General features: G+C 37.8%; 1 protein-coding gene, 1 long non-coding RNA gene, 1 other non-coding gene and 1 pseudogene across 12 annotated transcripts; 3 read left to right on the top strand and 1 right to left on the bottom strand.

The window, feature by feature from the left end:
* Nucleotides 1–2,353: 2,353 nt before the first annotated feature.
* On the bottom strand, nucleotides 2,354–25,886 carry LOC110509560 (alpha-2,8-sialyltransferase 8E). 9 transcript variants are annotated; one of them, XM_036967548.2, is made up of 10 exons: nucleotides 25,035–25,776; nucleotides 19,547–19,657; nucleotides 18,490–18,597; nucleotides 18,050–18,145; nucleotides 7,838–7,930; nucleotides 6,489–6,575; nucleotides 6,040–6,184; nucleotides 5,753–5,865; nucleotides 5,484–5,576; nucleotides 2,358–5,000 (listed from the first exon to the last, which is right to left on the bottom strand). In XM_036967548.2, exons 1-10 carry the CDS (start codon nucleotides 25,178–25,180, stop codon nucleotides 4,538–4,540), a joined length of 1,455 nt encoding a protein of 484 aa, XP_036823443.2. In that variant the 5' UTR covers nucleotides 25,181–25,776; the 3' UTR covers nucleotides 2,358–4,537. The 9 variants fall into 9 exon arrangements, 8 of the variants coding, with proteins under 8 accessions (XP_021446179.2, XP_036823447.2, XP_021446180.2 ...); XR_016493454.1 differs by lacking the exon at nucleotides 18,050–18,145 and having other exon boundaries at nucleotides 2,354–5,000; nucleotides 5,484–5,628; XM_021590504.3 differs by lacking the exon at nucleotides 18,050–18,145 and having other exon boundaries at nucleotides 2,354–5,000; nucleotides 25,035–25,805.
* On the top strand, nucleotides 18,087–19,303 carry LOC118945279 (uncharacterized). The gene is made up of 2 exons (XR_005040394.2): nucleotides 18,087–18,163; nucleotides 18,452–19,303. It is a non-coding gene; the product is annotated as an uncharacterized LOC118945279 (long non-coding RNA).
* Nucleotides 25,887–30,367: 4,481 nt separating the features above from the next.
* Nucleotides 30,368–43,670, top strand: LOC110509559 (large ribosomal subunit protein eL37-like; annotated as a pseudogene). Its single transcript, XR_016493455.1, has 4 exons — nucleotides 30,368–30,455; nucleotides 31,144–31,283; nucleotides 39,011–39,095; nucleotides 43,559–43,670. The product of XR_016493455.1 is annotated as a large ribosomal subunit protein eL37-like (transcript).
* On the top strand, nucleotides 30,992–31,070 carry LOC118945709 (small nucleolar RNA SNORD72). The gene has a single exon (XR_005040824.1). It is a non-coding gene; the product is annotated as a small nucleolar RNA SNORD72 (small nucleolar RNA).
* Nucleotides 43,671–72,089: the final 28,419 nt, after the last annotated feature.

The raw sequence follows: 72,089 nt of genomic DNA on the forward strand, positions 1-72,089 counted from the left end.
CCTATATCTCTAACCGATGTCTTCATTTTTTCTGTTCTTTCTCTTGATAACCATGCTGACTTCTCAGAATATTCATGAGGTCAATCACCAATACACTGCTCTCTTTATAGACCAAGTCACCTCATTAAATAAGCATGAGAACATCATTCAGCGGAAATTGAATTTGGACTTAATTAGAACAAGTGAAAACAGAGAAAGCTTTGTGATAAAACGGTACTGCAAGGGGAGAGATACAGTGATTTAAGTTTACTTGGTTAAGATTCAGACATGTTGATTGTGTTGAATCAATTCTGAGGGAACACTGCTGTGACTCCTGCTGCCTGCACTTTTGTGTGTTTTGGGCAGAGATTTACCGTTGAAGACTATACAGAGCTTTATACATTGTGTAGCCTATATCGGACATGTGTGGAAAAACTCAAATACACACATTCAAATATGCTTTCTTGCTGCACAATAAGTGTTTTTGACACATGTTTTAGGCCTACCAGGTACATTTGAACATCCATTAGTGGTTCTGACGGTTCAGCGGTTTCAGCATGGTTAAAAGTTTCTGACTAACGCCCAGATGCTAGGCCTGTGAAATGCATTAGGCCTATACAGTGCCTTCAGAAAGTATTCAAACCCCTTGACTTTTGTCACAAAGTGGTATTAAAAATGGATTTAATTTGTTTGTCTACACAAAATACTTTGTAATGTGAAAGAAACATTTCTACATTTGTAAACATTTTAAAATAAAAAAATACACTAATATATCTTTCACAGCCCTTAGTCAATATATTTTATAATCCCCTGGCAGTGATTACAGCTTGAGTCTTTCTGGATACTTTATGGGTAATTCTCTAAGAGCTTTCCATAGCTGGATTGTGCAACATTTGCCAATTGTTCTTTTTCAAAATTCTTCAAGCTCCGTCAAATTGGTTGTTGATCATTGCTGGACAACCCTTTTCAGGTCTTCCCATTAGATTTTCAAGCAGATTTAGTCAAAACTGTATCTCAGTTTTGGAGGCCACTCACTGTCTTATTGGTAAACAAGTCCAGTGTAGATTTGACTTTGTGTTTAAGGTTATTGTCCTGTTGAAAGGGGAATTCATCTCCCAGTGTCTGGTGTAAATCCGACTGAACCAGGTTTTCCTCTAGGATTTTGCCTGTGCTTAGCTCCATTCTGTTTATTTTTTATCCTGAAAAACTCCCCAGTCCTTAACGATTACAACCATACCCATGACATGATGCAGCCACCACTACCCTTGAAAAATCACATTTAAAAACTATTTTTATGCAACTTGTTTTATATGACTTAAGATTTTTTTTACTCCTCAACTTATTTAGGCTTACCATAACAAAAGGGTTGAAAACTTACTGACTCAAGACATTTCAGCTTTCATTTTTTTATTAATTTGTAAACATTTTGAAAAACATTCCACTTTGAAAATATGGGATATTGTGTGTAGGCCAGTGAAAAAGTTAAGGAGTATGAATACCTTCTGAAGGCACATGGTGGTGCGCTCTGAGTTAAACGCCATAGTCTGCCTTGATACCTCATTCATGGTGTGTAGGTACAGGGTCTATCACATCACCTATGTGTTTAATTGATTTATCTGTGTTATGTATCCAAAATTACTTTATATATTGGCATGGTCTTTCTCAGATTTCACTGCCATGACAGGTGAATATGGGTGCACTACTATTTCACCTATACAAGCTATGGTATCTGGTGACTCAGTGGGATTTGACCATGGTGTAAAGGGGCTCCAGAGCAGCAGTAGCAGCCTTGCTTAAGTGATTCAGTGAGCGGATAGGACACTGATACTGCCGTCTGTTTAATTATTGAGGCGCTGACAGTAGCTTTGCTTAAGGAGCTAATTGGAGCAGACAAACCAGAGGCCAGCTGACCTGAAACGAGACAGTAAATTTGTCAAGTGGTTGTGGTCTATCCATCAGGAGCACATATAGGGTTGTGGTCGTTAGTCACCAAACGGAAGAAGACTGACTGTCATTTTCCGTTTCTGTTGCAAAACATTTTGAAATGCTTTCTGTTGCGTCCCCTAATGAACATGGCCCGATTTACTCATTAACTGCAGACAAAATACTTGACTTCAGATGACAAGATTGAATTCGCTGTCATTCATTGGGAAATATTGCATTTTCCTGTCATGTTCAATTCCACTCACTTGAAAAAGTATCCAAATACTGTAATGTATTCAATTCCATGCAGTGCTATTCTGAGTTTCTCACTTGCAGTGATTGGTGGGTATAGTTTGGACTAAAATGATTGGTTGTTGTATGCCTGACCCAGATCCACATTTCTTCGTAGATCAGACATCTGTATATAGAAAGTAAATGATCAGGACAAGCAGAAAATCCAAACATGTTTATTTACAAACACAATATAAAGAATGACCCAGAATGTAGGGTTCATATCACTGTTCAAACTGTAATAATTCCATCCAAGCTCTAATAATTCCATCCTTTCATTTTCGGACTGATTATTCTACCTAGTTATTTTTTACTCTATAAAATTATGATATTTTGTGATTCTGAGACTCAAACTTGAAATTATTTAATGTGCTCATACGGATAACTTATTTTGTGCATTGTGTATTTTACACACGATCTCTGTGACTTTGAATTACAAGTCAAACAAACAATCTTCCAAAGACTTTAGGAGTGATCATGGAAGATCATGGGAATTTGGGGCGTTACAAAAATCAAAAGGCATTGCACAGCATGTACAGAAGAATGACCCTATGTTTCCAGTTCAGTAATGTTCCTCCACTCTGTCACCGTTAAACACAACAAATACTAATAGAAACAAACATACAGCATTACAAGGCTGAGATCCATGATGCTTTCAAGGTTACAACTTTGTCACATTGCAAAAAGGGAAATGACACGATCCAGTGATAATAATGATAACAAAAATCATATAATTTCAAAAGGGAGCGATATTAGTCATTCCTTTCCATCATCTGTAAAAAAGTGCCTCTGTCGGTCAGTTCTCTTTTAAAATGCATTCAAGGTTGATATAAGGTTTCAGGTAGCCTAGCGGTAAGAGAATTGGGCCAGTAACCGAAAGGTTGTTCTGCCCTTGAGCAAGGCAGTTAACCCCCCACAACAACAGCTCCCTGGGTGCCCAATGTGGCCGCCCCCTGCACCTCTCCGATTCAGAAGGGTTGGGTTAAAAGCGAAAGTCAAGTTTCGATTGGGCCTTGTGTGCAATTGATGAGAAATGTAATATCATTTGAATTAAACTAATCTCTCCCAATGATCTGTGAGCTTTAGCAGAAGCTGATCGTTGTAAACGTGTTGGTTGCAGGCACACACAAAACAGAGAATATAGTAGAATCATGCACAGCATCACATGAGTATGGAAATAGCATTATATCTTACAGGAATTATATTATATTTAGTCATTAAACAGCAGAAGTGAACCTCATCTTGTTATGGTTATTATGGTGAGTCAGCAAACATTAAGAACAAGAGTTTGTTTGATGCGAACGTCCATTAGATAAGCAATTCAGGGGTGAATTGCATATCTGAGAGAGGATTTGTACATTTATATTGTAAGGCAGCATGGTTTTAAGACATGGATGACAGAGAGAAATCAGATTGGTCAACAGTGCCCAGGAACTTGGGCCAGGGTGTTTTTCTGACTATGTGGCCTACTATGATGGTGGTGATTATAAAATATTAATCATCTCACCTTTGTTCAAAAACAGCAAGCAAATAAAACACAACCATTTCACATCAGAAATATCCAAGGATATCTTCCAGTGTTTGGCTAGTTAGTTGTACGGAAGAAAGGGGACCTATAAAAAAGGTCCTCTCAGGTCAGGAGTGTTAACAGTGTTTTATAATAAATATTTACCATATAAAACAGTTGAATGAAGCTGGACAACTGAAGGTTAAACAGTTGGACCTTTGAACATTTATTTTGGATTCCCTCAACGTCAATAGTGTTCAGGGTTTTTACACAGACATAAATAAAAGCTGCCACACCTACAGACTGTCTGAGAAAGAGAGCATGGGGGGGGGGGGGGGGGGGGTCATAACACAGGAAGCGGCAAAGAGAAAGTACAGGAGGAGGTGAGGGACACACAGAGTGGCCTTATTTCAGTGTAAATAGTTGTGCATAACGTTAGGTTCAAACCTCTGTACAGCAGTACCACCGAGCCACTAAGATTGCACAGAAACGACATCACTAGGAAAGATCACTTCACAATAGAACAAGCAACCTACAGAATCTGAGATACCAGTGGCCATTGAAGTTGCTTATTCAGCAAGAGAGTAAGAAACACATCAAGAGAAATTATAGTGTTGGCATAAAAGCAAGAAACCTTCAACACATGGAGCTAGTGTAAAAAGCACAAATATATACGGTGTGAGCTCAAAAGGCCATCTCTCGTCAACTGTAAGAAAACACCATTGTATCTAAATTAATATATGCAAATTGATGATAAATTAAGAACCGAGACAAAAACAGGAGTAAATGGTCACTTCCCATGATGCATTACAGTGTGGGCGTGGCTCCGGTGCACGATCATGTGCAAGGTCCTGAGTGTACATTGAGGATACCTCGCGTGTGCATGTGCATGAAGTTAAAGATCTCATGGGGCATGGCGTGGAACCCGGGGCGGGGCTTGACGTTGTCATAGTAATGGTGCGTGATGAAAATGCCCGAGGGGTTCATGGGAAACGCCCAGAAGCCATAGAGGTGGACCTCCTCGCACAGTTCCATGGCGGCAGTGACTAGCATCAGGCCGCTGCTGAGGCGTTTGGCACGGACACCCTGGACAGTCCAGAAGCGCTGGACATTGAGCAGGTACTGGGGGTGGAAGAAGAACACACCCCTCTGGGAGTCAAAGTCGTCCAACATGTACTTGACCCGGAAGGAGACATCAGTGTTACGCGTGTTGTAGAAGGCGGGTAGGACCACTGACGAGTTCTCGTAGTTCTGAAGAACCTCGTAAAATGGTCGCCGCCACTTCTCTAGCTTCTGGAATCTGGTGTTGGAGGAGAGGAGAGGAGAGGAGAGGAGAGGAGAGGAGAGGAGAGGAGAGGAGAGGAGAGGAGAGGAGAGGAGAGGAGAGGAGAGGGATTAGAGTGTGTATAAAGAGGGAGGAGGTGTATGTGTGTTTTGTGTGTGCGTTGGTGTCTGCATGTGTGTGCTTGTGTGTGTGTGTGTGTGTGTGTGTGTGTATGTGTGTGTGTGTGTGTGTGTGTTTGCAAGGAGCAGACGTGCTGCAGCTCTGTGCCAGAACATTACATTTCACTAAGTGCAATGCACACCCATTGTAACTGCTGCCGTTAATGGATTTCAGGTCTAGATTGTGTGTGTGTGTGCGTGCCTGGGCCCAGATGTCAATTCAATGTCTATTCCACATTGGTTCAACGTAATTTCATTGAAATGATGTGGAAACAAAGTTGATTCAACCAGTGTGTGCCCAATGGGAATACACTTTTTTGTTGACATAGCCTTACAGTACCTCTCCGTTATAATACTTGGATTAATCGTCACCAGATCCGTTTTGGCGCCTACATCAGCTGAGTACTTCTCGTTGATGGGTGGTATGTTGCATCTTTGAAGGAAGGATAATTATTTACATTATCCAATGCAGATTCTGAGAAGGTCTGAGCAGAGTGAAAGTAATTAAATGGTGTATCTTACCATTTGATATCTGCAGTCAAAAATAAATCAGCCCAAGCGTGATGCTTGGGAATATTTGTAGCACTACAGAATAAAGATGATGTTTACCTAAACACGAAATCTGCGGAGTCAATATTCTTCCCACATTTGCTGTTCTTGATGATTCCTCCGTTTCCAACAACTGCACATTTCTTAAACTGAGACTTGGAGTATGGCATGTCCTTTCAATGAAACAGAACCAGTGTCAAACAGAAATATGGGGTACAGTTTATAACCAGAGAAAGTGGAGTTCCATCACCTTAGGGTACGAGGTAGGGTACATAGCATAGGACACATGGATGACAGGTAGTCAAACAGGATGATATACTGTATATTGTTATAATTGGAACACTCACGTCAGGAAACATCTTGAAGACCTCAGTACTGATGGGCAGGATGCCACTGGTGTCCACCTCATACCTCAGCTTGGTGCCTGCTGGAGTGTTCCTCTTGGTTGTGAACAGGAAGGAGGGTGCATTACAACACCGCGACAGAGACATCCTATTGGAGAGAACAATAGAAGGGAAGAGTTACTATCAGACCCAAAAAAACTGTAGTAGAACAAGGGTGTCGCTCCTCTGAACAGGCTCATGCTAATAGACTGGTGGCATTCCAAGTCTTCTGTTTTGCGTTCACGCTCTGCAGATGATCAGATATCACAATGCCTAAAGAAGTGTTTAAGGTCTTGTGAACCACAATAATATGATATAGCAATCTTTTGAGATGTACAGCGTGACTGCAAGAAAGGTGACCTGAAACACCATCTCTGTGATGTGTTAAAGTTAAAGGTCAATTAGAAGCTCACTTGAAGTTGTTGGTCTCCACCATGTTTTGCTGCCACTTGCACACCTGCAGGTTCCTCCATCTCTCAAACAGCTCCGACGTCTTCACCCTGGCAAATGGGCAGGGAAACCCCACATAAAACCGAGACAAACAATTTGAGTCAAGTGATCCATGTATGTTTAAGAATAAGCCCTATACCCTATGTTCCTATACTACATATACTGCAGATCAGAGGGATACATTTAAAAAAAATCCCTGCTGTAGATGGTCTCACGATGAGGGGGTTGAAAACTGCACAGGTAGATGTCATTTTAAAATATTTAAAAACATGGGGAGGGGGCTGCATGGAGCTACAAAAACCACAGAGATGATACTGCAGCACTCTGCTCTGTAATATGAATATTAAACACGCGCTGAGTTGTAACATGAGAATGGCACTTCAAGCTGTGGCAATGGATTTAGCATTGTGCCCAGGCACTCCCTCTGATTGACGCCTTGCGCCCGCCGTCTTGAGGAGAAGATGGCGATGGCCAGAAATAGAAGGGCTCTAAATAGCTCCCCTCGAACTGACATTCCCCCTCGATGATTGGGAAATGTGATTTGCTCGGGTAGGGAAAGCACTACCAGGGCTGGCAGTAGTGTAAGGAGAGTCAGTCACTGCACTGTAACTGCTGGCAGAGCCAAGGAGTTGTTGTCTGTCTGTCGCGCTGTCTGCTGCCTGACCTGGCACACTGTCCCTCATCAAGCACCTCTTACAGGTGTGATAAATAGCTCAAACATCCTCAAGAACATGTACTAGAAGCCTGTGCCAGAGTCTGTTCTAGTGGTAGCACTGTACATCCCCCTGGCAAAATAGGTTCAAGGCCTGTCTCGCCTACTTTCTCATCTATCTTTGCCCTTGTCTGTTTCTCCCACTATAGCTTCCTACTGCTGTATTATAAAATCATTATTTAAATGTTTGTTGATAGGACAAGGGATGGGCCTGAATGTTGGAACTGAGTACACAGACTTAGCTTCCTCCTATATCTAATATTGACATTTCAAAGAGAGAACACAAACCAGCAAGGCACATAGGCCCTTGAGGATCAAAGTTGCCCATCACTGCATTTGTACACTCTTTGAAAAAAGGGTTCCAAAAGGGTTCCAAAAGGGTTCTTCAGCTGTCCCCACAGGAGAACCCTTTGAAGAACCTTTTTGGGTTCCATGTAGAACCCTCTGTGGAAAGGGTTTTACATGGAACCCAAAAGGGTTCTACCCGGAGCCAAATATATTTCTTCTAAGGGTTCTCCTGTGGGGACAGCCAAAGAACCCTTTTAGGTTCTAGATAGAACCTTTTTTTTCTAAGAGTGTAACACAGGCGATTACACTCACATGGTCAGGACTTTGACATCCATAATCTCCTGCCTGAGCTCTTTGCATGCAGTGGAGTTGTAGTCATAGGATCCATCGTATGAGTCCAGATACCTGGAGGGATAGTCACAGTCAGCGTCACGCTGCACTGATCTGATCTACATAATAATCAACAATAACAAGGAAGAGGCTGGTACACAAAACACATAGCAAAGTGGGGTTGGGGAAAGATGTTATACATTGTGGGACACTTTTAACTTTATTCCAATACAATTATGGCTTTACTTTAAAATACATTATGAATATTAATCTTTAACGTGAAGACATTGTTATGGAATGAGTGGCAGGTGTGATATCATTCCTATGGATCCACAATATGTATCCTGACACTTTTAAGTCACCAGCTACCATAATTTCTCTGTTTTGTTTTCAGATTTTCTTGTTGCTGATAACATTCATTATGTATTTTGACTTGACATGGGAACTTTGACTTCACATGGGGAACAACAATTAACATGGACATTCAAAAAATTGTGTTTGCAAAACAACAAAAATAGCATGAAATACATAGTGAGAAAGGGGAAGGGGGAGGTAGAAATCTTGTGGTAAATTGTGAGAAAACATGACTAAATCCTGATGGCAGGGGCACCTAGACTGCATAACCTTTATCATGGATAAGGTTTGTCTCTGTTGTATGGCATGTACAGTATGCTGGATAGAGTGAACTGCACAGCTGCACAGTATGATGCCAATGGAGAATATGGGGAGTAACTGCGGCCTTCTCACTGCATAAGGCAGACTCAGTATACTTACCCAGGGGGCAAAACTGGTATTTTATGTGATTATAGTCTGGTTGGGTAACACTTTACTGTAGGTGTCCTTATGTATGCATTCATAAGCTGTCATAAGTAGTTTTCAATAGTTATGAGTCACAGCATAAAACCGGTAGTACAATAATGGGTGTTTTACATGAATGTTCAACCTGTAGTCCTATACTCTAATGTCAAATCAAATCAAATGGTATTAGTCACTTGAGACCTTACAGTGAAATGCTTACTTACGAGCCCCTAACCAACATACAGTTTAAATAAAATTAAAATAAAAATACGGATAAGAAATAAAAGTAACAAGTAATTAAACAGCATGTCAACTGTTAATAACAACTGCTATTATACAGTCTTGGTGACAACTTATGTCATATGCCTGCTACATTAGAGTCAACATACCAGATGTTTTAAAAGGGTGTGATGTAATTTACCAAACTCTGTGTCACATTATTACATAGAATTGAATGATGGGCGTCATAACCATGCCCTTATAGAGTGTGCACAGACACCTTAAGTAAAGTTCCATTAATTTGAGATGTTAAAAAAACAGTTATGAATGTGCTTATACCACAGGATGAGTTGAGAGTTTCATAAAAGTTTACAATTTAAATTATCTCCAAGAAACATGGGCAAATGAGAGCACAGATGTACTAAAAAATGACATATTATAATAGTATAATGAAATGAAATGGAAGCAAACATAATTTTACAATAAAATCAACGTTGCTGTGGAAAAATGGGACAGATGGGAAAAAAACAAGATGTGCAGGCTACAGTAATAAGGACAGCAGCTATATTACAAAAAAAAAATGCTAGCTAGCTAGCTAGCTAGTCAGTCAGGTAACTAGGAACAGGGTTGGAGAGCCCTGCTCTACACAGTCAAAACAATGTGTATTCATACCCTTAGTGGCACGACATGAGCAAAAGAGGCCTCACTGTGCTGCCCGCCCCCATCAATGCATAGCTAGCTAGAGCTAGAGGTACTAAACGTAGCTAGCTAGTTGGGGAATCCTGAATTATAAATCTTACTTTGCAGCACATCACACAATACATTCTCTTTCACATGTACATTAGTTTAGAGGCAATTACTTTTTAATCTTAAAGAAATTCTCCGGTACTTTTGTATACTTTTTAGCCAGTAGTTCACGAGCCAAAAATGGTCCCTGAAAATTACGTACTTCGTCACATATGTGCAGATATGTGCACCACGTCATTTCTCTCTCTCTCGCTCTGCTGTGTATGCATCTTGCTAGTAGGCATTCAAATGGTGAGGGGCTGAAGCTCATTGGCTAGAACTCAAATTGCTACGGGGCTGGCCCACGTGGAGGAAAATGTAGTGAAAACGGCACAGCACAACTTCCAGAACAACATTTGCTTTCAAACTAGGAATTTTGTGGCTAATAGAGGGAAGACAAAAATTCTGCTCATAGATTATGGATGTATGAACTACACATTCACACATCTAGCACAAAGCAGGAGGTTTAAAAAATACCTTGTTGTCGCAAAGTTCCGGAGCATGTTTTTAATATATGTTGTTTAACTCAATCTAACTAGCAAACGTTATCCATGTTCTTTGCTATTGGTTTGTGAGCTGATGTTCTCGCTTCTGTGTTGTTATGTTGGTAAGTCCCACCCTTCTTCTTCTTCCGATTTCAGCTACATGATTCACTGACACAAGAGACCGCAATAACTTTCCATTGGATCCGCAAACTTGTGTCGACGAATCATATCGCTGAAATCAGAAGAAGGGTGGGCGTTAACATAACCTAACGTAGCAGGCGTAAAAGAAACATAAGATGGGAGAAGAGATCTTGGCTCATCATGTGGAAAACTTAGCTAACTAGCTAGCTACAGCTAATAACATAGATAAAAACAACATTAGTTAGCTTGAGTTAAATAACATGTATTAAGATGAAAAGTTTATTCCATTTAAAATGTACAGCGCCTTCAGAAAGTATTCAAACCCCTTGACTTATTCCACATTTTGTTGTTACAGCCTGAATCCAAAATGGATCTCACCCATCTACACACAATACCACACAATGACAAGCAAAACTTTTTAGAAATGTAAATGTATTGAAAATAGTATACAGAAATATGTCATTTATAACTATTTAAACCCCTGAGTCAATACTTTGTAGAAGCACCTTTGACAGCGATTACAGCTGTGAGTCTTTCTGGGTAAGTCTCTAAGAGATTTCCACTCCTGAATTGTGCAACATTTGACTATTGTTATTTTCAAAATTCGTCAAACTCTGTCAAATTGGTTGTTGATAATGGCTTGACAACCATTTTCAGGTCTTGCCATAGATTTTCAAATGGATTTAACTTCTTGAGTGTACCCATTTGAAACTGCCTATTTCTCAGGCCCAGAAACTAGAATATGCATATAATTGTCAGATTGGGATAGAAAACACTCTAAATTTTCCAAAACTGTCAAAATATTGTCTGTGAGTATAACAGAACCTATATCGCAGGTGAAAACCTGAGGAAAATCAAACCAGGAAGTGCTGTTTTTTCTGAAAGCTCTCTGTTCCATTGGATGCCTTGCCTCCATTTAAAGGAATATCAACCAGATTATTTTCCTATGGCTTCCTCAAGGTTTCAACAGTCTTTAGACATAGTTTCAGGCTTTTATTTTGAAAAAATGAGCGAGAAAGTTAACATCGTGTCAGTGGATAGCTGGGTGTTCGCAGAGTTTTGCTTGCGCAACAGAGTGGGGCAACCATTGTCTCTCCGTCTCCTATTGAAAAAGTGACAGTCCCGGTTGATATATTATTGATTATATATTTTAAAAACAACCTGAGGATTGATCATAAAAAACGTTTGACCATGTTTCTGTGGACATTACGCATACTATATTTGGAATTTTCGTCTGCGATGTCGTGACCGCTCGAGCCTGTGGATTTCTGAACATAACGCGCCAAACAAATGGAGGTATTTTGGATATAAAAATAATCTTTATGGAACAAAAGTAACATTTATTGTGTAACTGGGAGTCTCGTGAGTGCAAACATCCGAAGATCATCAAAGGTAAGCAATTTAATCTATTGCTTTTCTGACTTTCGTGACCAATCTACTTGGCTGCTAGTATTTGTAATATTTTGTCTACTGAGAGATGTTCTTACACAAATGCTTGTTATGCTTTCGCCAAAAAGGTGTATTGAAATCTGACACACCAGGTGGATTAACAACAAGCTAAGCTGTGTTATGCTATATTGCACTTGTGATTTCATGAAAATTCAATATTTTTAGTAATTTAATTTGAATTTGGCGCGCTGCAATTCAGCGGGTGTTGATGAAAATGATCCCGCTAAAGGGATGGGTGCGTCAAGTTTTAAGTCAAAACTGTAACTCATCCATTAAGGAACATTCACTGTCTTCTTGGTGAGCAAGTCCAGTGTAGATTTGGCCTTGTGTTTTAGGTTATCATTGTCCTGCTGAAAAATGAATTAATCTCCCAGTGTCTTTTGGAAAGCAGACTAGACCAGGTTTTTCTCTAGGATGTTGCCTGTTGGATGTGATAGAATAATACTATATCTATCTGAAACTTGTTCACTGAGGATAACTGATGCTATTTATATGTACAGTACCAGTCAAAAGTTTGGACACACCTACTCATTCCAGGGTTTTTCTTTATTTTTAATATTTTCTACATTGTAGAATAATAGTGAAGACATCGAAACTATGAAATAACACATATGGAATCACGTAGTAACCCACAAATAAAACGTTTTTTTTTTTTATTCCTCAAAGTAGCCACCTTTTGCCTTGATGACAGCTTTGATTTAATGTCATTTTGTTCCCCTTGTCCAGACACTGTCCTTGTTTTGTTTCATGTCTGTTTCTTCTCTCCCTGTACTTGCTTCTCATCTCCCAGCGTCTGTCCTCACAAAATGCAGACACCAATATTGGAAGGGAGTTTTTTTGTTTTTTGTTGGGGTTGGTGACATCGAGTCCGGGTGCCCCTGCCGAAGGAACCGAGGGTGCCTCAGCTGGCTCATCGGGCTTCCATGCCTTAGCTGGCTCGAGAGGTTTTCTTGCCTCGGTTGGCTTGGCAGGCTCCTCAGCCGGCTCGACGGGCTCCCACTCCTCAGCCGGCTCATCAGGCTCCCATCCCACGTCGTGCCTCAGGCGGCTCGTTAGGCTCCCACGCCTCAGCTGGCTCGTCAGGCTCCCACACGTCAGCCGGCTCGTTAGGCTTCCACTCCTCAGCCGGCTCGTCAGGCTTCCACGCCTCGGCCGGCTCGTCCGGCTCCCACGCCTCCCATTACTTGCTTCTCGTCTCCCAGAGTCTGTCCTCACACTGTCATTGTTACCGTAGCCTGCACATTTTACTTTTCTCACAGCTGTCACAAATCCTGTTGTGCCGCAGCAACGTTGATTTTGTTGTAAAATTATTTTTGCCTCCATTTCATTTCAATATTTATTTATTTTTGCCAAGTTGTTGGCATTATAATGTGTGCTTTTTGAAATAAAAAAAAACATCTGTGCTCCCATTTGCCCATGTTTCTTGGAGATCCTTTGAATGGTAATGCTTTATGATACTCTCAACTCATCGTGTGGTATAAGCACATTCATAACTGTTTTATAACACCTCAAATTAATGTCACTTTACTTAAGGTGTCTGTGCACACTCTATAAGAGCATATGACATGGTTATGAAGCCCATCATTCCATTCAATGTAATAATGTGACACAGAGGTTGGTAAATTATATAGCATCCTGTTATAACATCTGGTATGTAGACTCTAATGTAACATATAACAACATATGACATAAGTTGTCTTGCAGACAGTGTAATATTGACTAGCGCATATGACCACAGGACAAAAAGTCATTTTTAACACACATTATAACTGGGTTTATAACGTCTCATGCCTTGACTCATAAATATTTAAAACTACTTATGACAGCTTATGACAAATTGTATAATGTGATATGTACAGGGCCTTGCGAAAGTATTCGGCCCCCTTGAACTTTGCGACCTTTTGCCACATTTCAGGCTTCAAACATAAAGATATAAAACTGTATTTTTTTGTGAAGAATCAACAACAAGTGGGACACAATCATGAAGTGGAACAACATTTATTGGATATTTCAAACTTTTTTAACAAATCAAAAACTGAAAAATTGGGCGTGCAAAATTATTCAGCCCCGTTAAGTTAATACTTTGTAGCGCCACCTTTTGCTGCGATTACAGCTGTAAGTCGCTTGGGGTATGTCTCTATCAGTTTTGCACATCGAGAGACTGAATTTTTTTCCCATTCCTCCTTGCAAAACAGCTTGAGCTCAGTGAGGTTCGATGGAGAGCATTTGTGAACAGCAGTTTTCAGTTCTTACCACAGATTCTCGATTGGATTCAGGTCTGGACTTTGACTTGGCCATTCTAACACCTGGATATGTTTATTTTTGAACCATTCCATTGTAGATTTTGCTTTATGTTTTGGATCATTGTCTTGTTGGAAGACAAATCTCCGTCCCAGTCTCAGGTCTTTTGCAGACTCCATCAGGTTTTCTTCCAGAATGGTCCTGTATTTGGCTCCATCCATCTTCCCATCAATTTTAACCATCTTCCCTGTCCCTGCTGAAGAAAAGCAGGCCCAAACCATGATGCTGCCACCACCATGTTTGACAGTGGGGATGGTGTGTTCAGGGTGATGAGCTGTGTTGCTTTTACGCCAAGCTGTGTTTTGCATTGTTGCCAAAAAGTTCAATTTTGGTTTCATCTGACCAGAGCACCTTCTTCCACATGTTTGGTGTGTCTCCCAGGTGGCTTGTGGCAAACTTTAAATGACACTTTTTATGGATATCTTTAAGAAATGGCTTTCTTCTTGCCACTCTTCCATAAAGGCCAGATTTGTGCAATATACGACTGATTGTTGTCCTATGGACAGAGTCTCCCACCTCACCTGTAGATCTCTGCAGTTCATCCAGAGTGATCATGGGCCTCTTGGCTGCATCTCTGATCAGTCTTCTCCTTGTATGAGCTGAAAGTTTAGAGTGACGGCCAGGTCTTGGTAGATTTGCAGTGGTCTGATACTCCTTCCATTTCAATATTATCGCTTGCACAGTGCTCCTTGGGATGTTTAAAGCTTGGGAAATCTTTTTGTATCCAAATCCGGCTTTAAACTTCTTCACAACAGTATCTCGGACCTGCCTGGTGTGTTCCTTGTTCTTCATGATGCTCTCTGCGCTTTTAACGGACCTCTGAGACTATCACAGTGCAGGTGCATTTATACGGAGACTTGATTACACACAGGTGGATTGTATTTATCATCATTAGTTATTTTGGTCAACATTGGATCATTCAGAGATCCTCACTGAACTTCTGGAGAGAGTTTGCTGCACTGAAAGTAAAGGGGCTGAATAATTTTGCACGCCCAATTTTTCAGTTTTTGATTTGTTAAAAAAGTTTGAAATATCCAATAAATGTCGTTCCACTTCATGATTGTGTCCCACTTGTTGTTGATTCTTCACAAAAAAATACAGTTTTATATCTTTATGTTTGAAGCCTGAAATGTGGCAAAAGGTCGCAAAGTTCAAGGGGGCCGAATACTTTCGCAAGGCACTGTATCTGTTATAAAGGCTTTATGAATGCATGCATAAGGAAGCCTACAGTAAAGTGTTACCTCATGTTGTATACTGGTTGTATAAGGCAGCTTTAGCAACCATGTAAGCCTCTTTATCTGGATATAATTATAATAATCTGATTATCTGACATCTTTCCCATGACGTCTTGGTCTTGTCACAAAAAATATGTCTTATCCTGTTATAAGACGTATTCTCAACCAGTTTACAACCAGAATATAACTTCATTTAGACTTCATGTGCCACATTTTGCTTGCTGGTTTGCCTGAGTTCATCAGTCCCTGTCTGGAATAACCATAAATGTCTCCCTTATCTGCAGATCTCTTTGCATGTAGAAATTTAACTAAGGAAGATCACATGAAAATATGTTGGTCCTACATTTGTATTTATTACCTTATCTGGTATGACATGCACACACATACATACAGACATACATGCGCAATCATACACATAAGCATAATGTACATACTGTACACAGTCATCACTCTCACTCAGATTCAAACTATTCGATAAGATTTTACAGCTCATTGAATGATTCTAATTTGATAAAATCCGGATTGGACAAATACAACCTTTACATGCTTGCGAGGCTAGGAAATCTTCTTAACAAGAGGTTTCAGACAAGGAAATAAATAAATAAACCAATAAAGAAACATTATACAGGAAAATGGTGACATAAAACAAAAACAAAAAATCAACAACAACATTAGATTGATATGGTGGTAGTGATTGTGTAATATTTGAGACAAACACAATGACATCTGAAGGGAAGGAAACTTAAGGAAGGTGAGAACATGGTGAACATTTTAGCATGACAGAAAGGATTTTTGACAAACATTTTGCATCTTCTCCTCCCTTTTGAGAGCATAATCGGCACCAGAATCTAACCCAAATCTTTTCCTCCCTCTCAGGCCAGGCAGAGAGCCACACAGAGGAGTCAAATTTCCCACTAGGCGTATTTAAATAGGCTTGTAATGGTAAATGCTATTGATCCATGTACCAGCTTTGGAAAAGCCTGCCCTATCTGGCGCCTGAGCAGGAGGATTCTTGCCTGAGGACCACAGCCAACTGCATAGCCTCAGAGGCACCAGGAAAGAAGGAGAGCTAAAAGCTCCCAATGCCTGATACCTATTGAGAAGGTGCTTTCTATTTGGAAAATATTTAAAAGTAGATACCAAATAGGTGATGTTGAGTCCTACTCTCTACTGGATGGATAAAGAGTGGCTGCCCAGCGGGCAAAACTGGTTCCATTGGCTAAACATCTTTTTAGCAACCATAAAATATATCTTAATCTGATTGTAATCTAGCTATACGACAAGATAACAACCCCAAAATGTATTTCCAATCACGTGTTGATGTCGTCTTTATCTGGTTGTAATCTGGTTATATGAAGTCCCCTCTTACTATACCAGAAAGCCAGTTTACAACCAAAAAAATCAAGTTATTATGACGTCAGGTGTCAAATTTTGTCTGCTGGGTGAGGTGTTGCTCTGTTGAATCCAAGATGACGGCCTTCACAATGTGCCACGCCAGTGAGTGAATTTGTAGGATAAATGCTATCTCAGTGAGATAGGATGAGGTGGAGAATGTTGGTGAAAAGGGGGAATAACGTTCTAAGCATGATTGATGTGGCTGTTAAAGTAAAATGAGGTGAGGTAAAACACAAAAAGACAACATGGACGACATGACAGAAAAGTGCATTTGAACGAGATGGTGGGATAAAAATCAAAATGAGTAAGGAACAATGAAACTGGTTGTCTACATCCCCCTGATGATGCGGTGTATTTTGGATTGGCTTGTTATCAAGTAAATACTTAAAAGGTCTAGAGCAGCATGTTTCTTGTCCATTATCATTTAAAAATTAGCTTCTTAGCTTATTTTGGTTTACCTCTAATGATGAACCCCTAATAAGCACTGTAGCCTAGATAGAGAAGAAAGAGGATGACTCTGAATGTCGTCTTAGACCGCCCATGCCACACTGGCTTTCTGCTATCCATGAGGGATGGCCTGATGGAAGAGTGCCTATTAATAACCAGCGGGTTATCACGCCTACTGACTTTAGGTCCTCAGCCCACTGAAGCCAAAGACCTACTGGGAAAGGGTCACGGGGTGGCAGGGGGTGGGAAGGGATGAGACAACATGCAAGAGCAATCTGCAGTGCAACCACCACTGCAAATATAGGAGAGTTTGATCCTTTCAGACCAATGAAAAAGAAAGAGTTGGAAAGAGTCTTGGGTTTCTGTAAAAGTACTTAAAACGCCTTCAGACCGGCCTACCTTTGAGAGCGTTTTTTTTTCTTCTTAATATCGGCTAGGCAGGGTGTGACTATTACGGAGATCTGTGAATCTGGCTGAAAATTCTGACGGAAACATCTGTCAACATGCAGACAGGAAATAATCCAGGTAGGTCGCAGAGAGATACAATGCAGATGTGAGAAGAGGAGATAGGGGAGCAGAGATATGTGTCCACTATGTATATGACATACACTCAGAGCTGTGCAGAATGCATGAACACACAGGTTGAGAGTGAAAGGCATTTGAGAAATGGGTGCTGGATGAGACACAGCGGTACAAGGAGAAGCCAGTACATCAACAGGAGAACCGTGGTCCAACCAGGTTCTCGGGGGGGGGGGGGTTAGGGTTCGAGGGTCACAAGGTGGCAGGGGGTGGAAGGGATGAGACAACATGCAAGAGCAATCTGCAGTGCAACCACCACTGAAAATATATGAGAGTTTGATCCTTTCAGACCAATGAAAAAGAAAGAGGCATTCTTGGGTTTCTGTAAAAGTACTTAAAACGCCTTCAGACCGGCCTACCTTTGAGAGCGTTTTTTTTTCTTCTTAATATCGGCTAGGCAGGGTGTGACTATTACGGAGATCTGTGAATCTGGCTGAAAATTCTGACGGAAACATCTGTCAACATGCAGACAGGTAAGTTAGAGTTAAACGTCAGTGTGAGTGGGTCCTGTGTCATCATCACCCCTGCAAACATCTCAACTAGGATTCCTCAGAAATGCAAAACAAGCAGAAGCAAAATAGTTATGTGTGTGTTGCTGACTTCATCTCTTTACTAGTTAGTTAGCACAGCAGTTTGTTGGTTATACTGGTTATGCATTGCGAGTGGAGGCTTCTAAGGCCCAGGCCACACATGCAGGGGGCTGGGTTATCAGCAGGAAATCTCAAGTTCTCTCTCTCTCTATCTCTCTTTTTTTCTCACAGGGGTGTTGTACAGTCAGTCAATCACATTGGAAATGTACCTTTTCTTCCCATTCCTGGCAGGCTTCAGAGATCCATCATCCAAGAAATTTACAGGACCGGTCCAATTTCCTGTCTCGTCTCCTTTGAGTCGGCTAAACTGTTGCGCACTAGTAAGAAAATTAGGCAGTTTATTTGGGATTTATTGTGCTTTAATTACCTGAGAACTAACAGTCAGTCAGTCAGTCAAACACACACACACACACACACACACACACACTTTTATACACAATGCACAAACACACACAGAGACACACCACAGCATACAGAGGGATCAGCATTTGGCTTTAGTAAACCAAATCAAACTAAGCCAAACATAGTTAGAATGAACCTAGATAATAACACAATGGTTGATAACAAATCTAGAGCATAAAACGGACAATGAAACTCAGTTACACATTTGTCATAAATAAAACACCCGTAAAAAAAATCTAAATTAGTTGGGGATAAAAAAGAAGAGGGGGCAAATAAATAATGGACAAATGTGCCTTGCATGTCAAATATTCAATCTTACTAAAGAATGATGATAGGCTACATTGAGAGCGAGAACAATTAAACAAGCAAAAACAGCAGCTAAAAATCTGAAGGGGACAAATAAGTTCAAGCTCAGACACAGCTGAATGACGAAGTGTATATGGGTCTGGCAATCTGGTGTGGTTGGCACAGATACCTCAAATCTGAGAATGGCATGCAAAGCAGACACACACTTCTATCTCTGCTGCAGAGCAGTGGGACAGAAAACACTTGGTTTGAAAACAGTGTGTAAATATGCTACGTCTGTTTATGAGATGAAATAAAGATGCTTCACTTAATCCATTCATTGTGGTCAAACAGGTCAAATCTCAGTTGTTGTCTCACTAAAACCCCTAATCATTCACCATTTTAGGGGGTTTTGCCCAATATGCAGCACATCTTAGTTCGGTAGATTAGCCTATAGGGTATTATTGCACATTACGCTCATGCACAATCTAAAAACCACAACACATTCTTTAAATCAGAACCAAATGATTATGGTTAACGGGTTACATAGAGAACAGACAAACTGAGAGGATACTTAACGGTTTACAGACAATAGCAGCATATAGGCCACCGTTGAGAGGTGCATAGCACCTGTACCCTCCCAGGCCATGACGCTGTCCCCTACTGGATGGGACAGATCTCATCTCCTCCCTGAGTAACATGAGTGAATTGAACAGGTTTTGTCAAAATTGCATGAGGCAAATCCAAATATCCCAACCAAATATCCAAACCTGTAAGAAATTAAAATGATTTAATTCAAAGATGGATTCTGCATAAAAGGGACATGTTTGATTTCAATCATCATATTTGAACCCTAAAAAAACATATGAATCGAAATAAACCTATTTGAGCATTCCTTTCCATTGTGCAAATAATCTTATGACTTTGTTCCATTAAATCATTGTGGACAGCAAAGCGTATCACTACAGTGTACTGGAAAATAATCTTGCACATAAATCCTCTCCATAAGCACATTATGTGATGAAACGAACACTACTTTGGGCCTCATGTCAATACTGTGCGCCCATTTGGCTTCTCAGAGAACCACTTAAAAATCTCAATGACACTCTGCCCCTGGCTGTTGCGGTCAGGATGGAGTGTGCTAAAACAGGACATGGATTTAGGCTTCTGGATCTGCTACATGATGCTCCTAAAGAAACCAGTGGGTGCAGCCACCACACACCTGCACACCATCCAACTATCTAGAGGAGTGCCCTGTCTCAAAAAAGGTGATACTTTCTTTTCCCAACAAAGAAACTGCTGATGTGGTCTCTAAAAATACTGAACCTGACCTATCTGATCCACCATATTATCCAAATTAATATTACTGATGTCACATGGCACAGTGTTGATATGGCTGATGTCACTCTGCAGACTATTTATAGGCATTAAAGAGCTACTGTTCTGTTACTGTTGAGTTGATCAATAAGTCAATATTGCTTCCTGTCAATTTTGTTTAGCGTGTATTATCAGCCTGTCAATTTCAATACTATCATGTTATGCGGAAACAAGTCTTTGACCTTCCATTCAATTCTACACCACAATTCCAAACAACATAAATCAGCTAATTAGAAAAGGACCCAAATAGATTGAGTTAGCAGCAATCCATGATGCACTCTAAGTCTGGAGTAGAAGACAACGTAGCTATTTCTGCAAGGGCAGAGTTATGGTTGTGAGAGTAGAACATGAATAATATCCTAATAGGATGTCCATTACTCACACAGGATAATCATTTGTACTGGTGAAGGTTTCTTAAGCGCTTACTCAACGGAGATTCAACTATCAACGTGCCCAGGTCCATTATCTACGAAGACATTTGTCACAGTCCTCCCGGTATTTTCTCCTCTAAGGGAAGGTCGGCAGGCAATCAACATACTAATAGCTAAGCTTTGTTTTAGAATAATCTGCTACGGAGGCTATGGTTCCAATTATATAATTGAAACAAGAATCTGGAATGCTCAACTAAACAGTCATTTTTTTAAAGATCTGGGTGCAGTTTTGGAGTTTTAGTTCAACTAAATAATAACCAAGGGTTCAACCCAAAAATGAAAAATTGTGCCCTCCCCAAAAAAACATACAGATGGATCTAGTCAAGCTAGTTGTTATCTCTGAGTGGATTTCTAACATCATCTCCATGACTGTTTGATGCCACTTGTAGCCTACCCAGCCTGCTGCGGGTATTTTTAGGCATCGCCCTCTCCGAGTCAAGTGGAGATGAGAGAAGATCATGTGCACTGCTGCAAAGTGGGTCACCGTACTATTTAATAAGCCCTTCTTCCTCTCTACCCTGTGATTTCACAGCTTTGCGATCTCTACCCTGGCATAGAGCTTTAGGGGGTGTTTGCTAATGTCACTGCAGCCAGGCTGTGCTATATGATACACGCTGTGGAAAATGAGAAATTGATCACGTGCCAGAATGCTAAAAGCACTACACCACTCCAAAGCACATGTGCCTTATGTCTTTTAACAGACATGTGCACTCTCTGAATAGTGACCCTGAATTATCTTGAAGGTCTAACATAATCTGGACCTTCTTTGGAAAATGGTGACATCATCAGACAACTGTGTACCCAAATCATTGAGGGTAAAACAAAGTCTGCAAAACAGAAAATATCAAAATGGCAGTCCACGACCCAATTCTGTCTACAGCTGCAAAAAAAATCTAAAACAATCTTGGACTAGTGGAGGACTAAAGTGCATGTTATGCTGGTTATTCTCAGATAGTGCTCTCAACAACTGGCATTATTGCATTGTAGTTTAAGTGTCTTCTGTAGTACAGTCTCTTCCAGACCCACAGAATCTGGTCATTTGCAGAGATAGTTTACTGAGATCCTTTGGGGCATAAGAGAATCTCATGAGATTGAGACCCATGTCCTTAGGCAGTGTTTGACTGGGCTACGTTTTGGTAGCATAGGTCGGGAGGGGTTGGACCGTTGGTCCCATTCACAACTTTAGCTTGTTGTCATGGTTTCAGCATGTGGGGGGGAAGAGGGGAAGAATATCTCACAGTGACATCATTTTTAAGACACTCACTCTCTCCATCATGCTCTCTCTCTCGTTCTCTCACACAAACTATCATTCTCTCGCTCTCTTTCTCCTGAGGTGTGCAGATACTGTGTAGCAAAATGGCTGCCGTTGTTGCACACTGGCTGGCTCAGTAGCTTCGTTGTGACTGTAGCCCGTTCCCCTCTTTCCCAGTCAGAGTGCTAGAAGTGCGGGGCAGGATAGATAGATGTATTGCTGGGGCTGGATTCATGCCATCTCAGCCATAACATATTCAATAGTGGATGCCATGAATCCACAGGATTTCATCAGAGTAGCCCAAGCGGTGGAGGAGACACACATGTGAGGGGGAATTGGGCGGGGGGGGGGGGGGGGGGGGGGGGGGGGGGGCGCTACAAAAGGTGGCGCTACAAAGTATTAACTTAAGGGGGCTGAATAATTTTGCACGCCCAATTTTTCAGTTTTTGATTTGTTAAAAAAGTTTGAAATATCCAATAAATGTCGTTCCACTCCCACTTGTTGTTGATTCTTCACAAAAAAATACAGTTTAATATCTTTATGTTTGAAGCCTGAAATGTGGCAAAAGGTCGCAAAGTTCAAGGGGGCCGAATACTTTCGCAAGGCACTGTATGTTTGCTGTAAGGCAAAGCTATAATGAACTCTTTTATTTTGGGGGGATGTTAAGATAGGTCTATCTTAAGATAAAACATATATATATCAGGTTCTCAGTATCTGCTCGTCTCACAATGAAAAACATCCCAGCAGATGATAATGCAGAAGTCAAAGCCTTACAGTGATTAATAATAGCATGTATCACTATGGGTGCTATTAGCAACAACAGATTGCATGAGAAAAGGTAGAGTCCCTATTAATAGAGATATTACTGTTGCAGAGGTGTTACGAAACATCTTAGGAATGCATTATGCTGAAACAGCAGCATGACCGTGTGTGCATTGAAGCCCACAGTGTATAGTAGCTAAATTACTATCGAATCAGACAATAACCCCTTCGACATTAACATGAAGAATTATCAATATTAAGTGAAAAATACTGAACAATGAACTGCATCAATAGATTTGAGTTGTTTTTAAAACTGTAATATCAGCAGATAGGATATCAGTAGATATCCAAGCCTTATTTATGTAAGATGTATGATCTGTAGATAAGACTGAAACTGATAATCTAATAAACACTTTAAAAAGAAGGAGGTACACTACCATAATCAGCTGGGGCTCTGTATGTAGCATGAATGTGATGCTTCACCTCATGAGAATAGTTTATATATGCCGCTGGAAAAATGGAAGACTAATTTGCTATTTTTCAGGCTTACCCCCCACCCCTCCCCCTCCCATGCAGCAATTACTCCAACCACTACTCCCATATTTACACTGAATTACAATGATGACAGTATTAATACAGTTAGAACAATAACAGAGCCATTTAATTCACAACATTTTAAAATGTCAGGCCGTCCCTTACATTTCAACATTATGCTATTGATAATAATTGAGTCTTCAGATGAATGGCAATTTATTTGATTTGGGCCTATAGCCTATTTGTGGAAGATATATACAGTGCCTTCAGAAAGTATTCAGACCCCTTGATTTTTTTCAGCATTTTGTTACGTTAAATATAAATGTATTAAATACATTTTTTCCTCAACAATCTGCACACAATACCCCATAATGACAAAGTGAAAACAGGTTGATTGAATTTTTTAATATTTTTTTTATATTTACATAAGTATTCAGACCCTTTGCAATGAGACTCAAAGTTGAGCTCAGGTACATCCTGTTTCTATTTATCATCCTTGAGATGTTTCTACAACGTGATTGGAGTCCACCTGTGGTCAATTCAATTGATTGGACATGATTTGGAAAGGCCCACCTGTCTATATATGGTCCCACTGTTGACAGTGCATGTCAGAGCAAAAAGGAATTGCATGTCAGGTCAAAGGAATTGTCCGTAGAGCTCCGAGACAGGATTGTGTCGAGGCACAGATCTGGGGAAGGGTACCAACACATTTCTGCAGTATTGAAGGTCCCCAAGAACACAGTGGCCTCCATCGTTTTTCAAATGGAAGACGTTTGGAACCACCAAGACTCTTCCTAGAGCTGGCCTCCCGGCCAAACTGAGCAATCGGGGGAGAAGGGCCTTGGTCAGGGAGGTAACCCGATGGTCACTCTGACAGAGCTCTAGAGCTCCTCTGTGGAGATGGGAGAACCTTCCAGAGGGACAACATTCTCTACAGCACTCCACCAATCAGGCATTTATGGTGAAACCAAGATTGAACTATTTGGCCTGAATGGCAAGCGTCACATCTGGAGGAAATCTGGCACCATCCGTACGGTGAAGCACGGTGGTGGCAGCATCATGCTGTGGGGATGTTTTTAGCAGCAAGGACTGAGAGACTAGTCAGGATTGAGGGAAAGATGAATGGAGCGAAGTACAGAGAGATCCTTGATGAAAACCTGCTCCAGAGCGCTCAGGACCTCAGACTGGGGCGAGGGTTCGCCTTCAAACAGGACAACAACTCTAAGCACACAGCCAAGACAATGCAGGAGTGGCTTCAGGACAAGTCTCTGAATGTCCTTGAGTGGCCCAGCCAGAGCCCGGACATGATCGAACATCTTTGGAGAGACCTGAAAAGAGCTGTGCAGCATCGCTCTCCATCCAACCTGACCAAGCTTGAGAGGATCTGTAGAGAAGAATGGGAGAAACTCCCCAAATACAGGTGTGCCAAGCTTGTAGTGTCATACCCAAGAAAGCTCAATGCTGTAATTGCTGTCAAAGGTGCTTCAACAAAGTACTTAGTAAAGGGTCTGAATACTTATGTAAACTGTGATATTTAAGTGTATTAAATATTTTATTTGTAATAATTTAGTAAAACAGTCTTAAAACCAATGTTTTGCGTTGTCATTATGGCGTATTGTGTGTGGATGTATGAGGGGGAAAACACTATTTAATACATTTTAGAATAGGGGTCTGAAGACTTTCCGAAGGCATTGTACTTAACATCGCTTACCTTTTAATGTAGTTTTTTCCATAGAGAATCTGTTGTAAAAGTGTAACCAGTCCAAATGCGCAAATGAATATAAAACAAAGCGACCTATTGCCGAGTAAATCTCTACCCGACGTAGGGTCGGCGTATCCCATTCTCCGGCGCAGCATCCACTGGTGCCAAAAACCACAGAATTATCCTTCTCTCGCCGCACCATTCAGAATCAATCACACAGGTTTACCGTGAAAGCATTCGAGAAGACAATTGTCCAAATGTATTTACGGTATTTTTACAAATCTACTTCGCTGCGGCCACAGCACAAATCTCATTGGTCTTGGTCGAGAAGCATTGCCTCCTTATAAATAGAAAGCATGGAAATAGGCTACAACTCCGGACGGACCGTGATTTGATTATTAATTGTATAATAAAAATCTTCTACCTTCTGGTATTTTGCAAGGCTGATGATGGTACAGAAAACATTAAATGTTTCTTCAAAAATGCCTGACATCTGTTTGTGATCATGCGTTACTGTCTCGACTGGGTGGTGCGCTCGATCTTAGGGCTCCACAGACAGTGGCAGGCAATGCAGATATTCTAGTCTCATTTAACAGTGTTCCATAAGCGGTCTGGATAGGCTAGCTCATAAAAAGAACACGACTGTCATTCGTAAATCGTCAAACGAATGGTGTAGTCTACGAAATCTCTCTTTTCTCAGGGCAAACATAATGGCATTAATTGTGACGCACAGTTTGGTGATAATAACAGCTTCTTCTTTCTATTACAGCAGACTGGTCTATAGATGCTGATGCTCTCTCTCTCTCTCCCTCTCTCTCTCTCTCTCTCTCTCTCTCTCTCTATCTGTGCCTCTCTCTTCTCTATCTCTCTCTATATACCGTATATCTTCTATAAATCTCTAGCTTCTCTATCACTCATATCTTCTCTCTCCCTGTTGGGTTCATCTCTGGTCAGCCAAAACCAAGGTCAATGTGCCTTCTTCTAAGGATAAGATAGACACCTCTAGACCGGTTTAATTGTCTGCCCACAGTGCCCAGTAAACACCTTTGTCGTATAGTCCAACACATAGGCCTATTTGCCTTACAATGGGAAAATCAGAAATTTGACAAATAATGAAATTCAAATTTCCATAGGTCTATATTTTATTACACAAACATAAACCATTTCAAAAGCTTATAGAATACCAAATAAAGTGGAGTAAATAGCCTCCTTAAATGTCAAAAAAGCATCCTGTAAAAAACAGTATCCACGCTCATGATTTTGTTGCTTAGGCTAGAGCATGTTTAAGGTTGTAGGTGTTGTTGTTTGGGGGTGAAATCATTTTCACTCTTCTCAACACTGTGTGTGGGCCCATTTCATACAAATGTCAAACCACAAGGCATAGGACTACATGTATTTCCTCTTGCCCACTAAGATGTTTAAAATGAATAGGCCTATTCGTAAATATCCATGATGATTATTCTTAGTTAGCTGTTCAGGGACAATTTGGAAGGATAAGTCTACCAGGCTATAGGGAAGGAACAATGTGTGGCGGTTTTTATCTCAATATCAAATGTATGTTTATTGGTCGGATACACAGTTTAGCAGGTGTTACTGCAGGTGTAGCAAAATGCTTATAGTACTAGTGTCACACCCTGATCTGTTTCATCTGTCTTTGTGATTGTCTCCACCCCCCTCCAGGTGTCGCCCATCTTCCCCATTATCCCCTGTGTATTTTTACCTGTAATTCTCTGTTTGTCTGTTGCCAGTTTGTCTTGTTTGTCAAGTCAACCAGCGTTTGTTTCTCAGCTCCTGCTTTTTCCCAGTCTCGCTTTTCGCGCCCTCCTGGTTTTGACTCTTGCCTGTCCTGACTCCGAGCCCGCCTGCCTGACCCTGCTTACCCTGACCCTGAGCCTGCCTGCCATCCAGTACCATTGCCTCACCTCTGGTTACTGAACCCTGCCTGCCTTGACCTGTCCATTGCTTGCCCCTATTGGATTATTAAACTATTGTTTATTCGACGAGGTCTGCATCTGGGTTTTACCTTCATACCTGATAACTAGCTCCTAACAATGCAGTAAGATGTCAGACAAGTACACAAAAAAAGAAAAGAAAACAAGAAATCAAGAACGGCGGGTCAAATCTGATTAACAACACAAATAGCACTGTAGCAGTAATCAAAATGCAGTCTATACTGTACATATGCACACCGGAATAATTTACACAAGATATACTAAGAATGATATGTTTAGATGTAGATATAATACAGTGAGCTATGTCAAGAATCCAGTAAATCAAATCAAATCAAATCAAATTTTATTTGTCACATACACATGGTTAGCAGATGTTAATGCGAGTGTAGCGAAATGCTTGTGCTTCTAGTTCCGACAATGCAGTAATAACAAGTAATCTAACTAACAATTCCAAAACTACTGTCTTGTACACAGTGTAAGGGGATAAGGAATATGTACATAAGGATATATGAATGAGTGATGGTACAGAGCAGCATAGGCAAGATACAGTAGATGGTATCGAGTACAGTATGTACAAATGAGATGAGTATGTAAACAAAGTGGCATAGTTTAAAGTGGCTAGTGATATATTTACATCATTTCCCATCAATTCCCATTATTAAAGTGGCTGGAGTTGAGTCAGTGTCAGTGTCAGTGTGTTGTATATACAAGTATATACAATTGAAGTCGGAAGTTTACCTACACTTTGGTTGGAGTCATTAAAACTCGTTTTTCAACCACTCCACAAATTTCTTGTTAACAAACTATAGTCTTGGCAAGTCGGTTAGGACATCTACTTTGTGCATGACACAAGTCATTTTTACAACAATTGATACAGATAGATTATTTCACTTATAATTCACAATTGCAGTGGGTCAGAAGTTGACATACACTAAGTTGACTGTGCCTTTAAACAGCTTGGAAAATTCCAGAAAATGATGTCATGGCTTTAGAAGCTTCTGATAGGCTAATTGACATCATTTGAGTCAATTGCAGGTGTACCTGTGGATGTATTTCAAGACCTACCTTCAAACTCAGTGCCTCTTTGCTTAACATAATTGGAAAATTAAAAGAAATCAGCCAAGACATCAGAAAATAAAATGGTAGACCTCCAAGTCTGGTTCATCCTTGGGAGCAATTTACAAATACCTGAAGGTACCACGTTCATCTGTACAAACAATAGTACGCAAGTATAAACACCATGGGACCACGCAGCCCTCATACCGCTCAGGAAGGAGATGTGTTCTTTCTCCTAGAGATGAACATACTTTGGTGCGAAAAGTGCTAATCAATCCAAGAACAACAGCAAAGGACCTTGTGAAGATGCTGGAGGAAACAGGTACAAAGTATCTATATCCACAGTAAAACAGGTCATATATCGACATAACCTGAAAGGCCGCTCAGCAAGGAAGAAGCCACTGCTCCAAAACCGCCATAAAAAAAGCCAGACTACGGTTTGCAACTGCACATGGGGACAAAGATCGTACTTTTTGGAGAAATGTCCTCTGGTCTGATGAAACAAAAATAGAACTGTTTGGCCATAATGACCATCGTTATGTTTGGAGGAAAAATGGGGAGGCTTGCAAGCTGAAGAACACCATCCCACCGTGAAGCACGGGGTGGCAGCATCGTGTTGTGGGGGTGCTTTGCTGCAGGAGGGACTGGTGCACTTCACAAAATAGATGGCATCATGAGGTAGAAAAATTATATGGATATATTGAAGCAACATCTCAATATATCAGTCAGGAATTTAAAGTTTGGTCGCAAATGGGTCTTCCAAATGGACAATGACCCCAAGCATACTTCCAAAGTTTTTCAAAATGTCTTAAGGACAACAAAGTCAAGGTATTGGAGTGGTCATCACAAAGCCCTGACCTCAATCCCATAGGAAATTTGTGGGCAGAACTGAAAAAGCATGTGTGAGCAAGGAGGCCTTACAAACCTGACTCAGTTACACCAGCTCTGTCAGGAGGAATGGGCCAGAATTCACCTAACTTATTGTGGGAAGCTTGTGGTAGTTTGACCCAAATTAAACCATTTAAAGGCAATGCTACCAAATACTAATTGAGTGTATGTAAACTTCTGACCCACTGGGAATGTGATGAAAGAAATAAAAGCTGAAATAAATCATTCTCTCTACTATTATTCTGACATTTCACGTTCTTAAAATAAAGTGGTGATCTTAACTGACCTAAGACATGGAATTTTTACTAGGATTAAATGGCAGGAATTGTGAAAAACTTAGTTTAAATGTACTTAACTAAGGTGTATGTAAACTAGCGACTTCAACTGTAAATATGTGGTGTGTGTGTATAAACAGTGTCACTGAAATACAATGTACAGTCGTAGAAATATTAGAATGAACTGTTGGTGATACAGTATTTAAATACACAGTGTGAAACGGCCCACTGGGCACACATTGGTTGAATCAACGTTGTTTTCACATCATTTCAATGAAGTTGCGTTGAACCAATGTGGAAACGATGTTGAATTGATGTCTGTACCCAGTGGGGGAAGTGTCCAGGGGTTCAATCAAATCATTTCTGGGTAACAGTTAAGTAGATTACTGCAATAGTTTTCCATTAAAAGGTAAAAAAGCAACAAAAATATTGCTTGGACTGTCTGGGAGTGGTCTGAGTGAGGGACCTAATTGGAGGGACCTAACACTTTTACAGTGTTTCATTAGCTGTTGTACAATACAAAACAGGAAAACAGAATTTTGACTTCACTGGGCCTTCCAGGATACAAGTTAATTCTGTTTATTCTCTGGGGACAAAATGTCAAATAGAGGTGCTTATATGTGTCATTTTTCACGGCATGTACAAGTGTGAAATGGAAATGTGTATTTTGCAAATCCCAACTCCCCCTGAGAGTGGGGTCACAGCCAGGGGTCAGTCATTAATGACTGATTGAAATTGATTGTCTTGGATGCAACTCCACCTGTGTAAAGTCTTTGAAAGCATATATTTTATGGTGTTCATGCAGTAGGCCTAGGCCTTGTATAGACTCATTGAAACGTTGTGAATGCCTTATCTTGATAGGCTAAGGAAGAAACCTGTGCATTCATATCCATTTCAGAAGCAACCTATGGAAGTAGCCAAGATAGAATACTTTTTCAATTATATCCTTCCATTCCTTGAAGTAATCACTGATCCGACATGATTTGATGGGTAAGGCAGAGAAGGAATTATGTATTTAAATTATTCAAACCGGCCCTCTCAGTCATTAGGCAAAACCGACCAATTTGCCTAAAGTACATAAATTAATGTTTACACCCTTAGTTGGTAGCGGGCAACTTAGTAGGCTACTCATGGAGTGAAAAGCTTGTCCTAATTAAGGGGGCTTATTTTACTGTTACACCGGAACAACCTCGGTTCTGATTTACCGCAACACCAAGACCTTTTCCGGTCTCTTTCCACACACCCACAGTAAGAAAATGGTGAGTGATGAAATTTGTCAGAGATGGATCTTACAACATCTATTTATTTATTTATTATTTTATTTTTCAAGAAATCGTAGTAGCTTACGACTTATAATCAATGGTAATGGGTTCTCATTTATATTGTTTTTGGTGAAACGTTAGATGGTGTAGAAAAACCGGTAAACAACTTGGCTAACTAGTCAACTAACGTTATACAGCAATGGAGGCATTGGTTTATTTTTGTGTATGTTTTGGGGTTAGCTAGCTAGTTGGCTCAAGGTAAATAAGCCATTCTACAAACCACAACATTCCCGCCTTTCTTTGTGTAGCTAATTCCCTCTAATTAACTAGTTATGAGTTGTTTTGGTGAAATGTTGCTAGTTGGAAGTGTTAGTCTATTATGCCACTTTTCTAGGTAGCTAACGTTACCGCTAGCTAGCGAAGTTACCAGGAAGTTGGATAGAAACGTTAGTAGTGCAGCTTAAATACCTAAGCATGAAATCAGATGTACAACAAATAACTAATTATCTCCTATGAATTATCCATGGGCCATTGTCTTGTCAATGATGTTTTCAATACAAATGTCTGAACATATGAATATCAGTGATTCTTACTTATTGACTGAGACAAGATCCCAACCTCTCCATGCATTTACACCAAACGGCAATGATCTATTTGGCAACATTTTGGTCCTTGTGTGTTTCAGACGAAGGGGACATCGTCCTTCGGAAAGCGGCGCAATAAGACTCATGCTCTATGCCGTCACTGCGGTTCCAAGGCTTACCATCTGCAGAAGTCGTCCTGCGGGAAGTGTGGCTACCCCGAGAAAGAAGCGCAAGAGAAGTTGTAAGTGCCCATGCCATTCCTTGAGATCGATAATTCAGATTATCCATTAATTGAAACTGCTGTATTGTAGTGATGGGATGTTCTGTACTTTTTACCGACTCCAGATCTTTTCAACTCGTTCAGGCAAACGGAAACATCTTTCAACTCATTTCGTTCATTTGATTCAGAAAGGCCCAGAGCACGCAGGACCCCTGACTGCGAACAATGAACTAAAAACTTGAAAGAATCATGATTCTACACACCTCTCGTTCTCCATAGGGGCTATTTGTAGCTGTCATTTGTGACTGAGACTTATAAAACGGTGCTTTGAGGCTACTAAATACAAATACGATTACTTATTGATAGCTTTGAAACAAGGTCTAGTTGCGTCCGGACTAGACTGTGAACAGCTTTTGGCGGAAGGCCTTTGGCTTGACAGGGAGATTAGCACAATATTGTTTGCCAACTGCAGCCCCCCCCCCCCCCCCCCAAACGATTCATTCTCATGTTCAAGTGTTGAGCAGAGGCATGTTCTGGTTTTACAAAGCTGTGTCATCTAACATTCAATAATCAATTAATAGAATTCATTATTTCACCATGCAATCAATTATCAGTTCTAAACATGCGTTTTTCTTTATGCATGATCTATTTTTCCATGAGCACATGATACAGTTTGTCTCCTGAGCCGGAGAGGCGAGTATTAATCCTGTCAGTAAAGTCGTTCATAAAGAATGAATGGTTTACGAACGGCACATCACTACTATATTATCACCAAGATGTCACAGACCTGTGGGTATTCTGTCTCAATATTGAATACCTAGGTTTGTTGGTGCATTGTCTTTCACTTTGTTTGCTTTACTGCTTGCCTTGTTGACTTGTTTTTGAATGTTTGACTGTGCAGCATGAGTCAGTTCATATTTATTACCCATTGTCCTGTCAATTATGTTTTCAATACAAATGTCTGAACATATGCATTTCAGTGATTCTTACTTTAACTCTCCATGCATGCACATAGGATGACAAATTAGGCAAAGACTTTTTTTGTCCCCACATCTGTTGACCCAGGGTGTGTATCACAGTGGCTTATGCTATCTGGGTGATTCGAACATAAGGAAATCAATGGTGGCTGCCATGACAAAAATACTCCTGAATGCATCATTTTGGGAATTTGATTCTCCCGACTGTCTGGCTATTATTTTGGGGATTTGTTAATTTTCAAAGATTTTGATCCCAGAAATATGCAATGTGCATAAATTATTTCTCACAAATTTTGTGCACAAATTTGTTTACATCCCTGTTTGTGAGCATTTCTCCTTTGCTAAAATAATCCATCCACCTGACAGGTGTGTAGGCCTGACCCCGTTTAGTAGACAGTTTGTCGACCAATATTTTTTTTAGTTGAGCAGTGGTGTATGTATATATATGTATGTTAGTGCACACAAGACATCTGTCTGAGTCACACCTGTCTGAGTGGACTATTCCAGTGCGGAGGCGGCATACCAGTAGTACAGTTACTGTTAATTACCATAATTTCTAATCTACAATGTTTGTTTAATTATGGTAACTTCTGTTAATGCATTCAATATATTATTATTTGTTTTACCATTGTCATTGTAGGAGTGGACATGTTGTTTGCAGAGCGCACAACCTAGTCTACACTTGTGAGGAAAAAGTTTTGGTTTATCTCATTCCATTTACGATTGTCAATTTATTCATTGTCTTTTGTTTTAGAGCACTCTTTGAGTAAGGACACAAACCTGATTACGCATAGAACTAGGCCTAGGCTACCTGACCGGCGGGCAAACGTAAGCTTAAAAATGTTGCCATTTGTTAAGGCTGACCCCAATTGGTCGATTGTTTGGTCATTAGGCTGTTGATCGACCGATATTTTTTTTGTCAAGTGGGTGTGTGTGTTTATTTATTTGCACCCAGCTCAGTGAACTAATACATTGCGGAAGCCTAGACTAAAAGCCAATTTAGACTTGATCTGAAAATGTGGTCAGAGGCTGGAGGGTGTGATGCAAAAGCGAAGCCTCCATAGGCATGCAGAGGCCAAATTGAGCTCTTCTACCACATAGCCATGCTCCTCCCAAATTTTCCCCTTTCTCAGTGTTTGAGTGGTCACATTATTTGAAGAGTGCACAACCTATGATGCAATGCAACAAGTTTTGATTTATTTCATTACATTTACGAGTTTTGACAATTTAGCCATTGTCTTTTGTTTGGAGACTGTCAATGTTGAGTAAGGACGCGCACGCATAGAAGTATTATAGCTTATGGCTTATAGGCTACCTGGCCTGCGTGCAAATGCAGGCATATAACTGTGCACATTTGGGGGATCTGTAAGTAGTTCTGATTGGCTTAACGCACCCCCACTAATGGCCTGGAGAGCTTCCCAAAGTAACGTTTTCTACACCTCAAACAGTAAGCAAACAAAGTCAGTTTTTACATCCATTGAGAATTACAATAGTTCCTCAATATGTTTGAAAAATCTTTCCAGCTTACAACTCTGTGTGAAATCGAAAAATGTAATGTTCTGATCCAGTGGACTTGGACAGAAATAGGTTCCGGTACTCATTTTGGGTGATGGCACTATTTTATATTTAGGTGCAGGAGCTCCACAATACTTTTGAGCTAATATTCAATACGATGAACAGGAGCTCAAGCAGTAGAACATTTGAGGTGCCGGTACTCTGCTCCTGTGAGCTCCTGCCCAAGTCAGCACTGCTTCTTATCCCTTGCGTAAATAGCCAGAATATTTTATACAATGTTGAAAGTTCGCTAGTGCAAGCTTTGGGTTAACTTAATAGTTAATCTCAGCAAAAAAAGAAATGTCCCCTCACTGTCAACTGCGTTTATTTTCAGCAAACTTAACGTGTAAATATTTGTACGAACATAAGAGTCAACAACTGAGAAATAAACTGAACAAGTTCCACAGACATGTGACTAACAGAAATTGAATAATGTGTCCCTGAACAAAGGGGGGGGGGGGGGGGGGGGAGTCAAAATCAAAAGTAACAGTCAGTATCTGGTGTGGCCACCAGCTGCATTAAGTACTGCAGTTCATCTCCTCATGGACTGCACCAGATTTACTAGTTCTTGCTCTGAGATGTTACCCCACTCTTCCACCAAGCACCTGCGAATTCCTGGACATTTCTGTGGGGAATGGCCCTAGCCCTCACCCTCCAATCCAACAGGTCCCAGACGTGCCCAATGGGATTGAGATCCGGGCTCATTGCTGGCCATGGCAGAACACTGACATTCCTGTCTTGCAGGAATTCATGCACAGAACGAGCAGTATGGCTGGTGGCATTGTTATGCTGGAGGGTCATGTTAGGATGTGCCTGCAGGAAGAGTACCACATGAGGGAGGAGGATGTCTTCCCTGTAACGCACAGTGTTGAGATTGCCTGCAATGACAACAAGCTCAGTCCGGTGATGCTGTGATACACCGCCCCAGACCATGACGGACCCTCCACCTCCAATCAATCCTGCTCCAGAGTACAAGCCTCGACTATCATTCAACTATAAACGCGAATCCGACCATCGCCCCTGTGAGCGAGAACTGCGACTCGTCAGTGAAGAGCACTTTTTGCCAGTCCTGTCTGGTCCAGCGACGGTGGGTTTGTACCCATAGGCGACGTTGTTGCCGGTGATGTCTGAGGACCTGCCTTACAACAGGCCTACAAGCCCTCAGTCCAGCCTCTCTCAGCCTATTGCACACAGTCTGTGGATCAGCCAATCGTTCACATAACAGAATGCACCACGCGACTGAAGAGAGACGAGACTATCAATTTGCTAGTTACAGCATCAGCGAGCGCTCTGGAAAGACAGTGGGAGAGTGGAAAGATCAGTTTCACATCCATAAGTTTGCCAGGTAACTGACAGCAGCGCGTCCCCTGAACGATAACGTAGAGGTGTAACTGAAAAACAACTGGCATTTGGAAAGTTTGAGGTGAGGGAGAAAGTGTGGTGGAACAAGTACTTAACCATGGTAACAGTATCTTGCTAGCTGGATTGAATTATCCATTAGCGAACCAGAGAAATGTTGACCAACATTAGCCAATTTAACTGATCAAATAATTGAGTTTATGGTGTGAAAATTAGCTGGCTAATACAGTCAGACAGCTAACGCTAGCTAGCTAACGTTAACATCAGATGAGCTAACGTTAGTAATCTTACCCATTCGTTATAATATTAACTGGTAACGTTATAACTTGAATGGCAAGGAGTCGCATAACGCGTTAGTTGCTTACTGGACCCTGGAAATCTGTGTGAAATGTTTAACTAGCTAACATACTACCTGTGAACAAATGTTTTTACAAGGGTAACCTGTCCGTGGCTTAACCTGTCTGGTACAGACAACAGCCAGTGAAATTACAGGTCGCCAAATTCAAAACAGAAATCCCATAATTCAAATTCCTCAAACATACAAATATTATACACCATTTTAAAGATACACTTCTTGTAAATCCAGCCACAGTGTCCTATTTCAAATAGGCTTTACGGCGAAAGCACACCAAACGATTATGTTAGGTCAGCACCTAGTCACAGAAACCCATACAGCCATTTTCCAACCAAGGAGAGTGTCACAAAAGTCAGAAATAGCATTAACATTAATCACTTACCATTGATGATCTTCATCTGTTGGCACTTCCAGGTCTCCATGTTAGACAACAAATGTTTGTTTTGTTCGATAAAGTTCATCTTTATGTCCAAATACCTCCGTTTTGTTGGTACGTTTAGTTCAGAAATCCAATGGCAAAATGTGCGCTCTCAACACCAAGACGAAAGTCAAAAAAGTACAATAAAAGATAGTAGAAACATGTCAAACGATGTTGAAAAGCAATCCTCAGGTTGTTTTTGTCGTAACTAATATTTCAACCGGACAAAAGCTTCGTCAATGCTCCCGATCACACGCTTGGTTCATGTCTGGAAATTTCCACTGTCCTCTCATTGAAAGCGGTGTGTCTCCCTCATTTTTCAGAGTAAAAAGCCTGAAACAATGCCTAAAGACTGGTCACGTGTAGAGGAAGCCATAGAGATTGTGAACTGGGTCCTAAGTCTTTGTATGGTGGATAGGCTTTCAATGGAAAAACAGCCTTTCAAAATAATAGTACTTCCTGGTTGGATTTTCCTCTGGTTTTTGCCTGCCATATCAATTCTGTTATACTCACAGACATTATTTTAACAGTTTTGGAAACTTTAGAGTGTTTTCAATCCAAATCTACTAATTATATGCATATCCTAGCTTATGGGCCTGAGTAGCAGGCAGTTTAATTTGGGCACGCTTTTCATCATATTCCAAATGCTGGATGCCACTAGATGTGACAAGCTGGATGCCACTAGATGTGACAGGAACACCACACACTTTCCCTATTCTCACTTTTTCAATACAGTGGATAAAAAGGGGTATGCGTGGTGTACTCTGCCTGAAAGAGATAAATTATGCCAACAAAAGGTATCATGCTCTGCTGGCACATTGAAGAACATATGTCCGCAGGCAGAAAGTGTCAAATGTAATAATGTGCAGTGTAGCCCAAATATATTGTTTTTCTTGTGTTGAACTTGACAGTAACACTGTCTTAGGTCAGTTAGGATCACCACTTTATTTTAAGAATGTGAAATGTCAGGATAATAGAGAGAATGATTTCTTTCTTTCATCACATTCCCAGTGGGTCAGACATTTACATACACTCAATTAGTATTTGGTAGCATTGCTTTTAAATTGTTTAACTTGGGTCAAACAAGCTTCCCACAATAAGTTGGGTACATTTTGGCCCATTCCTCCTATAACTGAGTCAGGTTTGTAGGCCCCCTTGTTCGCACATGTTTTTTTAAAAAGTTTTCTATAGGATTCAGGTCAGGGCTTTGATGGCCACTCCAATACCTTGACTTTGTCTTTAAGCCATTTTGCCACAACTTTGGAACTTATGCTTGGGGTCATTCTCCATTTGGAAGACCCATTTGCGACGAAGCTTTAACTTCCTGACTGATGTCTTAAGATGCTGCTTCAATATATCCACGTAATTTTCCATCCTCATATTTTATTTTATGAAGTGCACCAGTCCCTCCTGCAGCAAAGCACCCCCACCACATGATGTTGCCACCCCCGTGCTTCACGGTTGGGATGGTGTTCTTCTGCTTGCAAGCCTCCCCCTTTTTCCTCCAAACATAACGATGGTCATTATGGCCAAACAGTTCTATTTTTGTTTCATCAGACCAGTGGACATTTCTCCAAAAAGTACGATCTTTGTCCCCATGTGCAGTTGCAAACCGTAGACTGGCTTTTTTTGGGCGGTTTTGGAGCAGTGGCTTCTTCCTTGCTGAGCGATATTGGACTTGTTTTACTGTGGATATAGATACTTTTGTACCTGTTTCCTCCAGCATCTTCACAAGGTCCTTTGCTGTTGTTCAATATATCCATATACTTTTTCTACCTCATGATGCCATCTATTTTGTGAAGTGCACCAGTTTCTCCTGCAGCAAAGCACCCCCACAACATGATGCTGCCACCCCGTGCTTCACGGTGGGATGGTGTTCTTCAGCTTGCAAGCCTCCCCATTTTTCCTCCAAACATAACGATGGTCATTATGGCCAAACAGTTCTATTTTTGTTTCATCAGACCAGAGGACATTTCTCCAAAAAGTACGATCTTTGTCCCCATGTGCAGTTGCAAACCGTAGACTGGCTTTTTTTGGGCGGTTTTGGAGCAGTGGCTTCTTCCTTGCTGAGCGGCCTTTCAGGTTATGTCGATATAGGACTTGTTTTACTGTGGATATAGATACTTTGTACATGTTTCCTCCAGCATCTTCACAAGGTCCTTTGCTGTTATTCTTGGATTGATTTGCACTTTTCGCTCCAAAGTATGTTCAACTCTAGGAGACAGAATGCGTCTCCATCCTAAGCAGTATGACGGATGCGTGGTCCCATGGTGTTTATACTAGCGTATTATTGTTTGTACAGATGAACGTGGTACCTTCAGGCATTTGTAAATTACTCCCAAGGATGAACCAGACTTGTGGAGGTCTACAATTTTCTGAGGGCTTGGCTGATTTATTTTGATTTTCCCATTATGTCAAGCAAAGATGCACTGAGTTTGAAGGTAGACCTTGAAATACATCCTCAGGTACATCTCCAATTGACTCATGATGTCAATTAGCCTATCAGAAGCTTCTAACGCCATCACATAATTTTCTGGAATTTTCTAAGCTGTTTAAAAGCACAGTCAACTTAGTGTATGTAAACGTCTGACCCACTGCAATTGTGATACAGTGAAATAATCTGTCTGTAAACAATTGTTGGAAAAATGACTTGTGTCATGCACAAAGTAGATTTCCTAACCGACTTGCCAAAACTATAGTTTGTTAACAAGAAATTTGTGGGGTGATTTGAAAAACGAGTTTTAATGACTCCAACCTAAATGTATGTAAACTTCCGACTTCAACTGCACATATGCAGTCCGAAAAAGAAAATAAAAACTTGTGGCAGGTTAGGAGAATTAGGTTAAGGTTGGGAAAAGGTTTAAGGTTTACTAAAATGCTTTAATTGTCTCTTACGCGACTAACACGTATAGCTAAAACCAGGCCTGCCCTGAAGTCTTGGTTTCCATTAATGCACTGGTACTCTATTGTCAAGGATCTGCAAATTAAGGATATTTCGGAATGTTTGCTGATGATAACCATTGCTCCTGTTTTGTGAGATTTCTTTCTGCAGTTTCCGTTTGTGACCTGTCGTCTCTTTCTGTAGACAACTGGAGCGCTAAGGCCAAGAGGAGGAACACCACTGGGACCGGCCGCCTGAGACATCTGAGGGTCGTCTACCGCAGATTCAGGTTAGCACAGTGTAAAGCCAAGGTATACAGTCCTGCTGATTTTTGTCCTTGAAAAGCCAGGGTTGTCTGGTAGGGCACATAGCAAAATGTTTAGCATCTGAAAATGAAGTTCAGGTAGGGTGTTTTCTCCTGTTTCCTGCCCACTGAAGGTGGTGACCATGGTGCATTCCAGCCAATCAGTAACATTAGTGCAAGGAAAAATATAAACCTACAGGATTGTGGGTCTCATGGGCCTGAGTTAATCAAATGTGAAGGACATGCAGGTCATTCTACAATGAGACTACATTTGTGGTGGTTGATGCTCTGCTGAAGTGTTGTCACGGTACCAGAATGTTTTACTTCGATACCAGGTTTAGTATCACCATACTCAATACCATGGCAAAAAGATTTAGCTAGTCACAAAACAACCACTGGGCATCACATTTTTTGCACAATATGTTGGTAACTGGTAGAACAAATAAAATAACAAATTCTTCTTCTGTTCTATATTCAATTTCTTTCAAAAAAAATAAAACACCCTATTAAATAACAGAATAACTTACATTTTCCTTATGCAAAAACATATCTGAGACTCGGAGCATACAAAACAATTTTACTGTTATGTCTAAACTGATTTCAAATGTAATTTGATACACGGTTAATTTGTTAATCTATAGCCATAATATCCGGTTGTTAATTATAGCTAAATAATTTAATGTAGTGTTTTGATAAGTTCATTTCTGAAGCTTCTTTATTACAATAGTCTTCACACCATAGAAATACAGTGGATTTAACACAGCGTACTACGATTCCCAGATTGCATTTCGACTCCCAGGGTTGCTGGCTGGCAGTCTAAATATATTGCTATCATAGCTAAGTTATGAGTGCAACTCAAATTACTTTTTGGTTATAATTCTATTATAACGCTTACATGAATGTCATGCTGAATATAAAGTGCCTTTGGAAAGTATTCAGACCCCTTGACTTTTTCCACATTTTGTTATATTGCAGCCTTTTAAAATGGGTTAAATAAATAAAAAATCAGCAATCTACATACAATACCTAATAATGACATACTGGAAACAGGTTTACATTTTTTTTGCAAATGTATTAAAAATAAAAAAACAAAGGTATTCAGACCTTTTGCTATGATACTCTAAATTGAGCCCAGGAGCATCCTGTTTCTATTGATGTTTCTACAACTTCATTCGAGCCCACCTGTGGTAAATTTAATTTATTGCACATGATTTGGAAAGGCACAAACCTGTCTATATAAGGTCCCACAGTTGACTGTGCATGTCAGAGCTAAAACCGAGCCATGAGGTCGAAGGAATTGTCTGTGGAGCTCCGAGACAGGATTGTGTCGAGGAACAGATCTGGGTAAGGGTACCAAAAAATGTCTGCCGTGTTGAGGGTCCCCAAGAACACTAGCCTCCTACATTCTTAAATGGAAGAAGTTTGGAGCAATCGGGGGAGAAGGGCCTTTGTCAGGGAGGTGAGGTTGGGCGGCAGGGTAGCCTAGTGGTTAGAGCGTTGGACTAGTAACTGGAAGGTTGCAAGTTCAAACCCCCGAGCTGACAATGTCGTTCTGCCCCTGAACAGGCAGTTAACCCACTGTTCCTAGGCTGTCATAGAAAATAAGAATTTGTTCTTAACTGACTTGCCTAGTTAAATAAAGGTAAAATAAAAAGGTGACCAAGAGTTCCTCTGTGGAGATGGGAGAACCTTCCAGAAGGACAACCGGCACTCCACCCATCAGGCCTTTATGGTAGAGCGGCCAGACGGACGCCACTCCTCAGTAAAAAGCCCACTTGGATTTTTGCCAAAAGACACCTGAGGCTAGTAACTACTAGTATGAGCACAGGCTCATACGCAGACAAAAAATACAAATTGTATCCGTAAAGTAAATAGAAACATGTCAAACCATGTTTTTATTCAATCCTCGGGTTGTTTTTAGCTTAAATGATCTATAATATTTCAACCGGATTGCGCATGAAAAAGCTCGGTGACACGTCAGGGTCCACACATTCAGACTGATCTTACTCCCTCATTTATAAGAATACAAGCCTGAAAAAAAAACTTCCTGGCTGGATTTTTCTCAGGTTTTCGCCTGCCAAATCAGTTTTGTTATACTCACAGACACTTATGTTAACAGTTTTGGAAACTTAGTGTTTTCTATCCAAATCTACCAGTTACAGTGCCTTGCGAAAGTATTCGGCCCCCTTGAACTTTGCGGCCTTTTGCCACATTTCAGGCTTCAAACATAAAGATATTAAACTGTATTTTTTTGTTAAGTTAATACTTTGTAGCGCCACCTTTTGCTGCGATTACAGCTGTAAGTCACTTGGGGTATGTCTCTATCAGTTTTGCACATCGAGAGACTGAATTTTTTTCCCATTCCTCCTTGCAAAACAGCTTGAGCTCAGTGAGGTTGGATGGAGAGCATTTGTGAACAGCAGTTTTCAGTTCTTTCCACAGATTCTCGATTGGATTCAGGTCTGGACTTTGACTTGGCCATTCTAACACCTGGATATGTTTATTTTTGAACCATTCCATTGTAGATTTTGCTTTATGTTTTGGATCATTGTCTTGTTGGAAGACAAATCTCCGTCCCAGTGTCAGGTCTTTTGCATACTCCATCAGGTTTTCTTCCAGAATGGTCCTGTATTTGGCTCCATCCATCTTCCCATCAATTTTAACCATCTTCCCTGTCCCTGCTGAAGAAAAGCAGGCCCAAACCATGATGCTGCCACCACCATGTTTGACAGTTGGGATGGTGTGTTCAGGGTGATGAGCTGTGTTGCTTTTACGCCAAACATAACGTTTTGCATTGTTGCCAAAAAGTTCCAATTTGGTTTCATCTGACCAGAGCACCTTCTTCCACATGTTTGGTGTGTCTCCCAGGTGGCTTGTGGCAAACTTTAAACAACACTTTTTATGGATATCTTTAAGAAATGGCTTTCTTCTTGCCACTCTTCCATAAAGGCCAGATTTGTGCAATATACGACTGATTGTTGTCCTATGGACAGAGTCTCCCACCTCAGCTGTAGATCTCTGCAGTTCATCCAGAGTGATCATGGGCCTCTTGGCTGCATCTCTGATCAGTCTTCTCCTTGTATGAGCTGAAAGTTTAGAGGGACGGCCAGGTCTTGGTAGATTTGCAGTGGTCTTATACTCCTTCCATTTCAATATTATCGCTTGCACAGTGCTCCTTGGGATGTTTAAAGCTTGGGAAATCTTTTTGTATCCAAATCCGGCTTTAAACTTCTTCACAACAGTATCTCGGACCTGCCTGGTGTGTTCCTTGCTCTTCATGATGCTCTCTGCACTTTTAACGGACCTCTGAGACTATCACAGTGCAGGTGCATTTATACGGAGACTTGATTACACACAGGTGGATTGTATTTATCATCATTAGTCATTTAGGTCAACATTGGATCATTCAGAGATCCTCACTGAACTTCTGGAGAGAGTTTGCTGCACTGAAAGTAAAGGGGCTGAATAATTTTGCACGCCCAATTGTTCAGTTTTTGGTTTGTTAAAAAAGTTTGAAATTTCCAATAAATGTCGTTCCACTTCATGATTGTGTCCCACTTGTTGTTGATTCTTCACAAACAAATACCGTTTTATATCTTTATGTTTGAAACCTGAAATGGGGCAAAAGGTCGCAAAGTTCAAGGGGGCCGAATACATTCGCAAGGCACTGTACATGCATATCATATCTTCTGGGCCCGAGTAGCAGGCGGTTTAATTTGGGCGTGCTTTTCATCCAAAATTCCGAATGCTGCCCCCTACCCTAGAGAGTAGCTTGCACTTTGTCAGCTGCATGTGCAAGTAGCCTGGCTAGCTTACTACTGCCCCCTTGAACATTCAGACAAATTACTCGACATTGATCCTCTCAATCCTTATGACACATTTGAAAGATGTACCGAAAGTAACAAAGTCTAGTACCAAACCGTTTTTCATGTTCTAGTATCGAAAAAGTACAGAAGTTTCAGTAGATTGTGCAACACTACTCTGCTATATCAAATCAAATCAAATTTTATGGAATCATTCTTTGCTCCTGGTTGTGTAGCCCAATAAGCCACTATCAGCCTGTGCTCCGTTAAAGCTGTTGCTTGGAAATAATGCTAGCTGAAATTAGTTTGACACAAAATAAATGTCTGAACAAATTAGTTCAGTGATTCTAAATGTTTTTACTGAGGCGAGCTTCACTCTGCCATCAGTTGTGAACTAGGTTCCATATAAAACTATTTATTCTGCTATGTTTGCTTATTGCCATCTATTATTTAGTTTGTTCAGCAGTACTGTACATGCACCCAACAGACTTCCACAGGGCTGGGTACAAATAACACCACAACCTGGTAAAGACTCTTTGTGACTGAATGAAAAGTTGCCATATAGCGTAGGTGAGCAATAAGGTTACTTTTTGAGTCTTCTATGTAATGTACAGATGTCTTATTTTCTTTTCCCATCCTTTTCAGGAATGAGTTCTGGGAAGGGACCACCCCCAAGCCCAGGCGTGTTGCAGTGGCTGCCTCCAGCTCGTCCTAGACACACTTTGGGTTCACTTTAATAAATGTGCTGTTGGTTAAAGTTGTCTTATCCGTTTCTTCAGTATTACATTAACCATCCATTAACTCTTTAACAATCTTAGCTGCATATTTGATAAATGTAATTGTAGTGGAGTTAACAATTCCCAATTTATATTTATTCTACCTGGATTTTAAATGAAGAGACAAATGAAGTGTGTTTCTGTCAAGTTTTTAAGTTAGTGCAAGCATTCAGTACCACTCTTGACATTGCCCATAACAACCATAGAAATGGTATGGATGAGACATATTCCCACCCCACATAATTCTCAAAAGGTTATGTAAAGATGTTTCAGTGGTGCAGTGTACAATCAAGATTGAGATGGCAATAATAGAACAAATATGTGTTGCTGAATCAAATCCTCCGTCTGTGGTGTTAGGTTCTGAACCGAGTAAAACTCAAACGAAGTTTATTTACCCACTGGGTCATACAGCTGCAAAGACAACATACAAGCACATATTTATACCTTCCAACAAGGTGTAAATCTTCTTGCATGTTTAAGAAGGACATTATTCTCTGTTAGTCCGTAACTCTGTAGGTTCCTCTTACTGGTGTTGTCATGGCCCTGCCTAAATCTAGGACCCTCAAAGGTGTGGAAATGTTTGAGGTCTATAATCGGATGGACTTCGGGGTGGGTCTCTGTAGCCCCCCTCCCAGCATTGTCTTCTCCATCTGTTGGCCTTATCTCGAGTTGAATTCCACATCCCTCATGGTCTTGATTCCTCAGCAACTGGTCTGTCTTATCAAGAACTGATACTAGCCTTTTGCAATTTGCCTCAGAAACATACATATTCAACAATAACATATTTGAACAGATATCAACTTTGTGCACTACCCCTGTTCTCAATCAGTAATTTTCCACACACCTAGTTCCCCTTGACCCCTAACATTCCTTATACATGTAATTAATCAGTTAAGTATGTAATGTTATAGTATGGTAACATGAATACATTTTTTTAAGCTAGAATCCAACAGTGGTTTTCAGACCTTGTCTCCTGGACCCACAGATGTTTTGCAATTTTATTGTAGCCCCAGGGCTTGATTGACAAGTATAATCATGTGCGCTAGGGTGGGAATAGTTCAAATATATGGACTGGCTGGGGGGGTCCCTGAGGTGAGCAAACAAAATTACTTACAGAAAAATATCCACAGTGTTCCTATCATCTAGTTTAGACAGTACTTCAAAAAAAAAAATACGGACAGAGTGCATCAAACATGATTTAGACCTTGTTTATGGAAAAGTGTTTATTTCTGTATTTCAAGGTTGCTACTTGATGATAATTGTCCACAGTGTATCATCTAGTTTAAACAGTACTGCAAAAATGTTACTTGCAGAGTGCATCAAACATGATTTAGACCGTTTTCATGGAAAAGTGTTTATTTCTGTATTTCATGGTTGCAACTTGCTGAAAATTGTCCACATTGTTCCTATCATCTACTTAAAACACTCCTGCAAAAATGTTACTTACAGAGTGCATCAAACATGATGTAGACCTTGTTTATGGAAAATTGTTTATTTCTGTATTTCAAGGTTGCAACTTGATGAAAATTGTCCACAGTGTATCATCTAGCTTAAACAGTAATGCAAAAATCTTAACAATTGTCCACAGTGTTCCTAACATCTAGTTTAAACAGTACTGCAAAAATGTTACTTACAGAGTGCATCAAACACGATTTAGACCATGTTTATGGAAAAGTGTTTATTTCTGTATTTCAAGGTTGCATCTTGCTTACAAATGTCCACCGTGTTCCTAACATCTAGTTTAAACAGTCCTGCAAAACATAATTCTTAGAGTGCATCAAACATGATTTAGACCGTTTGCATGGAAAAGTGTTTATTTCTGTATTTCAAGGTTGCATCTTGATGAAAAATATCCACAGTGTTCCTATCATCTAGTTTAGACAGAACTTCAAAATAAATTACGGACAGAGTGCATCAAACATGATTTAGACCTTGTTTATGGAAAAGTGTTTATTTCTGTATTTCATGGTTGCAACTTGTTGAAAATTGTCCAAAGTGTTCCTATCATATAGTTTAAACAGTACAGCAAAAATTTTAGTTACAGAGTGCATCAAACATGATTTAGACCATTTTCATGGAAAAGTGTTTATTTCTGTATTTCAAGGTGGCAACTTGATGAAAATTGTCCACAGTGTTCCTATCATCTAGTTTAAACAGTACTGCAAAAATGTTACTTTACAGAGTGCATCAAACATGATTTAGACCATTTTCATGGAAAGGTGTTTATTTCTGTATTTCAAGGTTGCAACTTGCTGAAAATTGTCCACAGTGTTCCTATCATCTACTTAAAACACTCCTGCAAAAATGTTACTTACAGAGTGCATCAAACATGATGTAGACCTTGTTTATGGAAAATTGTTTATTTCTGTATTTCAAGGTTGCAACTTGATGAAAATTGTCCACAGTGTATCATCTAGCTTAAACAGTAATGCAAAAATCTTAACAATTGTCCACAGTGTTCCTAACATCTAGTTTAAACAGTACTGCAAAAATGTTACTTACAGAGTGCATCAAACACGATTTAGACCATGTTTATGGAAAAGTGTTTATTTCTGTATTTCAAGGTTGCATCTTGCTTACAAATGTCCACCGTGTTCCTAACATCTAGTTTAAACAGTCCTGCAAAACATAATTCTTAGAGTGCATCAAACATGATTTAGACCGTTTTCATGGAAAAGTGTTTATTTCTGTATTTCAAGGTTGCAACTTGATGAAAATTTTCCACAGTGTTCCTATCATCTAGTTTAAACAATACAGCAAAAATGTTACTTACAGAGTGCATCAAACATGATTTAGACCGTTTGCATGGAAAAGTGTTTATTTCTGTATTTCAAGGTTGCATCTTGATGAAAAATATCCACAGTGTTCCTATCATCTAGTTTAGACAGAACTTCAAAATAAATTACGGACAGAGTGCATCAAACATGATTTAGACCTTGTTTATGGAAAAGTGTTTATTTCTGTATTTCATGGTTGCAACTTGATGAAAATTGTCCAAAGTGTTCCTATCATATAGTTTAAACAGTACAGCAAAAATGTTAGTTACAGAGTGCATCAAACATGATTTAGACCATTTTCATGGAAAAGTGTTTATTTCTGTATTTCAAGGTGGCAACTTGATGAAAATTGTCCACAGTGTTCCTATCATCTACTTTAAACACTCCTGCAAAAATGTTACTTACAGAGTGCATCAAACATGATTTAGACCTTGTTTATGGAAAATTGTTTATTTTTGTATTTCAAGGTTGCAACTTGCTGAAAATTGTCCACAGTGTTCCTATCATCTACTTTAAACACTCCTGCAAAAATGTTACTTACAGAGTGCATCAAACATGATTTAGACCGTTTTCATGAAAAATATTTATTTCTGTATTTCAAGGTTGCAACTTGATGAAAATTGTCCACAGTGTTCCTATCATCTAGTTTAAACAATACAGCAAAAATGTTACTTACAGAGTGCATCAAACATGATTTAGACCGTTTGCATGGAAAGGTGTTTATTTCTGTATTTCAAGGTTGCATCTTGATGAAAAATATCCACAGTGTTCCTATCATCTAGTTTAAACAATACAGCAAAAATGTTACTTACAGAGTGCATCAAACATGATTTAGACCGTTTTCATGGAAAAGCGTTTATTTCTGTATTTCAAGGTTGCAACTTGCTGAAAATTGTCCACAGTGTTCCTATCATCTAGTTTAAACAATACAGCAAAAATGTTACTTACAGAGTGCATCAAACATGATTTAGACCTTGTTTATGGAAAAGTGTTTATTTCTGTATTTCAAGGTTGCAACTTGTTGAAAAATATCCACAGTGTTCCTATCATCTAGTTTAGACAGTACTTCAAAAAAAAATACGGACAGAGTGCATCAAACATGATTTAGACCTTGTTTATGGAAAAGTGTTTATTTTTGTACTTGAAGTTTGCATCTTGCTGAAAATTGTCCACAGTGTTCCTATCATCTACTTTAAACACTCCTGCAAAAATGTTACTTACAGAGTGCATCAAACATGATTTAGACCGTTTTCATGGAAAAGCGTTTATTTCTGTATTTCAAGGTTGCAACTTGCTGAAAATTGTCCACAGTGTTCCTATCATCTAGTTTAAACAATACAGCAAAAATGTTACTTACAGAGTGCATCAAACATGATTTAGACCTTGTTTATGGAAAAGTGTTTATTTTTGTATTTGAAGTTTGCATCTTGCTTACAATTGTCCACAGTGTTCCTAACATCTACTTTAAACAGTCCTGCAAAACAAAATACTTAGGGTGCATCAAACATGATTTCGACCTTGTTTATGGAAAAGTGTTTATTTCTGTATTTCAAGGTTGCAACTTGCTGAAAAATATCCACAGTGTTCCTATCATCTAGTTTAGACAGTACTTCAAAAGAAATTACGGACAGAGTGCATCAAACATGATTTAGACCATTTTCATGGAAAAGTGTTTATTTCTGTATTTCATGGTTGCAACTTGCTGAAAATTGTCCACATTGTTCCTATCATCTACTTAAAACACTCCTGCAAAAATGTTACTTACAGAGTGCATCAAACATGATGTAGACCTTGTTTATGGAAAATTGTTTATTTCTGTATTTCAAGGTTGCAACTTGATGAAAATTGTCCACAGTGTATCATCTAGCTTAAACAGTAATGCAAAAATCTTAACAATTGTCCACAGTGTTCCTAACATCTAGTTTAAACAGTACTGCAAAAATGTTACTTACAGAGTGCATCAAACACGATTTAGACCATGTTTATGGAAAAGTGTTTATTTCTGTATTTCAAGGTTGCATCTTGCTTACAAATGTCCACCGTGTTCCTAACATCTAGTTTAAACAGTCCTGCAAAACATAATTCTTAGAGTGCATCAAACATGATTTAGACCATTTTCATGGAAAAGTGTTTATTTCTGTATTTCAAGGTTGCAACTTGCTGAAAAATATCCACAGTGTTCCTATCATCTAGTTTAGACAGTACTTCAAAAGAAATTAAGGACAGAGTGCATCAAACATGATTTAGACCGTTTTCATGGAAAAGTGTTTATTTCTGTATTTCATGGTTGCAACTTGCTGAAAATTGTCCACATTGTTCCTATCATCTACTTAAAACACTCCTGCAAAAATTTTACTTACAGAGTGCATCAAACATGATTTAGACCGTTTTCATGGAAAAGTGTTTATTTCTGTATTTCAAGGTTGCAACTTGATAAAAATTGTCCACAGTGTTCCTATCATATAGTTTAAACAATACAGCAAAAATGTTACTTACAGAGTGCATCAAACATGATTTAGACCGTTTGCATGGAAAAGTGTTTATTTCTGTATTTCAAGGTTGCATCTTGATGAAAAATATCCACAGTGTTCCTATCATCTAGTTTAAACAATACAGCAAAAATGTTACTTACAGAGTGCATCAAACATGATTTAGACCGTTTTCATGGAAAAGCGTTTATTTCTGTATTTCAAGGTTGCAACTTGCTGAAAATTGTCCACAGTGTTCCTATCATCTAGTTTAAACAATACAGCAAAAATGTTACTTACAGAGTGCATCAAACATGATTTAGACCTTGTTTATGGAAAAGTGTTTATTTCTGTATTTCAAGGTTGCAACTTGCTGAAAAATATCCACAGTGTTCCTATCATCTAGTTTAGACAGTACTTCAAAAAAAATTACGGACAGAGTGCATCAAACATGATTTAGACCTTGTTTATGGAAAAGTGTTTATTTTTGTACTTGAAGTTTGCATCTTGCTGAAAATTGTCCACAGTGTTCCTATCATCTACTTTAAACACTCCTGCAAAAATGTTACTTACAGAGTGCATCAAACATGATTTAGACCGTTTTCATGGAAAAGCGTTTATTTCTGTATTTCAAGGTTGCAACTTGCTGAAAATTGTCCACAGTGTTCCTATCATCTAGTTTAAACAATACAGCAAAAATGTTACTTACAGAGTGCATCAAACATGATTTAGACCTTGTTTATGGAAAAGTGTTTATTTTTGTATTTGAAGTTTGCATCTTGCTTACAATTGTCCACAGTGTTCCTAACATCTACTTTAAACAGTCCTGCAAAACAAAATACTTAGGGTGCATCAAACATGATTTCGACCTTGTTTATGGAAAAGTGTTTATTTCTGTATTTCAAGGTTGCAACTTGCTGAAAAATATCCACAGTGTTCCTATCATCTAGTTTAGACAGTACTTCAAAAGAAATTACGGACAGAGTGCATCAAACATGATTTAGACCGTTTTCATGGAAAAGTGTTTATTTCTGTATTTCATGGTTGCAACTTGCTGAAAATTGTCCACATTGTTCCTATCATCTACTTAAAACACTCCTGCAAAAATGTTACTTACAGAGTGCATCAAACATGATGTAGACCTTGTTTATGGAAAATTGTTTATTTCTGTATTTCAAGGTTGCAACTTGATGAAAATTGTCCACAGTGTATCATCTAGCTTAAACAGTAATGCAAAAATCTTAACAATTGTCCACAGTGTTCCTATCATATAGTTTAAACAGTACAGCAAAAATTTTAGTTACAGAGTGCATCAAACATGATTTAGACCATTTTCATGGAAAAGTGTTTATTTCTGTATTTCAAGGTGGCAACTTGATGAAAATTGTCCACAGTGTTCCTATCATCTAGTTTAAACAGTACTGCAAAAATGTTACTTTACAGAGTGCATCAAACATGATTTAGACCATTTTCATGGAAAGGTGTTTATTTCTGTATTTCAAGGTTGCAACTTGCTGAAAATTGTCCACAGTGTTCCTATCATCTACTTAAAACACTCCTGCAAAAATGTTACTTACAGAGTGCATCAAACATGATGTAGACCTTGTTTATGGAAAATTGTTTATTTCTGTATTTCAAGGTTGCAACTTGATGAAAATTGTCCACAGTGTATCATCTAGCTTAAACAGTAATGCAAAAATCTTAACAATTGTCCACAGTGTTCCTAACATCTAGTTTAAACAGTACTGCAAAAATGTTACTTACAGAGTGCATCAAACACGATTTAGACCATGTTTATGGAAAAGTGTTTATTTCTGTATTTCAAGGTTGCATCTTGCTTACAAATGTCCACCGTGTTCCTAACATCTAGTTTAAACAGTCCTGCAAAACATAATTCTTAGAGTGCATCAAACATGATTTAGACCGTTTTCATGGAAAAGTGTTTATTTCTGTATTTCAAGGTTGCAACTTGATGAAAATTTTCCACAGTGTTCCTATCATCTAGTTTAAACAATACAGCAAAAATGTTACTTACAGAGTGCATCAAACATGATTTAGACCGTTTGCATGGAAAAGTGTTTATTTCTGTATTTCAAGGTTGCATCTTGATGAAAAATATCCACAGTGTTCCTATCATCTAGTTTAGACAGAACTTCAAAATAAATTACGGACAGAGTGCATCAAACATGATTTAGACCTTGTTTATGGAAAAGTGTTTATTTCTGTATTTCATGGTTGCAACTTGATGAAAATTGTCCAAAGTGTTCCTATCATATAGTTTAAACAGTACAGCAAAAATGTTAGTTACAGAGTGCATCAAACATGATTTAGACCATTTTCATGGAAAAGTGTTTATTTCTGTATTTCAAGGTGGCAACTTGATGAAAATTGTCCACAGTGTTCCTATCATCTACTTTAAACACTCCTGCAAAAATGTTACTTACAGAGTGCATCAAACATGATTTAGACCTTGTTTATGGAAAATTGTTTATTTTTGTATTTCAAGGTTGCAACTTGCTGAAAATTGTCCACAGTGTTCCTATCATCTACTTTAAACACTCCTGCAAAAATGTTACTTACAGAGTGCATCAAACATGATTTAGACCGTTTTCATGAAAAATATTTATTTCTGTATTTCAAGGTTGCAACTTGATGAAAATTGTCCACAGTGTTCCTATCATCTAGTTTAAACAATACAGCAAAAATGTTACTTACAGAGTGCATCAAACATGATTTAGACCGTTTGCATGGAAAGGTGTTTATTTCTGTATTTCAAGGTTGCATCTTGATGAAAAATATCCACAGTGTTCCTATCATCTAGTTTAAACAATACAGCAAAAATGTTACTTACAGAGTGCATCAAACATGATTTAGACCGTTTTCATGGAAAAGCGTTTATTTCTGTATTTCAAGGTTGCAACTTGCTGAAAATTGTCCACAGTGTTCCTATCATCTAGTTTAAACAATACAGCAAAAATGTTACTTACAGAGTGCATCAAACATGATTTAGACCTTGTTTATGGAAAAGTGTTTATTTCTGTATTTCAAGGTTGCAACTTGTTGAAAAATATCCACAGTGTTCCTATCATCTAGTTTAGACAGTACTTCAAAAAAAAATACGGACAGAGTGCATCAAACATGATTTAGACCTTGTTTATGGAAAAGTGTTTATTTTTGTACTTGAAGTTTGCATCTTGCTGAAAATTGTCCACAGTGTTCCTATCATCTACTTTAAACACTCCTGCAAAAATGTTACTTACAGAGTGCATCAAACATGATTTAGACCGTTTTCATGGAAAAGCGTTTATTTCTGTATTTCAAGGTTGCAACTTGCTGAAAATTGTCCACAGTGTTCCTATCATCTAGTTTAAACAATACAGCAAAAATGTTACTTACAGAGTGCATCAAACATGATTTAGACCTTGTTTATGGAAAAGTGTTTATTTTTGTATTTGAAGTTTGCATCTTGCTTACAATTGTCCACAGTGTTCCTAACATCTACTTTAAACAGTCCTGCAAAACAAAATACTTAGGGTGCATCAAACATGATTTCGACCTTGTTTATGGAAAAGTGTTTATTTCTGTATTTCAAGGTTGCAACTTGCTGAAAAATATCCACAGTGTTCCTATCATCTAGTTTAGACAGTACTTCAAAAGAAATTACGGACAGAGTGCATCAAACATGATTTAGACCATTTTCATGGAAAAGTGTTTATTTCTGTATTTCATGGTTGCAACTTGCTGAAAATTGTCCACATTGTTCCTATCATCTACTTAAAACACTCCTGCAAAAATGTTACTTACAGAGTGCATCAAACATGATGTAGACCTTGTTTATGGAAAATTGTTTATTTCTGTATTTCAAGGTTGCAACTTGATGAAAATTGTCCACAGTGTATCATCTAGCTTAAACAGTAATGCAAAAATCTTAACAATTGTCCACAGTGTTCCTAACATCTAGTTTAAACAGTACTGCAAAAATGTTACTTACAGAGTGCATCAAACACGATTTAGACCATGTTTATGGAAAAGTGTTTATTTCTGTATTTCAAGGTTGCATCTTGCTTACAAATGTCCACCGTGTTCCTAACATCTAGTTTAAACAGTCCTGCAAAACATAATTCTTAGAGTGCATCAAACATGATTTAGACCATTTTCATGGAAAAGTGTTTATTTCTGTATTTCAAGGTTGCAACTTGCTGAAAAATATCCACAGTGTTCCTATCATCTAGTTTAGACAGTACTTCAAAAGAAATTAAGGACAGAGTGCATCAAACATGATTTAGACCGTTTTCATGGAAAAGTGTTTATTTCTGTATTTCATGGTTGCAACTTGCTGAAAATTGTCCACATTGTTCCTATCATCTACTTAAAACACTCCTGCAAAAATTTTACTTACAGAGTGCATCAAACATGATTTAGACCGTTTTCATGGAAAAGTGTTTATTTCTGTATTTCAAGGTTGCAACTTGATAAAAATTGTCCACAGTGTTCCTATCATATAGTTTAAACAATACAGCAAAAATGTTACTTACAGAGTGCATCAAACATGATTTAGACCGTTTGCATGGAAAAGTGTTTATTTCTGTATTTCAAGGTTGCATCTTGATGAAAAATATCCACAGTGTTCCTATCATCTAGTTTAAACAATACAGCAAAAATGTTACTTACAGAGTGCATCAAACATGATTTAGACCGTTTTCATGGAAAAGCGTTTATTTCTGTATTTCAAGGTTGCAACTTGCTGAAAATTGTCCACAGTGTTCCTATCATCTAGTTTAAACAATACAGCAAAAATGTTACTTACAGAGTGCATCAAACATGATTTAGACCTTGTTTATGGAAAAGTGTTTATTTCTGTATTTCAAGGTTGCAACTTGCTGAAAAATATCCACAGTGTTCCTATCATCTAGTTTAGACAGTACTTCAAAAAAAATTACGGACAGAGTGCATCAAACATGATTTAGACCTTGTTTATGGAAAAGTGTTTATTTTTGTACTTGAAGTTTGCATCTTGCTGAAAATTGTCCACAGTGTTCCTATCATCTACTTTAAACACTCCTGCAAAAATGTTACTTACAGAGTGCATCAAACATGATTTAGACCGTTTTCATGGAAAAGCGTTTATTTCTGTATTTCAAGGTTGCAACTTGCTGAAAATTGTCCACAGTGTTCCTATCATCTAGTTTAAACAATACAGCAAAAATGTTACTTACAGAGTGCATCAAACATGATTTAGACCTTGTTTATGGAAAAGTGTTTATTTTTGTATTTGAAGTTTGCATCTTGCTTACAATTGTCCACAGTGTTCCTAACATCTACTTTAAACAGTCCTGCAAAACAAAATACTTAGGGTGCATCAAACATGATTTCGACCTTGTTTATGGAAAAGTGTTTATTTCTGTATTTCAAGGTTGCAACTTGCTGAAAAATATCCACAGTGTTCCTATCATCTAGTTTAGACAGTACTTCAAAAGAAATTACGGACAGAGTGCATCAAACATGATTTAGACCGTTTTCATGGAAAAGTGTTTATTTCTGTATTTCATGGTTGCAACTTGCTGAAAATTGTCCACATTGTTCCTATCATCTACTTAAAACACTCCTGCAAAAATGTTACTTACAGAGTGCATCAAACATGATGTAGACCTTGTTTATGGAAAATTGTTTATTTCTGTATTTCAAGGTTGCAACTTGATGAAAATTGTCCACAGTGTTCCTATCATCTAGTTTAAACAATACAGCAAAAATGTTACTTACAGAGTGCATCAAACATGATTTAGACCTTGTTTATGGAAAAGTGTTTATTTTTGTATTTGAAGTTTGCATCTTGCTTACAATTGTCCACAGTGTTCCTAACATCTACTTTAAACAGTCCTGCAAAACAAAATACTTAGGGTGCATCAAACATGATTTCGACCTTGTTTATGGAAAAGTGTTTATTTCTGTATTTCAAGGTTGCAACTTGCTGAAAAATATCCACAGTGTTCCTATCATCTAGTTTAGACAGTACTTCAAAAGAAATTACGGACAGAGTGCATCAAACATGATTTAGACCGTTTTCATGGAAAAGTGTTTATTTCTGTATTTCATGGTTGCAACTTGCTGAAAATTGTCCACATTGTTCCTATCATCTACTTAAAACACTCCTGCAAAAATGTTACTTACAGAGTGCATCAAACATGATGTAGACCTTGTTTATGGAAAATTGTTTATTTCTGTATTTCAAGGTTGCAACTTGATGAAAATTGTCCACAGTGTATCATCTAGCTTAAACAGTAATGCAAAAATCTTAACAATTGTCCACAGTGTTCCTAACATCTAGTTTAAACAGTACTGCAAAAATGTTACTTACAGAGTGCATCAAACACGATTTAGACCATGTTTATGGAAAAGTGTTTATTTCTGTATTTCAAGGTTGCATCTTGCTTACAAATGTCCACCGTGTTCCTAACATCTAGTTTAAACAGTCCTGCAAAACATAATTCTTAGAGTGCATCAAACATGATTTAGACCATTTTCATGGAAAAGTGTTTATTTCTGTATTTCAAGGTTGCAACTTGCTGAAAAATATCCACAGTGTTCCTATCATCTAGTTTAGACAGTACTTCAAAAGAAATTAAGGACAGAGTGCATCAAACATGATTTAGACCGTTTTCATGGAAAAGTGTTTATTTCTGTATTTCATGGTTGCAACTTGCTGAAAATTGTCCACATTGTTCCTATCATCTACTTAAAACACTCCTGCAAAAATGTTACTTACAGAGTGCATCAAACATGATTTAGACCGTTTTCATGGAAAAGTGTTTATTTCTGTATTTCAAGGTTGCAACTTGATAAAAATTGTCCACAGTGTTCCTATCATATAGTTTAAACAATACAGCAAAAATGTTACTTACAGAGTGCATCAAACATGATTTAGACCGTTTGCATGGAAAAGTGTTTATTTCTGTATTTCAAGGTTGCATCTTGATGAAAAATATCCACAGTGTTCCTATCATCTAGTTTAAACAATACAGCAAAAATGTTACTTACAGAGTGCATCAAACATGATTTAGACCTTGTTTATGGAAAAGTGTTTATTTCTGTATTTCAACGTTGCAACTTGCTGAAAAATATCCACAGTGTTCCTATCATCTAGTTTAGACAGTACTTCAAAAAAAAATTACGGACAGAGTGCATCAAACATGATTTAGACCTTGTTTATGGAAAAGTGTTTATTTTTGTATTTGAAGTTTGCATCTTGCTTACAATTTTCCACAGTGTTCCTAACATCTACTTTAAACAGTCCTGCAAAACAAAATACTTAGGGTGCATCAAACATGATTTCGAACTTGTTTATGGAAAAGTGTTTATTTCTGTATTTCAAGGTTGCAACTTGCTGAAAAATATCCACAGTGTTCCTATCATCTAGTTTAGACAGTACTTCAAAAGAAATTACGGACAGAGTGCATCAAACATGATTGAGACCGTTTTCATGGAAAAGTGTTTATTTCTGTATTTCATGGTTGCAACTTGCTGAAAATTGTCCACATTGTTCCTATCATCTACTTAAAACACTCCTGCAAAAATGTTACTTGCAGAGTGCATCAAACATGATTTAGACCGTTTTCATGGAAAAGTGTTTATTTCTGTATTTCATGGTTGCAACTTGCTGAAAATTGTCCACATTGTTCCTATAATCTAGTTTAAACACTCCTGCAAAAATGTTACTTACAGAGTGCATCAAACATGATTTAGACCTTGTTTATGGAAAAGTGTTTATTTTTGTATTTGAAGTTTGCAACTTGATGAAAATTGTCCACAGTGTTCCTATCATCTACTTTAAACACTCCTGCAAAAATGTTACTTACAGAGTGCATCAAACATGATTTAGACCATTTTCATGGAAAAGTGTTTATTTCTGTATTTCAACGTTGCAACTTGCTGAAAAATATCCACAGTGTTCCTATCATCTAGTTTAGACAGTACTTCAAAAAAAATTATGGACAGAGTGCATCAAACATGATTTAGACCTTGTTTATGGAAAAGTGTTTATTTTTGTATTTGAAGTTTGCATCTTGCTTACAATTGTCCACAGTGTTCCTAACATCTACTTTAAACAGTCCTGCAAAACAAAATACTTAGGGTGCATCAAACATGATTTCGACCTTGTTTATGGAAAAGTGTTTATTTCTGTATTTCAAGGTTGCAACTTGCTGAAAAATATCCACAGTGTTCCTATCATCTAGTTTAGACAGTACTTCAAAAGAAATTACGGACAGAGTGCATCAAACATGATTTAGACCGTTTTCATGGAAAAGTGTTTATTTCTGTATTTCATGGTTGCAACTTGCTGAAAATTGTCCACATTGTTCCTATCATCTACTTAAAACACTCCTGCAAAAATGTTACTTGCAGAGTGCATCAAACATGATTTAGACCGTTTTCATGGAAAAGTGTTTATTTCTGTATTTCATGGTTGCAACTTGCTGAAAATTGTCCACATTGTTCCTATCATCTACTTAAAACACTCCTGCAAAAATGTTACTTACAGAGTGCATCAAACATGATGTAGACCTTGTTTATGGAAAATTGTTTATTTCTGTATTTCAAGGTTGCAACTTGATGAAAATTGTCCACAGTGTATCATCTAGCTTAAACAGTAATGCAAAAATCTTAACAATTGTCCACAGTGTTCCTAACATCTAGTTTAAACAGTACTGCAAAAATGTTACTTACAGAGTGCATCAAACACGATTTAGACCATGTTTATGGAAAAGTGTTTATTTCTGTATTTCAAGGTTGCATCTTGCTTACAAATGTCCACCGTGTTCCTAACATCTAGTTTAAACAGTCCTGCAAAACATAATTCTTAGAGTGCATCAAACATGATTTAGACCATTTTCATGGAAAAGTGTTTATTTCTGTATTTCAAGGTTGCAACTTGCTGAAAAATATCCACAGTGTTCCTATCATCTAGTTTAGACAGTACTTCAAAAGAAATTACGGACAGAGTGCATCAAACATGATTTAGACCGTTTTCATGGAAAAGTGTTTATTTCTGTATTTCATGGTTGCAACTTGCTGAAAATTGTCCACATTGTTCCTATCATCTACTTAAAACACTCCTGCAAAAATTTTACTTGCAGAGTGCATCAAACATGATTTAGACCGTTTTCATGGAAAAGTGTTTATTTCTGTATTTCATGGTTGCAACTTGCTGAAAATTGTCCACATTGTTCCTATCATCTACTTAAAACACTCCTGCAAAAATGTTACTTACAGAGTGCATCAAACATGATGTAGACCTTGTTTATGGAAAATTGTTTATTTCTGTATTTCAAGGTTGCAACTTGATGAAAATTGTCCACAGTGTATCATCTAGCTTAAACAGTAATGCAAAAATCTTAACAATTGTCCACAGTGTTCCTAACATCTAGTTTAAATAGTACTGCAAAAATGTTACTTACAGAGTGCATCAAACACGATTTAGACCATGTTTATGGAAAAGTGTTTATTTCTGTATTTCAAGGTTGCATCTTGCTTACAAATGTCCACCGTGTTCCTAACATCTAGTTTAAACAGTCCTGCAAAACATAATTCTTAGAGTGCATCAAACATGATTTAGACCATTTTCATGGAAAAGTGTTTATTTCTGTTTTTCAAGGTTGCAACTTGCTGAAAAATATCCACAGTGTTCCTATCATCTAGTTTAAACAGTACTGCAAAAATGTTACTTACAGAGTGCATCAAACATGATTGAGACCGTTTTCATGGAAAAGTGTTTATTTCTGTTTTTCAAGGTTGCAACTTGCTGAAAAATATCCACAGTGTTCCTATCATCTAGTTTAAACAGTACTGCAAAAATGTTACTTTACAGAGTGCATCAAACATGATTTAGCCCATTTTCATGGAAAAGTGTTTATTTCTGTATGTCAAGGTTGCAACTTGCTGAAAATTGTCCACAGTGTTCCTATCATCTACTTTAAACACTCCTGCAAAAATGTTACTTACAGAGTGCATCAAACATGATTTAGACCTTGTTTATGGAAAATTGTTTATTTTTGTATTTCAAGGTTGCAACTTGCTGAAAATTGTCCACAGTGTTCCTATCATCTACTTTAAACACTCCTGCAAAAATGTTACTTACAGAGTGCATCAAACATGATTGAGACCGTTTTCATGGAAAAGTGTTTATTTCTGTTTTTCAAGGTTGCAACTTGCTGAACAATATCCACAGTGTTCCTATCATCTAGTTTAAACAGTACTGCAAAAATGTTACTTTACAGAGTGCATCAAACATGATTTAGACCGTTTTCATGGAAAAGTGTTTATTTCTGTATTTCAAGGTTGCAACTTGATGAAAATTGTCCACAGTGTTCCTATCATCTAGTTTAAACAATACAGCAAAAATGTTACTTACAGAGTGCATCAAACATGATTTAGACCGTTTGCATGGAAAAGTGTTTATTTCTGTATTTCAAGGTTGCATCTTGATGAAAAATATCCACAGTGTTCCTATCATCTAGTTTAAACAATACAGCAAAAATGTTACTTACAGAGTGCATCAAACATGATTTAGACCGTTTTCATGGAAAAGCGTTTATTTCTGTATTTCAAGGTTGCAACTTGCTGAAAATTGTCCACAGTGTTCCTATCATCTAGTTTAAACAATACAGCAAAAATGTTACTTACAGAGTGCATCAAACATGATTTAGACCTTGTTTATGGAAAAGTGTTTATTTCTGTATTTCAAGGTTGCAACTTGCTGAAAAATATCCACAGTGTTCCTATCATCTAGTTTAGACAGAACTTCAAAATAAATTACGGACAGAGTGCATAAACATGATTTAGACCTTGTTTATGGAAAAGTGTTTATTTCTGTATTTCATGGTTGCAACTTGTTGAAAATTGTCCAAAGTGTTCCTATCATATAGTTTAAACAGTACAGCAAAAATTTTAGTTACAGAGTGCATCAAACATGATTTAGACCATTTTCATGGAAAAGTGTTTATTTCTGTATTTCAAGGTTGCATCTTGATGAAAAATATCCACAGTGTTCCTATCATCTACTTTAAACACTCCTGCAAAAATGTTACTTACAGAGTGCATCAAACATGATTTAGACCTTGTTTATGGAAAATTGTTTATTTTTGTATTTCAAGGTTGCAACTTGCTGAAAATTGTCCACAGTGTTCCTATCATCTACTTTAAACACTCCTGCAAAAATGTTACTTACAGAGTGCATCAAAAAAGATTGAGACCGTTTTCATGGAAAAGTGTTTATTTCTGTTTTTCAAGGTTGCAACTTGCTGAAAAATATCCACAGTGTTCCTATCATCTAGTTTAAACAGTACTGCAAAAATGTTACTTTACAGAGTGCATCAAACATGATTTAGACCATTTTCATGGAAAAGTGTTTATTTCTGTATTTCAAGGTGGCAACTTGATGAAAATTGTCCACAGTGTTCCTATCATCTAGTTTAAACACTCCTGCAAAAATGTTACTTACAGAGTGCATCAAACATGATTTCGACCTTGTTTATGGAAAAGTGTTTATTTTTGTATTTGAAGTTTGCATCTTGCTTACAATTGTCCACAGTGTTCCTAACATCTACTTTAAACAATCCTGCAAAACAAAATACTTACAGTGCATCAAACATGATTTAGACCGTTTTCATGGAAAAGTGTTTATTTCTGTATTTCAACGTTGCAACTTGATGAAAATTGTCCACAGTGTTCCTATCATCTACTTTAAACACTCCTGCAAAAATGTTACTTAGAGTGCATCAAACATGATTTAGACCATTTTCATGGAAAAGTGTTTATTTCTTTATTTCAACGTTGCAACTTGCTGAAAAATATCAACAGTGTTCCTATCATCTAGTTTAGACAGTACTTCAAAAAAAATTACGGACAGAGTGCATCAAACATGATTTAGACCTTGTTTATGGAAAAGTGTTTATTTTTGTATTTGAAATTTGCATCTTGCTTACAATTGTCCACAGTGTTCCTAACATCTACTTTAAACAGTCCTGCAAAACAAAATACTTAGGGTGCATCAAACATGATTTCGACCTTGTTTATGGAAAAGTGTTTATTTCTGTATTTCAAGGTTGCAACTTGCTGAAAAATATCCACAGTGTTCCTATCATCTAGTTTAGACAGTACTTCAAAAGAAATTACGGACAGAGTGCATCAAACATGATTTAGACCGTTTTCATGGAAAAGTGTTTATTTCTGTATTTCATGGTTGCAACTTGCTGAAAATTGTCCACATTGTTCCTATCATCTACTTAAAACACTCCTGCAACAATTTTACTTGCAGAGTGCATCAAACATGATTTAGACCGTTTTCATGGAAAAGTGTTTATTTTTGTATTTCATGGTTGCAACTTGCTGAAAATTGTCCACATTGTTCCTATCATCTACTTAAAACACTCCTGCAAAAATTTTACTTACAGAGTGCATCAAACATGATGTAGACCTTGTTTATGGAAAATTGTTTATTTCTGTATTTCAAGGTTGCAACTTGATGAAAATTGTCCACAGTGTATCATCTAGCTTAAACAGAAATGCAAAAATCTTAACAATTGTCCACAGTGTTCCTAACATCTAGTTTAAACAGTACTGCAAAAATGTTACTTACAGAGTGCATCAAACACGATTTAGACCATGTTTATGGAAAAGTGTTTATTTCTGTATTTCAAGGTTGCATCTTGCTTACAAATGTCCACAGTGTTCCTAACATCTACTTTAAACAGTCCTGCAAAACATAATTCTTAGAGTGCATCAAACATGATTTAGACCATTTTCATGGAAAAGTGTTTATTTCTGTATTTCAAGGTTGCAACTTGCTGAAAAATATCCACAGTGTTCCTATCATCTAGTTTAGACAGTACTTCAAAAAAAATTACGGACAGAGTGCATCAAACATGATTTAGACCTTGTTTATGGAAAAGTGTTTATTTTTGTATTTGAAGTTTGCATCTTGCTTACAATTGTCCACAGTGTTCCTAACATCTACTTTAAACAGTCCTGCAAAACAAAATACTTAGGGTGCATCAAACATGATTTCGACCTTGTTTATGGAAAAGTGTTTATTTCTGTATTTCAGGTTGCAACTTGCTGAAAAATATCCACAGTGTTCCTATCATCTAGTTTAGACAGTACTTCAAAAGAAATTACGGACAGAGTGCATCAAACATGATTTAGACCGTTTTCATGGAAAAGTGTTTATTTCTGTATTTCATGGTTGCAACTTGCTGAAAATTGTCCACATTGTTCCTATCATCTACTTAAAACACTCCTGCAAAAATTTTACTTGCAGAGTGCATCAAACATGATTTAGACCGTTTTCATGGAAAAGTGTTTATTTCTGTATTTCATGGTTGCAACTTGCTGAAAAATATCCACAGTGTTCCTAACATCTACTTAAAACACCTGCAAAAATTTCACTTGCAGAGTGCATCAAACATGATTTAGACCGTTTTCATGGAAAAGTGTTTATTTCTGTATTTCAAGGTTGCATCTTGCTTACAAATGTCCACCGTGTTCCTAACATCTAGTTTAAACAGTCCTGCAAAACATAATTCTTAGAGTGCATCAAACATGATTTAGACCATTTTCATGGAAAAGTGTTTATTTCTGTTTTTCAAGGTTGCAACTTGCTGAAAAATATCCACAGTGTTCCTATCATCTAGTTTAAACAGTACTGCAAAAATGTTACTTACAGAGTGCATCAAACATGATTGAGACCGTTTTCATGGAAAAGTGTTTATTTCTATTTTTCAAGGTTGCAACTTGCTTACAAATGTCCACCGTGTTCCTATCATCTAGTTTAAACAGTACTGCAAAAATGTTACTTTACAGAGTGCATCAAACATGATTTAGACCATTTTCATGGAAAAGTGTTTATTTCTGTATTTCAAGGTTGCAACTTGCTGAAAATTGTCCACAGTGTTCCTATCATCTACTTTAAACACTCCTGCAAAAATGTTACTTACAGAGTGCATCAAACATGATTTAGACCTTGTTTATGGAAAATTGTTTATTTTTGTATTTCAAGGTTGCAACTTGCTGAACAATATCCACAGTGTTCCTATCATCTAGTTTAAACAGTACTGCAAAAATGTTACTTTACAGAGTGCATCAAACATGATTTAGACCGTTTTCATGGAAAAGTGTTTATTTCTGTATTTCAAGGTTGCAACTTGATGAAAATTGTCCACAGTGTTCCTATCATCTAGTTTAAACAATACAGCAAAAATGTTACTTACAGAGTGCATCAAACATGATTTAGACCGTTTGCATGGAAAAGTGTTTATTTCTGTATTTCAAGGTTGCAACTTGCTGAAAAATATCCACAGTGTTCCTATCATCTAGTTTAGACAGTACTTCAAAAGAAATTACGGACAGAGTGCATCAAACATGATTTAGACCGTTTTCATGGAAAAGTGTTTATTTCTGTATTTCATGGTTGCAACTTGCTGAAAATTGTCCACATTGTTCCTATCATCTACTTAAAACACCTGCAAAAATTTTACTTGCAGAGTGCATCAAACATGATTTAGACCGTTTTCATGGAAAAGTGTTTATTTCTGTATTTCAAGGTTGCATCTTGCTTACAAATGTCCACCGTGTTCCTAACATCTAGTTTAAACAGTCCTGCAAAACATAATTCTTAGAGTGCATCAAACATGATTTAGACCATTTTCATGGAAAAGTGTTTATTTCTGTTTTTCAAGGTTGCAACTTGCTGAAAAATATCCACAGTGTTCCTATCATCTAGTTTAAACAGTACTGCAAAAATGTTACTTACAGAGTGCATCAAACATGATTGAGACCGTTTTCATGGAAAAGTGTTTATTTCTGTTTTTCAAGGTTGCAACTTGATTAAAATTGTCCACAGTGTATCATCTAGTTTAAACAGTTCTGCAAAAATGTTACTTACAGAGTGCATCAAACATGATTTAGACCGTTTTCATGTAAAAGTGTTTATTTCTGTATTTCAAGGTTGCAACTTGCTGAAAAATGTCAACAGTGTTCCTATCTAGTTTAAACAGTACTGCAAAAATGTTACTTTACAGAGTGCATCAAAGATGATTTAGACCATTTTCATGGAAAAGTGTTTATTTCTGTATTTCAGGTTGCAACTTGCTTACAATTGTCCACAGTGTTCCTAACATCTAGTTTAGGCAGTACTTCAAAAAAAAAAATACGGACAGAGTGCATCAAACATGATTTAGACCTTGTTTATGGAAAAGTGTTTATTTTTGTATTTGAAGTTTGCATCTTGCTTACAATTGTCCACAGTGTTCCTAACATCTAGTTTAAACAGTACTGCACAAATGTTACTTACAGAGTGCATCAAACATGATTTAGACCTTGTTTATGGAAAAGCATTTATTTCTGTATTTCAAGGTTGCAACTTGCTGAAAAATATCCACAGTGTTCCTATCATCTAGTTTAGGCAGTACTTCAAAAAAAAAATACGGACAGAGTGCATCAAACATGATTTACACCTTGTTTATGGAAAAGTGTTTATTTCTGTATTTCATGTTTGCAACTTGCTGAAAAATGTCCACAGTGTTCCTATCATCTACTTTAAACACTCCTGCAAAAATGTTAATTACAGAGTGCATCAAACACTATTTAGACCTTGTTTATGGAAAAGTGTTTATTTCTGTATTTCAAGGTTGCAACTTGCTGAAAAATATCCACAGTGTTCCTATCATCTAGTTTAGACAGTACTTCAAAAAAAATATGGACAGAGTGCATCAAACATGATTTAGATCGTTTTCATGGAATATCCACAGTGTTCCTATCATCTAGTTTAGGCAGTACTTCAAAAAAAAAAATACGGACAGAGTGCATCAAAGATGATTTAGACCTTGTTTATGGAAAAGTGTTTATTTTTGTATTTGAAGTTTGCATCTTGCTTACAATTGTCCACAGTGTTCCTAACATCTAGTTTAAACACTCCTGCAAAACAAAATACTTAGAGTGCATCAAACATGATTTAGACCGTTTTCATGGAAAAGTGTTTATTTCTGTATATCAAGGTTGCAACTTGCTGAAAAATGTCCACAGTGTTCCTATCATCTAGTTTAAACAGTACTGCAAAAATGTTACTTTACAGAGTGCATCAAAGATGATTTAGACCATTTTCATGGAAAAGTGTTTATTTCTGTATTTCAGGTTGCAACTTGCTGAAAATTGTCCACAGTGTTCCCATAATCTAGTTTAAACAGTACTGCAAAAATGTTACTTTACAGAGTGCATCAAACATGATTTAGACCTTGTTTATGGAAAAGTGTTTATTTCTGTATTTCAAGGTTGCAACTTGATGGAAATTGTCCACAGTGTATCATCTAGTTTAAACAGTACTGCAAAAATGTTACTTACAGAGTGCATCAAACATGATTTAGACCTTGTTTATGGAAAAGTGTTTATTTCTGTATTTCAAGGTTGCAACTTGCTGAAAAATATCCACAGTGTTCCTACCATCTAGTTTAGGCAGTACTTCAAAAAAAAAAATACGGACAGAGTGCATCAAACATGATTTACACCTTGTTTATGGAAAAGTGTTTATTTCTGTATTTCATGGTTGCAACTTGCTGAAAAATGTCCACAGTGTTCCTATCATCTACTTTAAACACTCCTGCAAAAATGTTAATTACAGAGTGCATCAAAGATGATTTACACCTTGTTTATGGAAAAGTGTTTATTTCTGTATTTCAAGGTTGCAACTTGCTGAAAAATATTCACAGTGTTCCTATCATCTAGTTTAGACAGTACTTCAAAAAAAATATGGACAGAGTGCATCAAACATGATTTAGATCGTTTTCATGGAATATCCACAGTGTTCCTATCATCTAGTTTAGGCAGTACTTCAAAAAAAAAAATACGGACAGAGTGCATCAAAGATGATTTAGACCTTGTTTATGGAAAAGTGTTTATTTTTGTATTTGAAGTTTGCATCTTGCTTACAATTGTCCACAGTGTTCCTAACATCTAGTTTAAACACTCCTGCAAAACAAAATACTTAGAGTGCATCAAACATGATTTAGACCGTTTTCATGGAAAAGTGTTTATTTCTGTATATCAAGGTTGCAACTTGCTGAAAAATGTCCACAGTGTTCCTATCATCTAGTTTAAACAGTACTGCAAAAATGTTACTTTACAGAGTGCATCAAAGATGATTTAGACCATTTTCATGGAAAAGTGTTTATTTCTGTATTTCAGGTTGCAACTTGCTGAAAATTGTCCACAGTGTTCCTATCATCTAGTATAAACAGTACTGCAAAAATGTTACTTTACAGAGTGCATCAAAGATGATTTAGACCATTTTCATGGAAAAGTGTTTATTTCTGTATTTCAGGTTGCAACTTGCTGAAAATTGTCCACAGTGTTCCCATAATCTAGTTTAAACAGTACTGCAAAAATGTTACTTTACAGAGTGCATCAAACATGATTTAGACCTTGTTTATGGAAAAGTGTTTATTTCTGTATTTCAAGGTTGCAACTTGATGGAAATTGTCCACAGTGTATCATCTAGTTTAAACAGTACTGCAAAAATGTTACTTACAGAGTGCATCAAACATGATTTAGACCGTTTTCATGTAAAAGTGTTTATTTCTGTATTTCAAGGTTGCAACTTGATGAAAATTGTCCACATTGTTCCTATCATCTAGTTTAAACAGTACTGCAAAAATTTTACTTACAGAGTGCATCAAACATGATTTAGACCTTGTTTATGGAAAAGTGTTTTATTTTTGTATTTGAAGTTTGCATCTTGCTTACAGTTGTCCACAGTGTTCCTAACATCTAGTTTAAACACTCCTGCAAAACAAAATACTTAGAGTGCATCAAACATGATTTAGACCGTTTTCATGGAAAAGTGTTTATTTCTGTATATCAAGGTTGCAACTTGCTGAAAAATGTCCACAGTGTTCCTATCATCTAGTTTAAACAGTACTGCAAAAATGTTACTTTACAGAGTGCATCAAAGATGATTTAGACCATTTTCATGGAAAAGTGTTTATTTCTGTATTTCAGGTTGCAACTTGCTGAAAATTGTCCACAGTGTTCCTATCATCTAGTTTAAACAGTACTGCAAAAATGTTACTTACAGAGTGCATCAAACATGATTTAGACCTTGTTTATGGAAAAGTGTTTATTTCTGTATTTCATGTTTGCAACTTGCTGAAAAATGTCCACAGTGTTCCTATCAACTACTTTAAACACTCCTGCAAAAATGTTAATTACAGAGTGCATCAAACACTATTTAGACCTTGTTTATGGAAAAGTGTTTATTTCTGTATTTCAAGGTTGCAACTTGCTGAAAAATATCCACAGTGTTCCTATCATCTAGTTTAGACAGTACTTCAAAAAAAATATGGACAGAGTGCATCAAACATGATTTAGATCGTTTTCATGGAATATCCACAGTGTTCCTATCATCTAGTTTAGGCAGTACTTCAACAAAAAAAAATACGGACAGAGTGCATCAAACATGATTTAGACCTTGTTTATGGAAAAGTGTTTTATTTTTGTTTTTGAAGTTTGCATCTTGCTTACAGTTGTCCACAGTGTTCCTAACATCTAGTTTAAACACTCCTGCAAAACAAAATACTTAGAGTGCATCAAACATGATTTAGACCGTTTTCATGGAAAAGTGTTTATTTCTGTATATCAAGGTTGCAACTTGCTGAAAAATGTCCACAGTGTTCCTATCATCTAGTTTAAACAGTACTGCAAAAATGTTACTTTACAGAGTGCATCAAAGATGATTTAGACCATTTTCATGGAAAAGTGTTTATTTCTGTATTTCAGGTTGCAACTTGCTGAAAATTGTCCACAGTGTTCCTATCATCTAGTTTAAACAGTACTGCAAAAATGTTACTTACAGAGTGCATCAAACATGATTTAGACCTTGTTTATGGAAAAGTGTTTATTTCTGTATTTCAAGGTTGCAACTTGCTGAAAAATATCCACAGTGTTCCTATCATCTAGTTTAGGCAGTACTTCAAAAAAAAAATACGGACAGAGTGCATCAAACATGATTTACACCTTGTTTATGGAAAAGTGTTTATTTCTGTATTTCATGGTTGCAACTTGCTGAAAAATGTCCACAGTGTTCCTATCATCTACTTTAAACAGTACTGCAAAAATGTTACTTTACAGAGTGCATCAAAGATGATTTACACCTTGTTTATGGAAAAGTGTTTATTTCTGTATTTCAAGGTTGCAACTTGCTGAAAAATATTCACAGTGTTCCTATCATCTAGTTTAGACAGTACTTCAAAAAAAATATGGACAGAGTGCATCAAACATGATTTAGATCGTTTTCATGGAATATCCACAGTGTTCCTATCATCTAGTTTAGGCAGTACTTCAAAAAAAAAAATACGGACAGAGTGCATCAAAGATGATTTAGACCTTGTTTATGGAAAAGTGTTTATTTTTGTATTTGAAGTTTGCATCTTGCTTACAATTGTCCACAGTGTTCCTAACATCTAGTTTAAACACTCCTGCAAAACAAAATACTTAGAGTGCATCAAACATGATTTAGACCGTTTTCATGGAAAAGTGTTTATTTCTGTATATCAAGGTTGCAACTTGCTGAAAAATGTCCACAGTGTTCCTATCATCTAGTTTAAACAGTACTGCAAAAATGTTACTTTACAGAGTGCATCAAAGATGATTTAGACCATTTTCATGGAAAAGTGTTTATTTCTGTATTTCAGGTTGCAACTTGCTGAAAATTGTCCACAGTGTTCCTATCATCTAGTATAAACAGTACTGCAAAAATGTTACTTTACAGAGTGCATCAAAGATGATTTAGACCATTTTCATGGAAAAGTGTTTATTTCTGTATTTCAGGTTGCAACTTGCTGAAAATTGTCCACAGTGTTCCCATAATCTAGTTTAAACAGTACTGCAAAAATGTTACTTTACAGAGTGCATCAAACATGATTTAGACCTTGTTTATGGAAAAGTGTTTATTTCTGTATTTCAAGGTTGCAACTTGATGGAAATTGTCCACAGTGTATCATCTAGTTTAAACAGTACTGCAAAAATGTTACTTACAGAGTGCATCAAACATGATTTAGACCGTTTTCATGTAAAAGTGTTTATTTCTGTATTTCAAGGTTGCAACTTGATGAAAATTGTCCACATTGTTCCTATCATCTAGTTTAAACAGTACTGCAAAAATTTTACTTACAGAGTGCATCAAACATGATTTAGACCTTGTTTATGGAAAAGTGTTTTATTTTTGTATTTGAAGTTTGCATCTTGCTTACAGTTGTCCACAGTGTTCCTAACATCTAGTTTAAACACTCCTGCAAAACAAAATACTTAGAGTGCATCAAACATGATTTAGACCGTTTTCATGGAAAAGTGTTTATTTCTGTATATCAAGGTTGCAACTTGCTGAAAAATGTCCACAGTGTTCCTATCATCTAGTTTAAACAGTACTGCAAAAATGTTACTTTACAGAGTGCATCAAAGATGATTTAGACCATTTTCATGGAAAAGTGTTTATTTCTGTATTTCAGGTTGCAACTTGCTGAAAATTGTCCACAGTGTTCCTATCATCTAGTTTAAACAGTACTGCAAAAATGTTACTTACAGAGTGCATCAAACATGATTTAGACCTTGTTTATGGAAAAGTGTTTATTTCTGTATTTCATGTTTGCAACTTGCTGAAAAATGTCCACAGTGTTCCTATCAACTACTTTAAACACTCCTGCAAAAATGTTAATTACAGAGTGCATCAAACACTATTTAGACCTTGTTTATGGAAAAGTGTTTATTTCTGTATTTCAAGGTTGCAACTTGCTGAAAAATATCCACAGTGTTCCTATCATCTAGTTTAGACAGTACTTCAAAAAAAATATGGACAGAGTGCATCAAACATGATTTAGATCGTTTTCATGGAATATCCACAGTGTTCCTATCATCTAGTTTAGGCAGTACTTCAAAAAAAAAAATACGGACCGAGTGCATCAAAGATGATTTAGACCTTGTTTATGGAAAAGTGTTTATTTTTGTATTTGAAGTTTGCATCTTGCTTACAATTGTCCACAGTGTTCCTAACATCTAGTTTAAACACTCCTGCAAAACAAAATACTTAGAGTGCATCAAACATGATTTAGACCGTTTTCATGGAAAAGTGTTTATTTCTGTATATCAAGGTTGCAACTTGCTGAAAAATGTCCACAGTGTTCCTATCATCTAGTTTAAACAGTACTGCAAAAATGTTACTTTACAGAGTGCATCAAAGATGATTTAGACCATTTTCATGGAAAAGTGTTTATTTCTGTATTTCAGGTTGCAACTTGCTGAAAATTGTCCACAGTGTTCCTATCATCTAGTATAAACAGTACTGCAAAAATGTTACTTTACAGAGTGCATCAAAGATGATTTAGACCATTTTCATGGAAAAGTGTTTATTTCTGTATTTCAGGTTGCAACTTGCTGAAAATTGTCCACAGTGTTCCCATAATCTAGTTTAAACAGTACTGCAAAAATGTTACTTTACAGAGTGCATCAAACATGATTTAGACCTTGTTTATGGAAAAGTGTTTATTTCTGTATTTCAAGGTTGCAACTTGATGGAAATTGTCCACAGTGTATCATCTAGTTTAAACAGTACTGCAAAAATGTTACTTACAGAGTGCATCAAACATGATTTAGACCGTTTTCATGTAAAAGTGTTTATTTCTGTATTTCAAGGTTGCAACTTGATGAAAATTGTCCACATTGTTCCTATCATCTAGTTTAAACAGTACTGCAAAAATTTTACTTACAGAGTGCATCAAACATGATTTAGACCTTGTTTATGGAAAAGTGTTTTATTTTTGTATTTGAAGTTTGCATCTTGCTTACAGTTGTCCACAGTGTTCCTAACATCTAGTTTAAACACTCCTGCAAAACAAAATACTTAGAGTGCATCAAACATGATTTAGACCGTTTTCATGGAAAAGTGTTTATTTCTGTATATCAAGGTTGCAACTTGCTGAAAAATGTCCACAGTGTTCCTATCATCTAGTTTAAACAGTACTGCAAAAATGTTACTTTACAGAGTGCATCAAAGATGATTTAGACCATTTTCATGGAAAAGTGTTTATTTCTGTATTTCAGGTTGCAACTTGCTGAAAATTGTCCACAGTGTTCCTATCATCTAGTTTAAACAGTACTGCAAAAATGTTACTTACAGAGTGCATCAAACATGATTTAGACCTTGTTTATGGAAAAGTGTTTATTTCTGTATTTCATGTTTGCAACTTGCTGAAAAATGTCCACAGTGTTCCTATCAACTACTTTAAACACTCCTGCAAAAATGTTAATTACAGAGTGCATCAAACACTATTTAGACCTTGTTTATGGAAAAGTGTTTATTTCTGTATTTCAAGGTTGCAACTTGCTGAAAAATATCCACAGTGTTCCTATCATCTAGTTTAGACAGTACTTCAAAAAAAATATGGACAGAGTGCATCAAACATGATTTAGATCGTTTTCATGGAATATCCACAGTGTTCCTATCATCTAGTTTAGGCAGTACTTCAACAAAAAAAAATACGGACAGAGTGCATCAAACATGATTTAGACCTTGTTTATGGAAAAGTGTTTTATTTTTGTTTTTGAAGTTTGCATCTTGCTTACAGTTGTCCACAGTGTTCCTAACATCTAGTTTAAACACTCCTGCAAAACAAAATACTTAGAGTGCATCAAACATGATTTAGACCGTTTTCATGGAAAAGTGTTTATTTCTGTATATCAAGGTTGCAACTTGCTGAAAAATGTCCACAGTGTTCCTATCATCTAGTTTAAACAGTACTGCAAAAATGTTACTTTACAGAGTGCATCAAAGATGATTTAGACCATTTTCATGGAAAAGTGTTTATTTCTGTATTTCAGGTTGCAACTTGCTGAAAATTGTCCACAGTGTTCCTATCATCTAGTTTAAACAGTACTGCAAAAATGTTACTTACAGAGTGCATCAAACATGATTTAGACCTTGTTTATGGAAAAGTGTTTATTTCTGTATTTCAAGGTTGCAACTTGCTGAAAAATATCCACAGTGTTCCTATCATCTAGTTTAGGCAGTACTTCAAAAAAAAAATACGGACAGAGTGCATCAAACATGATTTACACCATGTTT

Source organism: Oncorhynchus mykiss, chromosome 29, assembly GCF_057628025.1.
Source record: "Oncorhynchus mykiss isolate SJ-2025 chromosome 29, ASM5762802v1, whole genome shotgun sequence".
Taxonomy (NCBI): domain Eukaryota; kingdom Metazoa; phylum Chordata; class Actinopteri; order Salmoniformes; family Salmonidae; genus Oncorhynchus; species Oncorhynchus mykiss.

What these genes read in the sequence shown, in the direction of transcription:
- LOC110509560 (XM_036967548.2), bottom strand. Translation starts at nt 25,180, where the DNA reads ATGCTGCGCCGGAGAATGGGATACGCCGACCCTACGTCGGGTAGAGAT. An exon ending in TCTTCAAGATGTTTCCTGAC is followed by an intron (nt 5,866 to 6,039) that starts GTGAGTGTTCCA and finishes TTTCATTGAAAG; the next exon opens with GACATGCCATACTCCAAGTC. An exon ending in CCAAGTATTATAACGGAGAG is followed by an intron (nt 5,001 to 5,483) that starts GTACTGTAAGGC and finishes CTCCAACACCAG; the next exon opens with ATTCCAGAAGCTAGAGAAGT.